General features: G+C 49.3%; 1 protein-coding gene across 1 annotated transcript; it reads right to left on the bottom strand.

Annotated features, from left to right (window-relative positions):
- Window positions 1-32,364: 32,364 nt before the first annotated feature.
- TTLL6 (tubulin tyrosine ligase like 6) lies at window positions 32,365-55,958 on the bottom strand. The gene is made up of 13 exons (XM_059378448.1): window positions 55,874-55,958; window positions 54,845-54,963; window positions 54,573-54,703; window positions 52,889-53,045; window positions 51,831-51,974; window positions 51,065-51,150; window positions 45,076-45,301; window positions 43,583-43,758; window positions 41,214-41,402; window positions 40,125-40,299; window positions 38,886-39,155; window positions 33,698-34,064; window positions 32,365-33,211 (listed from the first exon to the last, which is right to left on the bottom strand). Exons 2-13 carry the CDS (start codon window positions 54,863-54,865, stop codon window positions 32,925-32,927), a joined length of 2,229 nt encoding a protein of 742 aa, XP_059234431.1. The 5' UTR covers window positions 54,866-54,963; window positions 55,874-55,958; the 3' UTR covers window positions 32,365-32,924.
- Between the last annotated feature and the right edge of the window lie 14,691 nt (window positions 55,959-70,649).

A 70,649-nucleotide genomic window follows, 5' to 3' on the forward strand; every position in this document is an offset into this window, starting at 1 on the left:
AAAAGTTGAAGGAAGGAATGGGAGAGGATCTTACAAAATCCTGAAGTACCAGCCAGAAAAAAGGACCTCTTCTCCCCCCTTTTCTGGGTTTTAAAGAATTTCTGGGAAGCCAGGCCTAATTGACCATACATTAGTTGCAGAAGTTTTGGACCCCAAGAAAGAAGAAGATGTCCCGCCTCTCTGCCCTGCAGCTCTCCTCTTATACTGACCTGGCACCTGACCCTGGCACATTCCTACCCAAGCTGAGTGTTCAGAAAGCCCAGGACCCCTATCTGCTTCATCCAGGCTTTACATTTCCTTAAAAGGAAAAAGGGAGGGAGAGAGAGAGCCCCGCCTCTGCGAGAATTGCTGGAGGTCCCTCTGTAGGGCCCCTTTGTACAGTGAAATTCAGAAGACTCAAACCAATTTCTTTCACAAACCTTCAGAGGTTTTGTTTCCTTTGCTACCCCCCCCCCCCAAATCAAATCCTTCTGACTCTACGTTTCCTTTAGTTTTTCTGGAGAGGGCAGGAATTTTTCCACTCCACACCAAGGTCATGGCAATTATATAGAACAAACCATTCTGACTCTAGGTGGGCTCAGCCAGGCTCAACCTTACCAACCTGAACCTGAACCTGAGCCATCTTTGGGGAAAGGGCCCATGCAAACTGGAATTTCCCCAAGCTATGCGGCTGTACTGAGATTAAAACTCACCCTCAACAAACATCGGTAGTAATAGAAGACATCAAGCACAAAACCCTTGATAGATTTAATGGTATTTGAAAACAATATGAGAGAAAAAGGAGAAGATATATCTTTGATGCTTTCTAGTTTCTTGTCATAGCCTCTTGCTTGTGTAACAAGGAAAAGCAGATCAGAAAGTCTGGGTGGCTCAGTGGGTTAAGCCTCTGCCTTCAGCTTGGGTCATGATCTCGGGGTCCTGGGATCGAGCCCCACATCAGGCTCTGTGCTCAGGAGAGAGCCTGCTTCCCCCTCTCTCTCTCTGCCTGCCTCTATGCCTACTTGTGATCTCTCTGTCAAATAAACAAAATCTTTAAATAAAAGAAAAAAGAAAGAAAGAAAAGCAGAACTACCAGGATTTGTACCTACAGACTAAGACTTCTACACTTTATTGTTGGGGTTTTTTTAAGTATACCCTACACCCAATGTGGGTCTTTAACTTATAACCCCAAGATCAAGAGTTGCATGCTTCACCAAATGAGCCAGCCACGAGCCCCTTTTCACTGCTTTTAACTTGGTAGATGACAGGACAGGTATACAGATCCCTAAATTTAGAAATAAATAATTCTTTTTAAAAAGATTTTATTTATTTATTTGACAGAGATCACAAGTAGGCAGAGAGGCAGGCAGAGGTGGGGGAGGAGAAGGCTCCCTGCTGAGCAGAGAGCCCGATGTAGGGCTCCATCACAGGACCCGGGAATGAGCAGAAGGCAGAGTCTTTAACCCACTGAGCCACCCAGGCACCCAGAAATAAATAATTCTAATCCTAGCTTATGACCCAAAAATTCCATTCCTGGACATATACCCAACAGAAATGAATGCTTTTGTCCATCAAAAGGCACGTACTAGAATGTCCAAAGCTGCCCAGTTCACTGGAGCTCAAAAATAAAAACAAGCCAAAGGTCCATCAGTAGTAGAATAGGTTAAGTAAATCATGCTCTAATTAAAGAATGGAGTACTATGTAGCAATAAAAAACTACCATTATGCACAACATGAATGAGTCACACAGATATGTGAATGAAAGTAGTCAGACACAAGACAGCAACTTTTGTATGATTCTATTTCTGTTCAGTTCAAGAACAGGCAAAACTGGGGCACCTGGGTGGCTCAGTGAGTTAAATAAAGCCTTTGATCCCAGGGTCCTGGGATAGAACCCCACATCGGGCTCTTTGCTCAGCAGGGAGCCTGCTTCCCCGCCCCTGCCTACTTGCGCCAATCTCTGTCTGTCAAATAAATAAATAAGATCTTTTTTTTTTTTTAAGAACAGGCAAAATTATTTATGGTGATAGAGATCAGAAGAGATTACCCTGGGGAGGGAGGTTCCTGACTGGGAGGTGACATAAGGAAGCCTTCAGGGGTGCTGGAAATGTTCCGGAGCTCAGTCTACTTGCTAGATACCTGGGTGCGTTCCCTTGCGAAAATTCAAGTTGTACGCTTGATATTTCTGGACTTTACTGTCCTTCTGTTTTATCTCTATTTTTTAGAAGGAAAAATAATTAAACACAAGAATGTAAAGATTCCTAGCAACACTGCCTGTCACTGTGATTTGGGGATATGAAGTGTTTTAGTTCACATCCGTGGCCGTAGAAATAAGCAGCCAAATGCCCCGGGCTCTGCATTACTGTGGAATGCAGAGAGGATGAACTCACACCCAGACCTCCCTAAGCTCCCCAGCTGTGCTGTGGACCCCTATGTAAACAGATACATTTAAGTACAAATAAGTACCACGGGATTTTTGTTTCTGTTTTCATTATAGGCTACAATTTATTTAGTATCTACTAGATCCCAGGGAATAGTTCTGGATGTCATGTTTATTAGCATATGAACATGTGTTCTCGTAATCTGTACAGCATATGTATGTGCATCTGTCTGCGACCTATCATAGACCTTAACTGGAGTCAGCTAAGGTAGGACTAATTGTCCTTATCTGTAGAAATTATCTGTCTCCTCTTGGGGACAATGATTCACAGGAATGCTGTGAAAATTAAGTGAAATCTTGCACTTGAGAGCATTTTATAAACTGAATAAAACTGAGTTCTATCTGTGCTTCTCTATGTGTACCTGCGTCTAATCAACTACAGCCACCTGTTCTCAGTTGAAAAGGACAATTGCCCTAAAGAGTACCTGTCACTTCTCACTTGCCTCTCTCAGCCCTGAGTACTTCTGAGGTGCCCACAAAGAGAAAAGAGACTCAGAGCTTCCAAATCCTCCCTGGAGCTCCACCTGAACTCCGCTAAGGTCTCAGGACAACCCAGATCTCCTGATCTCCCAGCCTGAGGGGGGGGGGGGGGGGGGGGAAGGGGGGGGGGGGGGGGGGCGAGCGGGACCGTGGGGAGGGGGGTGAGCCAACCCTTCCCACAGCCCCACAGGCTCCTTTGTGTCCTGCTGGGAGCCTCCACGCCGCCGACCCTCCGGGACCCCGGAGCTGCTCCCCACCCCCAGCTCCCTTTACGGACCCAGCCAAACGCCCTGAAAGCCTCAGCTGCTCCTTTACATACCGCCCAGACACCTCCAGGAAGGTCAAGGCCAAGTTGAAAGTTAAGAGTCTGTTTACCTCCGGGAGCCCATTCAGCGCGGCCCCACAGACCGCCTATGACCTTTATGGCCGGGCCTTTGAGCGCAGCCGCCGCGCCCCCAGGGGTTCCGGCCACGGGGACTTGGAACCTAAGTGTCAACTCCCGCCCCAGCCCGGGCTCGGGCCGCTGGCCAAGGGGGAGGGGGCGAGAGGCGCCCCGTAGCCCCACTTGGGGCATTTGTGAAATTATGTATTTTTTTGCAAAGCGAGGTGAGCGCCTGGTGGCTTCGTTCTGCCACCTGGCACAGTGTATACGATCTCGGCAACCGCAGGCCTCAGGACGGTCGTGAAGAATAATGCGAATTTATCTGTGGCGGCGACAATTCCTTTTCTGGAAAGTTCGGGGCTCCGCTGCCGCTAAACTGCTTGGAGTCGCTTCCTTTACGAAAGGGCCTAATTGCGGGGAGGAGGGGGGTGCCCTTTTCTTTCGTCATTTCTAACATTCTTTCTTCCCCTCTGCATTTTCTTTCGTCCGGTCTTTAGTCTCTGATATCTTTCTTTTCTTTTTTCTTTTATCTTTCCTTTTTGCATTCATAGTTCCCTTTATGACTTTCTTTCCTTCAGTTTTAACGAGCTTTCTTTTTGCCCTTTCTTTCTTGCGTTCTTTCTGTTTGTAGTGCTTACCTCCTCCTCCACCCCATCCCCGTGTGACTTTATTTATCCTTTGGTCGCCTTCGCTCTGTCTGTCCCTTACACCATTCCCTTCACCCTATCTGTCCCTTACATTATTTTTTTCTTCGTTTGCTTTTTCTTCCTTTCGTTTTTCTTTCGTTTTGCCTTTTTTCCCCTTTCTCCTTTTCTGTCTTTCCCTCTCATTTATTTCTTTTTTGTGTTTTTTTAATTATTATTTATTTCTCCCTTATCTCTGATTTACTGCTCTGTCCCCTTCCCCCCCCCCCCCAACGCCCGCTCTCGTTTTTTTCTCCTTTCCGGTCCTCTCGATTTTCCATTGTTCTTCTCCAAGTCTAGAAGGGGTCGGCTCCGAGCCAGCCCCTGGCAAGCGCAATCGGCAAGGCGGCCTGGAGCTGGTTGTGGCGGCGGAGCCCTGCCAGCAGCTGGGAGTGAGAGGGGGCCCAGACCCTTCTCTCAGAAATGAAGTCAGGCGGGGCCTCCCCCGACCTTAGAGAAAAGTCTTTTGGGAAAAAATGATGGCTGGATACAGGAGCTGCAAGAACCAGAGACTGGAGACAGGGATCTGCAGGAGGCCACTACTACCGTCACTGTCACCGTCCCTCCCCACCAAGGGAACCCCGGGCAACAACCCTGGGATCAGGGCCCTCTCAGGACAAATCCAGATGCTTCAGAAGCAGGGACTGAGGAGAGAGCTACAAAAGGAGCCGATCAGGGCCTCCAGTATGGAACACTGGATCTGAGGAGCAGTGAAAAGATGGTCTCCTAAGGGAAGCCGCTAGCCCCAACCGCAGGGCCTCTGCTGCCCGCCCTGCTGGCGCCTGGAAATCCGAGGAAGCGCCAAGCCAAGCCCCAGAACCGTGAGTGGGGTCTGGAGGGGAGGGAAGAAGGGAGGGAGGAGAGGGGTCAAAACTCAGGGTCGCTGAACAGACACCAAGAACCTCCAGTCCTTTGGTCCAGCCGCTGTGGGCCAAACAGCCTGTTCCCTGCCTGCCATGGGTGTCCTGTCCCAGTTTGGAAGGCCTGCTGGCGCTAATGTCCCCAGCCCCCTCTTCCCACCGGGGCTTTGCTGGGCAGAGACTTCAGTCATCCCCACCCCCGCACCCCGCACCGGGGCTCTCAAGCTGGGAAAGCCCAGCGCAGATCTGGCCCAAACCTCTAGGAATTTTGGGCCTAGAGGGCAACAGTGCAGAGCCCAAGTCTTAAGCAGATTTTTTTTGGACAGTCATTTCCACTCTGCGAGCCTGTTTTCTCATCTGCCTGTGTAAGGAGAGAAGGGCTGGACCAGCTCTCTAAGTCCGCTTCAATGTTCCCTTTGGCCACAAGAGCAGGCAGTAGGCAGGAGCCGAGAAAGGAGGGCTCGGCTGGAGGTTGAGGGCCTTAGTGGGGGAGCAAAACCGCAGAGAGAGCCACAAATAGGCCACTGGGCTGGCCACTGATGATTCTGCAAGGATCTATGGTGGAACCCACGTATTAGGTCCTTGAGGCGAGCGCTGCCCTGAGACCTGGCTCCGTGGGTCACCCTGGCTGACTAAGTGGGGATGGTCAGTTCTAGGGTGTAAACTCCACCGTGGCCCATTAAATGGGACCAGATTGGTGGGAGAGATCACCTCCTCTACCCTCTTCTTGGAAGGCCCTGAGAAGCCCTCCAGCCTCCCTGCTTATACACGGGCTGGAAGTGGAGTAACAGAGGGGGGATTCTCAAATGGAGACTCCCAACCAACGTCTTTGGAGTTTGCAGCAGTTTCTTGGGTTCTGAGAGACTCTGCCTTCGTTATTCTAGCCCCTGCGATCTTGGATGGGACTCAGGAATGGGGAATGTATCAAAAAACCTACCTACAAATTCCAGGAAGTGATAGGACTCCCTTACAACCTCCCCACCCCCATCTCCATGTGTTTTGTTTTGTTTTGTTTTGTTTTTCCAAGGCGGGGGTGGGGGGTGGGGGGTAATGGCTGTAGATGATAATTATCAGGTTAAATGCTGGCTACTGTTAGAGCTCCCGGTGTATAGACCCCACTAGAAATGAAGACTGAGTTTTCACTCTGCAATCAAGTGGAAAGTCAGCACCAAGGCACTGGCCCCACGGAGTCCAAACCTACCCACTTGTCCTAGAGTGAAACTGTAGGTTGGAGACTTAGGAGAGAATATAGTTTGAGAGATTGAATTTCTTGCTCTGGTTCCCCCATTTCCCTTGCGGAGAGGCCTGAGACCATTCCAGTGGTCCAGAACATGAGCATCTTGTGGCTCACGTCCTTTTCCTCTGTCTCTCCCCCACCACTGTAGCAAAACATTTCTCCTTTCCTTTTCACCAAGCTATCTGTTCCAGGAAACAAAGTTGGGAGAGGAGAAAGGTATGCATCACATACACACACACACACACACACACACACACACACACACATACCCCACACACACCATATGTATTTCTGAACCTCAGCCCCAGCCTGAAATGAACATCAAATAGTTCCTAGTTACTGTCTAAGTACTCTGACCTGGAGAAAAGTCCATCTTCGGCAGGCCACCAAGGTTCTGGGCCAGCCCTTTATCCCAGACCCCAACATGTTTAGAGTCTGGAAAATCTGGAAGGCAACAGCCTGTCTACTCTGGACTGTAAATGTCCAGAGCCGATATTGGGCCGTACATAGGGAACCCCTACATTAAGGTGAGATTTGGGATTGGAACAGAGCTGTGAACTCTGGATCACATGGGCTTAAATTAGTATTTCTTCCCTTCTCACCTCCTTCAGGGATTTTCTAAGAGCTCTGAGAGGATAGATGAAATGTCCTCCACTTTTTTAAAGATTTTATTTATTTATCTGAGAGAGAGATCACAAGCAGGCAGAGAGGCAGGCAGAGAGAGGAGGAAGCAGGCTCCCCGCTGAGCAGAGAGCCTGATGCAGGGCTCAGTCCCAGGACCCTTAACCCACTGAGCCACCCAGGCACCCCAAATGTCCTCAGCTTCAAATTGGAAAACCACCTGCCAAATTTTTTTTTAAATATTTTAACTCCACAGAGTCTATAGCTTTGTCCACAGTCAGAGGAAGCTGTAGCTGCTATTGGCTCTGGATTGGCCCTGGATGCCAAAAATCTTCCCCCTGAGAGTTCCCCCCAAGAACATTGCTCTCCCTCAGGTTGTTTCTATGGCTGGGGCAGAACTTGAGAGAAGATTCTGATCATGGAGGCTACTCTGCAGAAACTCACACCAGGCACTAAGGATCTAGGAGCTGAAGAGGATAGAAAAGCTTTCTTTTATGAAGTCATTAATTAGAGTTATCTCTGATTGGGGAATATGTAGGCCCCCCCCCTTTCTCTCTTCTCCCCTTGAAGAATAGGAAGTCCCAAATTCTGCAGCGACTCTAACTAGTCTATTGGTGTTTGAGGTTGGGAGGTCCTTAGAGATCACTCCATTTTAGTCCGTGGTGTGTTCAAGTGATTAGGTGGCAGATGCCTAGGGAAAGAAGCTGTCTTGCCCAAGTCAGAATGAATCGACCTCCGAACGAATGGCCCGTTCCATGGTTCCAGGGAGCTCTGAGCTGCCGTAGTAGGAGCAGGAGGACAGATGAAGAACACAGAAGGTAGACCGCTCTGGTGGCTAGATGCGAAGCTGGAACTTGCAGGGAGGCCCTGACTGTCCCTCTCCATGCCTGCCCGGGGGAATTCCAAAAGCCAGGCTGGCTGGGACATGAGCATGTAGAAGGTCTACAAGCTTCATTTCATGTTTCCCAGGTTCTACGGGGGCCAAAACTTGGCTGGGACTGCTGGTCCAGCTGTTCCAGCCCCATTGAGCAAGACCAGGGTTCTCAGTTTCTTATTCCTAAGGTTAGCCTAGAAATTTCCCCTAAGAATGGGGCTCAGCCGCAGAGGCCCAGATGGAGGCCTGGACAAGAGCCATGGTAAGCAGGCCCCCATCTCTCCATCCCCCCTCAATTCCTTAATAGCCCCTCGGGTCTGAGAAAGCACTGCCCAGGTCTCCAGCTACATGCTTGTGTGTTTGGGGGATGATGTCCACAGGGATTGGGGGCGCTTGCCCTCCAGCCTTGGCTCAGAATCTCCCACACCAGCCTACCTTCAGGTTCTGCCTCATTTGTCCCTTGCTTGCCCCTTCTGTGTGGTGTTTCTAGCGTCAGGAATCACCTGTCCCAGGGGTGCTGGCCAAGGCTTGGACCAGGGCAGCCACAGTTGGACAGCAGACCAGCTCTTCATCCGTGGGTACTTTGTGGTCTGAGATCTGTACTAGGCGGCTAGGTGGCAACCTCCAGAGAGGAGATTTCATAGGAACCAAAGGGCCCTATGAACAACTCTCCGGCTAGAGAGGAGGGGCAACCGAAAGACTTTTTCCCTTTTAGTCCAAGAGCCTTGGACTTTACTTCCCTTACTTCCGGGCATGTAAACACCTGGTGGGGCAGATTTTTCTGGAATGCGCCTGAACACTCTGCACCCTGCCAGGCTTACCCGCCAGCTCTCAGATGGCCCTGCAGACGAGTGGCTCAGATGGAGCCGCTGGAGAGTGTGGGAGCCTCCTCCTAGACCATCCTTCCACACACAGAGACCTCGGTGCCAGGAGGGAGCCCTCACCCTGAGGCAGAGGCCTGCCTCTTGGCGGAAGATCCCGCGGGACCAAAAACTGCTTTGTTCGTTCAGAGAGCCGTGTGTGTGGTAGGCTGCTGTACCCGGCTTAGTATATGTGCTGCCGAAGCGAGCACTGCTGTACCCGGCTTAGGACGGCATTCCCCGCAGGCCACTTTGGCCAGCACCAGGCCTGCAGACCCCCGCATCCCTGCCCCCTCCCCCTCGGGCTCCTTGGGGGCTGCCGCTTCAGAATTCCTGGTATCCTAATCGAATGTCCTTCGCTGCTGGACTGTAAGTGCCCTATATGTAAATTTCATTTAATCCTCACAACGCGAGATCTGGGTTGGGCAATTGTTACTACCGGTTTTGTAGATAAGAATACTAAGGTTGAGGAGGTTAATTTGTCCAACTTCTAGAAGCTAATGATAAATGCTGGACTCCAATACGTGTCTTTACGAAAACCAAATCCTGGCTCTGACCACTTCACTTTCTCTTCCCTGTTCAAACGCCAAGCTTTTCCAGTTTTTGAAATGGAAATAAGGGGCGCCTGGGTGGCTCAGTCCCTAAGCGCCTGCCTTCGCTCCGGTCGTGATCCTGGGGTCCTGGGATCGAGCCCCTGCCTCTGGCTCCCTAGTCAGTGGGAAGCCTGCTTCTCTCCCACTCCCTCTGCTTGTGTTCCCTTTCTTGCTGTCTCTCTCTCTGTCAAATAAATGAATAAAATCTAAAAAAAAAAAAAAAAAAGAAAGAAAGAAAGAAACAGAAATAAATCTCATTAAAAAATACAAACTGAGGGGCCCCTGGATGGCTCAGCGGATTAAAGCCTTTGCCTTCAGCCCAGGTCATGATCCCAAGGTCCTGGGATCGAGCCCCACATTGGGCTCTCTGCTCAGTGCAGAGCCTGCTTCTCTCTCTCTCTCTCTCCCTGCCTGCCTCTCTGCCTACTTGTGTTCTCTGTCAAATAAATAAATAAAATCTTTAAAAAAAAATACAAACTGATACTAGATAGACCTGAGATATTTGAGAGGTCCTCAAAGGGAAAAGGGAAAAATAAAGGGGTTCGAGAAAAATAAACTATTGACTCCAAAATAAAGGAAATCTAAGCACAATAATTTTAGACCAGTGACACCACCCCTCCCAATTTTCAAAACCATAAAGGTGGGGACTAAATTCAAATCCCTCTCTCCACCCCACTCTCCCCACTCTTTCACTTTGGAGCTGAGTCTAGATGAGTAACAAGGAACGACACTGGGAAATTTTCACCTAAAGCTGAATGACTGAAGACCAGACTCCTTAGCTTCTCTGCCTGCCGGGTTGTCCACATCCACAGCACCTAAATCACTTTCCAGAGCTGTCCTGTCCTGTGTGTGTGCGGGGGGGGGGGGGGGGGTGAAGCTGTTTGGTGAGCCTGAAGATTCTGCACCTGTTTCCATGTGCTCAGTCCTTGAAATGGAGGGTGAACATTGGTGCATGTGTGCGGTTTTCTGGGAGATGGATTCACAACTTTACTGATTTGTTTTCTAGTGGCAGATTTCACATATACAGAAACGTAAACAGAAAAAAAAAAAAGAAAAGGTAAAATTCACATATGTTGAAGAGGATAATAACCCCTTCTTTATCCTTATTATTCAGCCTCAATTATCATTCATAGCCAGTCTTATTTCATGGGTTTTTTCTAGAGTATTTTAAAGCAAATCCTAGACATCATTTTACCCAAAATTACTTCAGTTGGAATGTTTAACAGATAAGGACTTCTACCTTTCTTTTTGTTTTCTGGTTTTTTTTTTTTTTAAAGATTTTATTTATTTATTTGACACAGAGAGACAGCAAGAGAAGGAACACAAGCAGGGGGAGTGGGAGAGGGAGTAGCAGGCTTCCCGCTGAGCAGGGAGCTGGATGCGGAGCTTCATTCCAGGACCCTGGGACCCCAACCCCAGCAGAAGGCAGCCGCCTAAGGACTGAGCCGCCCAGGTGCCCCTCTGTTCTCTTTTAACAAATCCTCCCTACGATTATTACACGTAACAAAATTAACAATAATCCCTTAATACTATCCATGTTTCAATTTCCTCAGCTGTCTCAAAGTTCTTTCCATGATTAGTTTTTCAGAGCATGACCTAAACAAAATCCACACCTTATATTTGATTGCTACATTTCTTAATTTGCCTATGACCGGTACCAGTTTCCTCTTTTCCTTTTCCTCTTGCCATTTATTCATTAATTGGGTCAACCCAATTCTCAAAGGACTGCCTTAGAAAAGTCCCCAAAGGACTTATCCTTACAGATTCCCACCCCATTGTTCAGTACAGCTTGTGGCCTGGAGAGCTAACCTGGCTCCCTCCGCTCCCTCCCAGAGAGAGTGGAGCAGGGCCGGGCAGAGCCCCCTCCCCACCACTTCCAGACTCGCTTTGGTTCCTTCGTTGCTCTTGGAATGGGAAACCTCTCTCCCTTTCCCTCTCCCAGACAGACAAGAATAGGATCCTCTGATGAGTCTTTGGGTTATCCAGCTCTCAGACTGTCAAAGAGAGAACATATAGTCAGACCTAGAGGCAAAATTGCTGCCATTGGGCCAGGACTAACCAGTTCCTTCCTTGGGGATGCCCCCAGAGACCTCCGTTCTCCCCAAAGGAACCAGAGCACCCTCGGTTTCTGAGGTGGAGTGGCCAGACTAGCTTTGCCATCTCTTATTCCTTTCTGCCCCTAGGGCATCATTGACAGGGGGGCCTTGAACTTCTGTCTCTGCTCTGTCGCTTGTTGCCAGCTGTGTGCCCTTAGGCTAGCCATCTCTACGCTCTGACCCTCAGTCTCCTCAACGGTAAAATGGAAGTGGATTTTCTCTGCCCCACCTTCCAGGCATGGCTGCTAGGATACAAATAAAGAGGAAGGAAGGGAAGACAGTCAAGTGTACTATACATATGTAAATATCGTGTTGTTTCTCTCACAGTTGGTGGTATCTGAGGTGAGGAACCAGCCTACAGCCTTTTTCTGGCCTCGTGCCTAGAACAGGACTTCCCAAACTGGAAAGAGACCTGAGCTTGGTGGTGTCCAGCCTGCGCAGAAGCTGTGACTTCTAGGCTCCGAGAAGAGTTTCAGGATGCCCGTTCCTCTTTCCCAGGGACTGCCAAGGAGCTTGGAGCCAGAATTTTGTCTCATCCCTGAACTCCCTCCCTACAGCCCACACCCCTTCCCTCTTTCCAAGACTCCCAGCTTTGCTGTATCACCCATCCCCAAACCCCAACTTGTTTCCAGGAAGAACTCCAGAAAACACTGGTGGGGCCCTGGATAGGGCGGGGGTAGTTGCAACCCAGCTGCTCTGCTCTAGGCTTCCAATCTCAAGTCCCACCCCCCGCTGGAAGATTTTGCTCTCTGGGACCTGGTGAGAGGGAGACTCCAGGAGCCAGAGCAGAATGCAGTGCAGACCTCGTTCATTGAAGAATACTCACATTTTTCATTTCCAAACCACACTTAGCTCATAAAAAGCCGGCAAATGTAATAAATTCTCCCCTGCAGGACATGGTTTTAATTAATTATTGGGTTATTCAAGGTGACTCATGTGTGAAATACAATTTGCCCTCATAAACGGAACCTCACATAATCCATTCTGAGTAACAGGCTGCTTGTGATCCTCCCTGAGACATATGCAAAGCTTATATGGATCCTTTGAAAGTCTTGGGGTGAAATAGAAGTGTGACTTTGGCTTAGAGCAAGTTTACTCATCGCAACAGCAGTGCCCTTGGAGGGGGGTGGGGACAACTGGGGGAGCTCAGGGAGAGCGAATGAGCTCAGCCAGCTAGGGGTATTAAGAGATTGAGTCTGATTTTCTCAACTGCTGGTTTGATAGCATTTCTTTCTTAGAAAATCTGGTGTTGGGGCGCCTGGGTGGCTCAGTGGGTTAAGTGTCTGCCTTCGGCTCAGGTCCTGATCTCAGGGTCCTGGGATCGAGCCCCCGCTTGGGGCTCTCTGCTCAGCAGGGAGCCTGCTTCCCCCCTCTCTGCCTGCCTCTCTGCCTACTTGTGCTCTCTCTCTGTCAAGTAAATAAATAAAAATTTAAAAAAAGAAAATTTGGTGTTATATACCCGCCCCACATATATATTTATATACCTTATTCACTTGTTTTGCAATATCTGCAGGGAAAATGTGAAGCCATCTCATTGCAGAAAAGAAATTTATGCTGACTTTTCCTTCCGCTGACCTGGCAGCCTCAGCTCCTCCTGCTACTGAAGACCCTGGGTCTTTATCATCCAAGGTTCATGTTTGCCTTATAGCATGAGGTCTCCACTGTGCAGCCCGGAGTCTCCATTTGGGAGTTAAACTCACTTCTACCTAACTTAAAAGCCCTTTCCTCCAGGCCCCACATCTACAGAGCGGGCTCCTTCCCTCCAGAGAGCTGGATCCCTACAGAGACATTAGCATTGCGGGGCTGGTTCCCCGCACCAGTGAATCTACATTTCCAAAACTTTTTTTTCCCCCTGGGATTAGAAAGCTGATGGCTCCGGAAGTACAATGGTGGGGGGGCGGTCTGGGGACTCTGGGCAGCGACACCTGAATGTCAGACTCCTCCCCCCTGGCCAAGGCAGTGCAGAGTGGGGTGGGGAAGAGAGGAGGAGGGCAGGATTCCAGGCTGACTTTGAGCTGGCCACCCAGACTTCAACCACAGAAGGGGTGGAAGACTCCGGCACTGTGGCTGGGTTCCTGCCCCAGGGAAGTGAATGGGGTTTTGAGGGGCAAAAAGAAGGGGAGATTTAAGGAAGAACTGCAGATGCCTTCTTTTCTCTTTGGTCCCTGAGTTGGGTGTGGAAGGGTCTGCCAGGGGCCCTGTACTGAGCCAGTTCTGAGCTAAGAAAGGGCTCCCCCAGCTTTTTTTTCCTTCCTGGTCTTCTCTTCCCTTTTGCATCCTTTAGTTTCCTTCCTTGATTTGGATGCCAGAACTTATTTATTTTTTAGTAAAAGGAAGGCTTGATTCTGGACACCCCCTTAACTCCCTCTGGACCCGCGAACTCTGTCCTGGCCGGTCCATACGGTTTCCAGGTCCTTCCAAATGGTGGGAGAAGTCATATCTCAACTGGAGTCTTGGCCTGGAATTTTTTTTTTTTTCCCATTCACGGCCAGACCAACAAGACTACAAACTGAAACGAGACAAAATCCTCTTCTGTCTCTGACCTCCTCGAATGTTCAGTTTCAGGAGAAAAGAAATTTTTATATCATTTCAAAGTATGTGAATTTAATAAACACAGGTGGTGGTGGGTCACCCTCCCCATGAAGGTAAACTTTACCCCCAAGCACCTGCCCGGAAAAGACGGACTGAGGGAACGACAGGCAGCAGCTGCGTCCTCCCATTCAGGTGCTCTGACCTAGCATTTGAACAAGCCAGTTAGGCGTCAACCAGTTAATTCCATCACCAGACCTGTGGGACTGGACCCAGAGGACCCTCCCTCGCCTCCCAGAGAAATGGATGCAGAGTGCAACAGAGAAACTGGAGCATACATAGATGGGGGCGGGGAGGAGGGCAGAGGATGAAAATCGAGGTTAAAGAACGTAGGGAATTTCAGTGCAAATTCCCTGAGCAAAGGGAAGTCTTGGCAAGCAGGACAGGAGGGCAGCCGCGGCTGGGATTGTGCAGAACCCAGGTCGACACAGATAAAGATCACGCAGCTCAGCACCCCCTAGGCTGGCTTTCTAAGATGTCAAAATAACCAGCCACTCAGCCAATTCTGGGAGAAATCAGCCAGTGCCACCATCGGGCTTTTCTTTGACCAAACACTATTGGATTGGCTGGAATCTTTACTTTACCTGAGTTGTTAACTCCTTTAGGGAGTCTGTCAGGGCTCCCTTTGCCAGACCCACCCGCATGGGGGAAACCTCTCACCTCCGCCGACTGAATATCAGAGAGAAAATGGCCTGGTTCATTGTTTATAAACAAAACAATCTAGAAGATCCTGAAGTTTTATTAACTCTAATCTTAGGTCGGAAGCAAGACCAGACACCCACCCACAATTTTAAAGTCTCCCAAAGCCAATGAGGTTTTGTTTTTATTTTTTTATTTTTAAAAGGTTTTGTTTATTCACTTGAGACAGATGAGAAAGAGAGAGAGAGAAGCAGACTCCCCTCTGAGCCGGAACCCGATGTGGGGTTCCATCCCATGACCTGGAGATCATGACCTAAGCTGAAGGCAGACACTTAACTATCTGAGCCCCCCAGGTGCCCCTAGTTTTTATTTTTAGTATTAGTCTTATTCTTGGTCATTTCCTTTCTGGTGTGACAGTGTCACAGCCACACGGACACAAAGAAAGCTGGAGCACTCCCATTCCAAGCCTCCCCCAGTTTTAGCCACACCAGTCAAATGGGGGGGAGGCGTAGGGGGGTAGGACAAAGGAGTAAGAGTCCAAGGACCCTACTGGCTGACTTTAGCCGTCCTTCATTTAGCAGTTTCTTTTGAGGGAACTGACATTGCTGACAGTCCCCAGTAAGGGACAGGAAGGAGAAAAGAGTGGACATTGCTGGTTTGGAGGGGGCGACGGGGGGGGGGGATTTAATCCAGTTTATCACTCCTGTAATGTTTGGGTCATTTTAGGATGTCAGAGGCTGCTTTTTGAGAAAACACCAGAAGCTGGGGAGGCTGACCGCTAGCTCTCAAGTTAGAGTCCTCCTCCCCAGGGCTCCTTGTGGGGCTCCTGGGGGCAGGCTGCTCCTGTCCTCCAGACCCCCTCTCCTAGCCCAGATGTTCCTCACCAACCCCCCACCCGCCCTGGGCCACCCTTACCTGTTCGTTTCCCTTTGCACGATGCATCCTCCAGGCTTGCCAAGGATCCTGTTAACCAAGAAACCATCCCCAAGATCTCCTAATCCAGCAAATGTCTTTAACCTCGCGTGCCTCGGTTTCCCTCTATTTTTAGCGAGGGAGACTCAGCAGACAGCCCAGGCCTCGGTCTAGGCAAGAAGGAGGATTTGGGCAAAGCTGTGGGGAGGGGGTTTGACCGGAGGCCCAGGTTTCTCCCGCACGGGTCGGAGTCGGTCGCTCGTCGCTCCAGGGACACGGAGAGCAAAGCGCCCAGAGTCGTCCCCACCGAAACGGGTGGGAGCCCCGGACCCACGGGCGCCCGGCCCTCGCCCCGCGGGGGAGGCGGGGAGCCAGCTCAGTGCAGGCAGCGTGAGAACCTCAGGCCCGCAGGCTCCCCTACCAAATCCTCGGGTGACCGGCACCAAGGGCCGACCTCCTTTTGGATGAGGCGGGGGAACCGGCCCGACCCAGTGAGATTGCCCCGAAACGGGGCCCCAGCGGCCGGGGTGGGTCGCGGAGCGGAGGGCTCCGGGTTTGGGCTCTCACCTCTCCCCTGAGGGTCGGGAGAGGACTCAGAGGGGCGTATAGGGGACGCATTTCCCTGGAGACGCATTTCTTTCGGTCAGGGGTACAGTGAACCCTCTCTCCGCAGGGTGTGGGTCCCCAGATGCCCTGCGACCCCAGCAGCCGCGGCCCAGTTGGCCCAGTAGCGGCGCCTCTGCGGCCCCAGGCGGGCTGGAGATCTATAGAGCCTCCCGCCCAGGGCGGGGGTAAGTCGGGTGGGGGGGCCCCAACAGGCACACAGGGCCTATGTTTCCATCGTTAGACTTTGGCTTCATTTTTAGTCTGAATGGTGCAAATTGTTCATTTGTTTGAAACGTTCAATTGTTTGAAAAAACAATTTCAATTGTTTTTTCATTCGGCCTTTCAGAGGTCTCAGCTGTACAGACCTGGTGTGGGAGCTAAAAGAGCGAGTTGCTATACACCCTCCACCCCACCGAGTACATCTTTGCACGCAGACTACCAGCTAAATACCTGCTTTGCGGGGCACCTGGGTGGCTCAGTGGGTTAAGCCGCTGCCTTCGGCTCAGGTCATGATCTCAGGGTCCTGGGATCGAGCCCCGTATCGGGCTCTCTGCTCAGCGGGGAACCTGCTTCCTCTTCTCTCTCTCTCTGCCTGCCTCTCCGTCTACTTGTGGTTTCTGTCAAATAAATAAATAAAATCTTTAAAAAAAAAAAAAAAAAAAAAAAAAAAAAAATAAATAAATACCTGCTTTGCCATCATTCTCTTTCAGTTAAACTCAATTAAACTTCGTTCAGAAAAAAAAAAAAAAACAACTTTTTTTCATGAATTAAGTCAACAATCTGATTTTTGTTAGTTCGAAGTACCTGAGAAAAGTCCACACTTTGGTTATCATCTGGATTGTGTAGAGACCTTATAAACAGAAATGTAATTAGTTTCTAATTTTTCTGCTTTCAATTTTTTATAAGAAACTTCTATTGCTTATATAACTAAAAAGGAACAACATTAAAATAATAATTGCTGGATTTTAATCTATCTTTTTAAAAATCAGATAATGTATGCTTAAGGAAAAATTCAAAATTTACCAAAGGACAGACGTTGAAAAGAAAAGTAATTCTTTTTCCCACTTCTTAACTCCTTCCCAGAAGCAGCCACTGCCCTGAGTTTCATATGCACCCTTACAAATATAGCCTTTACCACAAATGGCAGTATACTGTACACAAAGCTTTGTATTTTGTCTTTTTTTTTTTAAATCATGTTGATAATGGTTCTGTATCTTTACTAATGCCTCATTTTTAGTGACTCCATTTCATTGCGTGGATGTGCTGTAACTTAATCAGGCAACTACGGATAGCTGTTTAAACTGATTCCAATTTTTTTCTTCCTTTTTTTCTGTTACTGTATTCAATAGTCACGACTCTGTATATATGCAATGTATCTGTATGGTATATTCTTAGAAATGGGTTGTATCAAAAGCCTTGTGCATTTTTAACGTTCACAGAGTTTAAACTTATTTTCTTCGTGTTACTTTTAACAATTTGCATGTCCATTTTTAGAAAACTGTCTTTTTGTGTCCTCCCGTTTTCTATGTTTTTTGTTGATCTAGATTCTTACTGATTTGTTTTTGTGAAACTTGATTAAAATGTAAGATTGTGGTTTTGTTCAGTCGATAGGGTTAAGCATGTGACAGAAGATGTAAAATTTATGCGTCCGTATATACTGGAGTTTTCCCAACAATTTTTTCTGGGAGATGGAGGACAGAATAGAGCAAATGGGGTATGGATTTTGGACTATCGCCCACTTGGATTTTCTCTTGCAGAATTCCATCTGTATTGGAAAACGGGGGGAGATTTTCTTTCTCTTAATCATCTCCTCATCTTCTCCACTCTCCTTAAGATTAGAGGACTCAGGGGCACCTGGCTGTCTCTTTCATCTTGGGTTGTAAATTTAAGATTAAAGATTACTTTAAAGAAAAAAAAAAAAAGATTAGAAGACACAGAAAAGTCCCTCATGGGACTATGACGGAAACTTCAGTGCTGCAGATAGAGCCCTCAGGCCCAGTTCCCCCAATCCTGGCTCCCTCTGATCCTCACCCCAGGGCAACCCCCTCCCCAGCTCACCAGACTCTTACCCAACAGCTTACAAAACACTAAAAATTGGGGTAGTGTCTAATATATGGCTCCTCCAGACGTCTGGTAGCTGGGCTTCTGGAAATTCTACATTTTCACGAGGGGTGATGGTCTGTCTTCTAGGCCTTCAGTTTTCTGGGGAACAGAGAGAAAACAGCTAGTGCCCCTGGCGGCTACCTCCCACCACCTAGCGACATGTGCTTATTATGTTCCCAGAAGACAAGTGGGGAAACTGCAGACTGGCGGGGGGCGGGAGGGGGGGATTGGAGGGTCGGTGGGGCTGGAGTTGAGGGGCAAGAGGGGCAAGGGAGGGGTCAGAGCGATCCCGGGGACCTCAGAGACCACTCTCAGCCTCGGGATCCCCGCCGTGAGCCGATCACCCCTCACCCCCGCAGCGCCGAACTCCAGGCCCGGGCTCCGCTGTCCCAGGCTAGGTCGCAAAGGCAGCCCCTTGAGGCTGCACGGGTTTTCGTCTGACACACTTTGCAGCCGTAGCCAGCACCTTGCTGGGGTCTTGCTGCTCAGTCCCGCGCTCCGGCGAGCTCTTTGGAAGACAGAATGGTTTGTGTCCCTTTAGGCACTTGAGATACCAGTGGAGAAACTGGGCAAAACCCCTAAGCGGATCTTTAGAGGGAAGTCAAGAGAGAATTATGCGAGCCAAGCCCTCCGCAGTGGGGGTGAGGATGTTGCCAGCATTCCCTGAGCACTTACTTGGAGCTGGGAACTTGCTAACAACTTCGGATGTGCCGGGTTCTCCCTTCTGCTCAAATGCTTCAGGGCAGTGTTGAAGGTTTGAAAATGAAATATATTCCCCCCTGGGTTTTGTTATCGAGTTTGATCTCTTCAGAATTGTTGAAAAGTGTCATATAGGTTGGGAAAAATCAAATTTTAAAGGTTTTTTTTTTTTTTAAGTATTCAGGTAATGACTTAATAATCTATATCTTTTTTGTCAAAAAAACCTCTCTCTCAGGAGAAGTCTTCAGGGCTATATTACCTAATTTCTGACCAAACGACATTGAACTTTTTGGTCCTTTCACTGCATTGTTTTAAGTTAGAAAATGTTCCGATGTATCCAAATAACTGTTCGAAGTGGTAGAAACTGCACACTTGGACTTAAGACCTGAGCTCCTGTCTAGAAAGGGGGTGACCGCTCCAGGAAGGATGAGCTCCCACCTCCACCCCATCTGCCCTCTCCTGTGGATGCCACGTCCCCACATGCCCACCCTGCTTCCTTGGCCAGAGCCTGTCTTCCAGGGGTCTTCTCCAGGAACCTTCTCTTTCTTTGGAGAAGGAGTGGGGAGAAGAGAGCTAAGAAAGGATTTGAGGGCAGAATCCATGCTGCTGGTGGGAGTGGGGGTGCCTGGAGCAAGCAGCTGTAACAGTGATCAGCTTGCTTGCTTTCCTACCTTTTTTCTTTCTTCTTAAAGCTTTTATTTATTTATTTTAGAGAAAGAGAGAGCAAGTGGGGACAGGCAGAGGGACAGCAAGTCTCAGGCAGACTCTTGAGATTGGATACTCAGTGCCCAGCCCAACATGGGGCTCGATCCAGCGACCCTGAGATCATGACCTGAGCTGAAACCAAGAGTTAGCGGGAGACTTAAACAACTATGCTACCCAGGGATAGCCACCATCCCCATACCTCCCAGCAACTGGTTGTTTTGGGGTAGACATTTTCTCCTATCCTTTTTTGTGTGTGATTTCTCCTTTTTGTGTGTGAGCGAAGTTTTAACAAGGCAAAGGGAAAGGAAAAAACGAAAGAGCACTATTCGGATGTGCGGTCCTAGGGGACAGTCCACCCCTACTCCCTCTTCCCCTCATGTTCAGGGTTGAGCTGAGAGGGATTTTAAGTTTCAGTTTCTGAAAATATTGTTGACCTTCTCTGACATCAACTTCCCCTTTCTGTCCTTTAGTTTTTACTGGTTCCTGGAAGTTTTCTCGGACAGGGTCCACACCGCCAGGGGAGATGAGCTGTGGCATAGTGGAGGGTGAGGGAACACTATTTTATTTTTTTAATAAAGATTTTATTTATTTGACAGAGATTACAAGTAGGCAGAGAGTGAGAGGGAGAGAAGCAGGCTCCCTCTTGAGCAGAGAGCCCGATGCGGGGACTCAATCCTAGGACCCTGGGATCATGACCTGAGCCGAAGGCAGAGGCTTTAACCCACGGAGCCAGCCAGGCGCCCCGAGGGAACACTATTTTAGACCACCCGAATGTGGCAGAAAGTTCGCTCCCGGTCCAGAAGCAGGAAGATGGGAAAGGGAGTGTGTGGCGAAGTTCAAATGTATGGTGTGTAACAGTCCAGTTCCTGGGGGAGCTAGGGGCACACACCCAGGCGAGCCCTCAGCCCCAGGTTGGAGAAAAGACAGGGTGGAGTCTAGAAAGACAAAGAAGTTAACAATGTTTGGCCGTCTGGGGGCTTATCAGTGCGTGGGGTCAGGCGGGGGCTGAGGCGATATGCTCAGGCAGAGGCAGCTGGGGTGGGAGCTGCGCAGGTATGGAGGGGCTGCGTAGGGCCCAGGCCTCCCCACTGACCCAACCTGGGACACCGTGGTAGCTGGGCCCCTGGGGACCTGCCCTTTCCCAGTCTCCAGATGGAAGGGGTAGCTGGTGAAATATTAACCCCTTCTGGGTTCGAAGTGGGGATGCTGCAGGTCCTTGGAGGGTATGGAGAAAGAGAGATGGGAAGCTACACCCCCTTCTCCTTTCCTGCATCCTGGGACTCAAATCCAAGCCTTTCAACCCCCAACTCCCAGGTGGGGTGGGGGGAAGGGGCAAGTTCTTGGGTTTCTTCTGCCTCCAGGCTCCTCCTCTGCCAGAGGGAAGAGCTGTCAGCCTGGTTAAGGGGTGGGAGGTGGCTGGGCGGAGAACCCAGGAGGGGATGCCTCAGGCAGGGTCAAGAAAATCTTCTAGTGAATTGAGGGGGAGCAGATTATGGGCACCCCCTCCCCACAGCCCTCCATCTCGATCGGGACCCGAGGATGGGGAGGTGTCCAGGGCCCCTTTGGAGTTCTCTCACAGTAGTGCCCACATCTGGGCCTAGCTGACAGAGCAGGGAGGAGGGTCGGTGGCGGTGGCGGGAGGGATGCCCTCCAGTCTGGGGAGTTGCAGAGGCATTTATTGGCCGGGTGGGGTGGCGTTTCCAATCTCAGTCTCCTGGCTCAAGCGGGGGCACCGGGTGGGGGCCGAGCTAGGGTGCCTCCCTGCAGTGAATCAGGCTTCTGACCTCAGCCCCAAGTCAGCCTCACTCCCGAGGGTAAACATCCTCTGTGCTCTAGAAACTGGTGGGACCAGAAAGGCGAAGGGGTGGTGAGGTTGAGGGGGGGTAGCGGGTAGGAGAGAGGCCTAGAAGAGGGGGATTCTGAAATCCTGTCTGTCTCCTGCCAGGTGACAGTAGTGACCTTCCTTGGGGGCAGCTGTGCTGCCTGCTTTCTCCTGCTAAATAAAGAATCCATTCCTCAAACCTAGGAAAAGCGCTTTGGAAAAGGTTCCAGGCTTGGGGGGCCTGGGAGGAGAAGGAAAGGGCTCAGAAGTGCTGGCCCTATTCCCATTCTTCCAGGATCACCTGAAGGACATCTGTCTGAAGCGAGACTGGGCATGTGTGAGGGGTTAAGGAAACCCTCACCCCTTAAGGAAGGATTTGGTCATTAGACTTTAAGAATATGGTTACTATGGCATTGTTTTTTTTTTTTTTTTTTTAATGTTGAAGATGATGTGGGAAGAGCCTGTTTTGACTCACAACTTAAAGCCATTCTTAGAAGGGTAGAAAGAAGCTGTCAAGTCAAACAGACCCAGCATAGACCTGGATCCCACGAGCTTCAGGTCCCAGAAAGTGTCTTCGTCGCCCTGAGCACAGTCTCTTTGCATGTAAGAGAAGGTTGATACTAACATCCACAGAGTTGATGCTGGAATGAAATCAACCAACGCGCGCGACACACCCAGCACAGCGGAGGAGCCGCAGGGTTGCTCTGCCGGCCTCAGCTTCCTCTCAGACCTTGCCAAGCCCCAACTGCTTGTGTCCCAGAGACACCCTCAGCCACGTGCCCTCTGCTTAGTAGTCCCAGCCAAATGACTAGAGGCACTGAGAAGTGGATCAAAGAAAAAGCCATTCTCGGCTCGGCTCCTCAGCCCCCGAAGGAAGGGAAGGAGGCAGGGAGCTCAGTTCGCTTGGCTCTGGCGAAGAGGGGTAGATGTGAGTAGATCTTCGCTACTGTGGCCCAGAGACACTCCACAAGCCTGTGTTTTCAGCACCTCACTTAAAAAAAAAAAAAAAATTATTTATTTGTCAGAGAGAGAGAGAGAGCACAAGCAGGGGGAGCAGCAGGCAGAGGGAGAAGCAGGCTCCTCGCTGAGTAGGGAGACTAATGTGGGACTCACCCTGGGATCATGACCTGAGCCAAAGGCTGGTGCTTAACAGACGGAGCCACCCAGGCATCCCCCTAGCACCCTGTTTACTTTAAAAATGAAAATAATTCAGGGACGCCTGGGTGGCTCAGTTGGTTAAGCAGTTGCCTTCGGCTCAGGTCATGATCCCAGCGTCCTGGGATCGAGTCCCACATCGGGCTCCTTGATCCGCAGGGAGTCTGCTTCTCCCTCTGACTCTGCCTTCCACTCTGCCTGTGCTCGCTCTCGCTCGCTCTCTCTCTGACAAATAAATAAATAAAATCTTTAAAAAAAAATGAAAATAATTCAGAAGTCCTGGCTGAAAACCCTTCCTGGGTTTAGGACATCAGAAGACCTTTTTTTGGAGCTCACTTCTGGACTATTTGCCCTGGTTGCACCTGTTCCTGTTTCAGTCTGTAAAACTGGGGTAACACCATTCCTACCTTGTCTGGGGTGGGGAGTCCTTATAAGAACAGTGACAGAATGGAGGTGACTACCCTGGAATGCTCTGTTCCCTGCATGGTATTACACAGATCTCCAGACTAGAAACTAATCTCGAGTGCACAGTTCAAGTTCAAGCAACTTGAACTTGGCCTGGAAGGGTCTCACCAAGGTTTTGCCTGGTCTTGGAGCCATGCCCCAGTTCATCCTTGCCGTCCACACATATTGCCTCGAAAATTATTCCGCCTCTCAGGGCCCAGTTTTCTCGTCTGTAAATGGGGATTGAACCCCATCACCACCACCCCCAAACAGGTAGTTTGGGGAGGAATAAAGTTTCTAAAGCGCTTGGCTCCGCTCCTGACACATAATACGCGCTAAATAAACAGCAGGGACGCGTATTCCTAAAAAGATACCCGAGGCCGCTGATTGCAATGCCCCCTGAGGGGGACTTTACTTCCGAGGCTTTGGGGTATTTGAGCGGGAGCCGCTGGGGCGCAGCCTGGAGAGCAGCGGGAGGGAAGCGCTTGGTAACTTGCTGTCTGTCCGGCCCCGAGCACTGTTACTGGGAGCTCTGGCGCCATCTCCTCCAACCTCCGTCGTACTTCTTCCAGCCCGGAGCGGATCCTCCTGGAACCCCGCTGGGGCGAAAGCCCGCTTCTCTCCGTGAGCCGCGTAGACCCGCGCTGCCCGTGGCCGCCGAGCCGCGTCCCTACTGAGACGCCGGAGCCAGGTTGCGCTGGGCTGGGCTGGGCTGCGCTTGGAGCGAGACGTCCGGGAGGCGGGCAGGGAGCAACGGTCCACCTGGGATTATCCCTCGCCAAGGAGCGCGGAGCTCAGCACCCTGAGTCAGCCGAACTCCTCCGGTCGCATGGAGCAGCATCGCGGGCCTGGATTGTGGGCAGCGAGGTGTTCTCCAATTCTGTGCGAAGTCGCCCGGCTGCGCCTTTTCGGCGCACACTTTCTCCAACTGCTCCGCACAGGCCTCTCCCTCTCTCTCTCTCTCTCTCTCTGGCGGATCCCCAGCTCCACCCTGCTCTCTAGGTCCTCTCTCCAGATAGGGGAAATGGAGACCGCGCTTCAGTCATGCCCTCCGCCTCCACTGTCCCAGACCCCAGCAGGGTCCCCAGAGGCAGAGCAAATGAAAATGCCAGGGAAAGAGGGCAGGTTGTAGGGTTTGAGTCCAATAAGGGACGCCATTTTCCTTCTTTGGTCGGTCTTTCCCGCCCCTCAAACAGGAAGGTTGGAAAAGAACCTGGAATTTTCAAAGGATCAGGAAATTTGCTGAGGAATGGAGACCCAGAAGAGAACAGGCAATCCAACAGCTTTCTTCTCTCCCTAGGAATCCAGCCCATAGGAACGCAGTCCCTCCATTAGATATGAATACAGCTACTGGGCATCTTTCCATGAAATATAAATTTCCCAACCAGGCTGCAAGGAATATGAATTTTCATAGGTACATTGAGCCCTCTAACCACCACGAGGCCAGAAGAGTATCTATTTAGGCTATGTCTAAATACAACCAAATTAGAACATGAAAACCAGAGAACTTGATTCAGATCTTTTATGTTTAAATAAAGAGGGGGAAAGCACTTTTGAAAAATGCAAATAATGGGAAACATTCATAAATATATTAATCTCATTGGGATTCTGGTAGTTTGGTGGGTGTGGCAGACAAAATCTAGGACATCAACTAGCTGTTTTCTGGTCTAAAAACAAACCTAATCCAGGACACACATCTCCTTTGAGCCTCTGCTTCTTGGTTACAAAATAGAAAGAAGCCAAGTCCCATTTATTTTTTTAATGATTTTATTTATTTGACACAGAGAGGTCACAAGTAGGCAGGCAGAGAGAGGGGGAAACAGGCTCCCTGCTGAGCAGAGAGCCCCAATGCAGGCTCCATCCCAGGACCCTGAGATCATGACCTGAGCCGAAGACCGAAGACCAAGGCTTAACCCACTGAGCCACCCAGGTGCCCCCCCCCCCCAAGTCCCATTTAGATGGTGGGAATTGACTTTGGAGAGTTCAAGTGGGAAGGCAGAGGGAATGGGAAGTGCAGCGGGCACTGAGTCAGAGACTCTGAGTCGGATCCTGGCTCTGTGTCTTTGGTGGCTCTTAGCCTCTGTGTTCTCTCATCTGTGAGAGGGGAATAATACGGATCTCACAGGACTGCTGTGAGGAATAAGCAAAGTAATACATGCGGAAGTCCTTTATCAGTACCAGACTTTCCCTGGCCTATCCCAAATTGAAAGGGGACCGCGGCAAGGAAAGCAAGGGTCCAGCTTGGGCCCTTGCCCAGGAATGGACATACGCATCCCCACAGCTACCTGATGCCCTGACATGCGGCTCTGCTGGCTCAGTCTCCCAAGAGATATCCAAGGGGAAGCAAGAGTCCGCTGTAGCGGACCTGCCTCAGCCTCTGTTTGCTTTGGCCAAACCTCTGCTGGGTTTGCCAACAGGATTTTGGTGTTTGCTCTCCTGCCTGGCATGATTGCTGCGGCAGCTGGCACTCTGTTCCCAATTACGACGCCGACCGATGTTGTATCAAGAGGGATCTCTTTCAGCACACCTGTTCTACGTCCTGCTGCTTCCACCCCTTTCTCAGATGGATGGGGACCCTTTTCATTTTTAAAGCAGGATGGAGAGTGATGGCACAGTCTTTCCCTTTAAAATGAGGCACCTGGGTGGCTCAGTTGGTTAAGCATCTGCCTTTGGCTCAGGTCATGATCCCAGGGTCCCAGGATCGAGCACCACATCAGACTCCCTGCTCCTCAGGGAGCCTGCTTCTCCCTCTCCCCTGCCCAACACTCCCCCTGCTTGTGCTCTGTCTGTGTCAAATAAATTTTAAAAATCTTTAAAAAAAAAAAAAAAAGGCTGTGCAAGAAGCCCATTCAAAGATTGAGAAGAATCAAGAGAGACCAGGCACTGATTCTAGATTTTTTTTTTTTTAAGGTCTTGTTTTGCTTTCCCACATTCCTTTCCTCGTGTTTTCTGGGGATAGTACATAGTTCAGGAGTAAAGGGGAAGGGGGACGCTTACTGAAGCTCACCCAGACCAGTTGGAATCTATGGTTCAGGAGAGTCATGGCTAATGTAAAATTAGCAAGTGCATGATGGGAAGAACGCATGCGCGGAGCGATCACAATCCCTTCCCTCCTGCCACCTCCCCCAGCACACAGTGGGCATTCGGGAGTCATGAAATAACCTCCGCGTGGCACATGGCCTGCTGGGCTTTCCCAGGCTGCTGGTTAATAACTTAAGAGTCATAGCTGAAGAATGCAAAATAATTGAAAGCAATGCTTAGTAAAATTGCAGTTCCACGGTCTTCATTGCCTTCCTAACAATTTGCAGAGCCCATTTCATTGCTTTTTTAGATTCCTTGAATTGAAATGGCACTGTGTGCTGTAATTAAGCTAAGTGACATGCCAGCTGTAAAGACAAGGGTTGTGAATGATTACATTCGGCTCATGTAATCATCCAGCACCGGTGGAGGACGACACTGGAGCAAACCAGCTGCCAATCTGCCTGACTTCCATTCCAGGCCAGAGTGGAAGGAAAACTGGAATCTGCAGTGGCCACCCTCCCCCGTTTTTTTTTTTTTTTAAAGATTTTATTTATTTGACACACACACACAGAGATCATAAGTCGGCAGAGAGGGAAGGGGAAGCAGGCTCCCTGCTGAGCAGAGAGCCCGATGTGGGACTCCATCCCAGGATCCTGAGATCATGACCTGAGCCGAAGGCAGAAATTTAAGCCACTGAGCCACCCAGGTGCCCCTGCAGTGGCCCTTTTAAGTCTAGGGAGAGTTCCCCCCAGCTAGTGTGAGGAGGGCTAGGGGTTTTAGAGTGTGGGATGAGACAGGTAAGTGGTTCCCAAATGTGGCTATGCATCAGAACCCTCTGGGGGTCCTCCAGACTGGGGGTCCTCCCCCAGACTGACTATTCTGGCTTTCAGGAGGTGGGAGCACACGTGTCTTTTCAGCTGCCCAGGTAGTTCTGAGCCTGGAGAACCTCCCCAGTCCAAGATGGCTGTTTTTAACCATCTGGTCGTCAAGGAAAATAATTTTTGCACTTGGAGGGTTTTCCTTCAGAGTTGCTCTTTCTTTCTTATTTATTTATTTAAAATATTTTACTTATTATTTCATAGAGAGAATGACAGCAAGAGCAGGAACACAAGCAGGGCAAGTGGGAGAGGGAAAGCAGGCTTCCCGCTGAGCAGGGAGCTGGACGCAGGGCTCGATTCCAGGATGCTGGGATCATGACCTGGGCAGAAAGCAGATGCTTAACCATCTGAGCCACCCTGAGTGCTGCTCTTTTAAATACATCTGGGAACAGGAACTCATCCATCTGCCTTATGAAACGGATACTCTGACTTCCATCCCCGCAAAGCTCCTTCTCCCAATGTTTCTATTTTCTTTGAGGGGACTCAGTTTTCTTTTTTTTTTCTTTTCTTTCTTTAAGTAGTCTCCATGCCCAACGTGGAGTCCAATGTGGGACTTGAACTTACGACCCTGAGATCAAGACCTGAGCTGAGATCAAGTGTTGGATGCTTTATCAACTGCGTTACCCAGGCACAGGACTCTCTTTTGAAGCTGTCATTGTTTTTCCCTTTTTCTACTCCCTTCCATTCACTCAGCTATGATGTCCCAGATCTACAGTGCTTTTCTCGCCTGCCTCCTTCTCTTTCCCACAGCTCACCATCCTAAGAGAGGCTGAAAGGCTTGAAACCTGGGCCACCAGAAGAGCCTCCTAACCACTTGCCCAATGGTCTCTCCCTTTGCCAGTCATCCATTCTACCATCTTCTACCACATTCGACTTTCTAACCCTAAAAGCCCTAAAAAAAAGGGAGAGATGCAGAGGTTCTAGAAAGCCCTATTTCATTAAGTCTTACAGCTTTTGTGTGGTCCAGACTATAATCTGTGGCAACCTGATAATGACAATGGAAAAATTGGCCTTGAATCATTTCATTTGGAGTCTCCTAAATGGCATTGGGAAGGGCTGGCAAAGGGAGGGTTAATTTTTAAAATTTTTTAACAGCTTTTTATTTTTATTTTTTATTTTTTTTAAAGATTTTATTTATTTATTTGACAGAGAGAGATCACAGTAGGAGAGAGGAAGGGAAGAGATCACAGAGAGAGAGGAAGGGAAGCAGGCCCCCTGCTGAGCAGAGAGCCCAATGCGGGACTGGATCCTAGGACCCTGAGATCATGACCTGAGCCGAAGGCAGTGGCTTAACCCACTGAGCCACCCAGGCGCCCCTTTTAACAGCTTTTTTAAAAAAAGATTTTATTTATTCATTTGACAGACAGAGATCACAAGTAGGTAGAGAAGCAGGCAGAGAGAGAAAAGGAAGCAGGCTCCCCACTGAGCAGAGAGCCTGATGCGGAGCTTGATCAAAGGACCCTGGGATCATGACCTGAGCTGAAGGCAGAGGCTTAACCCACTGAGCCACCCAGGTGTCCCGGGTTAATTTTTTAAAAGTCATCTCTATGCCCAACATGGGGCTCAAACTCACAATCCCGAGATCAAGAGTCACATGCTCCACCAACTGAGCCAGCCAGGTGGCCCAGTTAATTTTTTAGTAGTCTCCCTAGTTGTAATCAGGGCTCCCTTTTTTTTGCCATCCAGGTGAGACTTGACTTACTTACAAGAAGAAGTCTACACCAGGAGTCCTTGAAAACCAGGCCTTAAGGTGTTGTGTGTATGTGTGCTTCACAGCTGGACACAAATGGCTTCTCCATTCACTACTCCATCCACTACTTTGGATAACTGATGAGTACTGAGGGCTTCAAGTATCCCAGAATCCCCTGACATCCTTGACAGAAAGTCATCCCATCAGGACTTCATAAAGCAAATCTGGGTCAACATTGTGAAGCAGATTCTTGACTTTAGACATCAACTTTCTTCCACCCCTGCCCCATACTTTTCCTCCAAAGCTCATTTCCGGGATCTAATTCCGAAAGAGCAAGTGAGGCAAAGTCTTAGATCACATTCTTGGAGAGGGTAGAGGATGAACAAAATGAAATGGTATGAACAAAATGGCAAAACGAAATGTTATGCCTGGAGTCTAGCCAGGGTTGATGTTGGGCAGACACATGGCAACCACAGAGCTCCCAAAAGGGTCCCCTAGACACCAGGCTCCCAACAGGGAGGGCCAGGCTTATCATTCATCCAAAGAAATTCTTCAAGTTCTCCCAACATGTTTTTGGCGAATTTGGAGCTTTCTTAATGAGGAGAGCTCAGGAGAACTCTCTCTCCTGCTTCCCCCTTCCCATTCTTACTCTGGATCAGGCTCACCATCCCACCAGCATCAAGCATGACAATTTATTTTATTAGTGTACACTTCAGGGGAAGATGCATCATTCTTGCAAGTTGATATAAAAAGACCTGCAGGCTGGGTAACTCTCCCCTCACTTCTTCATCAGAAAGATTGATGTGGATGTGGACTGTAAGGGAGGTAGCAGGAAGGTGTTAGGCATTGAGGTGGCTCAGGTGGGAGGAGGTCTGGTCTGTACCTGGTAAAGTTACATCTGCACCAATTCCCTTACTCAGGGCTCAGAATCCTCCAACATGCCTCGCCCTTTCTCTGTCTTTTCTCTTTGGGGTCGAAAACCAAGTGACGCAGACCTGTTGGTAGACTGAGGGCTTCGGATTCCTGGAAACTTTGAGTCCTTCTCTGAAACACTCTTCCTTTCACACTGCTCTATCTGGGGTTGGGGTCGGGGAGTGTTCTGGATGATGGGGCCATCTGAGGGACCCATAGGAATGCTACTGGTGGGGCAACTGGGCTGTGTCCTGGGGCAGAACCAATACGTTTCAGAGGTCATGGTCCTACAGCACTGGAAGCTAACTGGGAGGGCACAGAAGACAAGGCTGTTGGCCCCATGGTGCTAATGGGAAGTTGTTATAAGACCAGGATATCTAGACGAGGAAATAAAACTTTTAGTTGACTCTATGGACATTGTAGACACGTTAAGAAACGATAAATTATTTCCTGGGCGTAAGAGATGGAAAGAGGGGAAAATGACAGAGATCCAGTCTGATTCTGAAAAGAAAAGAAAAAAAGAATTTTTCCTTAGCATTTCCTTTAAAATGGCCTTTAGAATATTCAAGCCAATTAACTTTTATCACCATCCTGTCTAGTAGGTCAGGAGACACTCCTAGATCCACATCCACAGTCACCAGAAACTCATTTTACCTATGCACCATTCACCTTCCTGCATCCTTCTAGCACCAGATGCTATGGTATGGACCATTCAAGAGCGGCCAAGATGGCTGGACAGAGACAAGAAGCGGTAGCGGTTAAGTGCGTGAGTGTAGGATCTCTCAATGCCCTTGTGCAAGTTACTTAACCTCTCTCACCCTTGGCTTTCTCTTTTGAAAAAAGAGAATGACAACAGCACTCACCACACAGGGCTGCTTTGAGGACTGAGAGAAAGTAGGCAAAGCCTTTAGTCCACTGAAAGCAAGTGCGTCTTGCTTCAGTCCCTGCTGGGCTCATCACCATCAACGTGGCATCACCACCATCATCATGCTGGTGGGTCGTCCTCACCAGTGCCACCAACTCACTCGGGTGCCAGGCATCCTGCTTTGGCAAGCTTTTAATCATCTTAAAATCTACAAAATGCGCTATTTATCCCCTAAAACTCAGTTGTTGACAGATCTGGAATCTGAGGCTCGTTGACCGACCTACTGTGAAAGTGGATCCAGAGGAAGGAAGATGAGATTATAGTGATTTAAGGAAAAACATGGAGGAATGTGTCAGGCCTCCTGTCCTCACATGGAGCAAGGTGGAAGAAACATCATGTTCTTTTGTCCAGAACCCATCACTTCTTTGAGGTTGGGGGAGTCATTTACTGTCCCCCAAACCCTGATTCTCTTCTTCTGCAAATTGAGGATAAATCATAATGTCTTCTTGTCAACCTCACAATATTGACCTGAGGATTGCATGACACATGGCACCTCTCCTTGATGTGTGGAAGGTATTACAGCAACCGGGAGAGCCCCTGATCCACAATTTGGACCTTACCTCTTTCTTTCGTTCAACCATTAGTCATTATGCCGAAGCCCTATTCTTATGCCACATCATCTTTCATTTGTACATCAATGCATCGATAGCCAGGCATTGCCCTGTATATAACCAGATTTTATGAGTTTGCCTTGTATGTGTCAGTCCTTTGTGGACTGATTAATTGAGATTTTTAGACGCCATCATTTGACATAAGAGCAGAGGGCCAGCTCTGAGATCTGGTGACCCCATACCAGAGGGCCTGCCTGGTCTTCCTGGCTACCTGCAGAAATAGAAGAGCTATTTACTACGCCCTTAGCTCAAACTGAAGACTATTACAAACACCATTGGAAAGAAAGATGGTATGGTTTGGGCATCAGAACCATGTGACTCAAATCCTTGCTCTGTCACCAACAAGCTATGGGACCTCCCAAAAGTTAGGCGTTAATGTTTTTTGAGCCTCATTTTTTTTTCTTTTCTAAAAGGCACAATGTGATTGGAATGAAATTAGATAAAAAATATATGTAGAAGTGTTCTGGCACCTCTATGGTAGGCTCCCAAAAAAGGGGGTAACTGTTACCATCATTAATATTCATTAAAAAGTTACTGCCTTCAGCCACTGTCCACTACGGTAGTAAAAGTCTATAACAGAAGCCTCCGTGTGACAAACTGCTCTTAGAAATTAGAGCCAAAGAAACAAGTCTTTCCTACAGAACTAGCTACCTATTTATCTTTCCTTTTGAACTTACTTTTACTCACTTAGGAGAAAATATCAAAAACTTCTCTGCCAACAAAATCCCAGAGCTTCTCAGGGAGCCTGAAACCAAGCTGGGCTTTGCTGAAGAATGACACAGACACGATATAATGAGCACTGGGTATTGTATGCAACAGATGAGTAACTGACCTCCACATCTGACACGGACGATACACTCTATGTCAACTAACTGAATTTAAATAAAGTAAGTTAAAAAGAAAAAAAAAAATAGAGGGGTGCCTGGGTGGCTCAGGGGGTTAAGTCCTCTGCCTTTGGCCCGGGTCATGGTCCCAGGGTCCTGGGATCGAGCTCCGCATCAGGCTCTCTGCTCGGTGGGGAGCCTGTTTCCCCTTCTCTCTCTGCCTGTCTCTCTGCCTACTTGTGATCTCTGTCTGTCAAATAAATAAATAAAATCTTAAAAAAAAAAAAAAAGAAAGAAAGAAAGAAAAAATTCCATCTGAAAAAGAAGGACACCTGATGTCAGGGGTTCAAGTAAGTGAGAAGCTCATTTCTAACTCACTATGACCCAAACCTGGTGTTGGGTCACCAATCCCTTAAGTGCCAGTATGGGGACAACTAGGTGGCACAGTCTGGTAAGCCTTCGACTCTGGTTTTTAACTCTCTTTCTCACTAAAATAAATAAATCTTCAAAAAAAAAATTTTTTTTAATTTAGTACTGGAAGATTACAAATCGAAGATGGTAGGGGTGGGTTTGAGCTCCTTAAGGGCAGGCCAATAGGTCAGGCCTGGCTGTCACAGGTTCCTCTGCCCAGGCCTGGGTCTAGATGCAGGACAGTCCTCTGTACCACACCTGAGATGCTTATTCGAGAGACAGATTCCCAGGGCTTCATCTCAAGCCTCTTGCATCAGAACTTTCAGGGAGTGTGACCCAGAAAACTGTAGGCTTAACAAGCACCTCCCCCGCCACTGTGATTCATATTGTCAGGGAAGTTTGGGAAACACCAGGCCCAGTTTTTCTCTGACAGTGGTGAGAAGGGCATCAGAATCGTGGAGAAGCCCTCCTCAAATGCAGATTCCTGGACTCCCCCAGGACCTACTGAATCAGAATTTCCGGAAGCAGGCTGTAGACGTATGCATTTTTACAAGCACCCAAAGTGATGTCTACGGGGCTGATGTTTACCTGTTTGCCCTCCTGCTGCGTGAGCTACCAGTCACAAGGGGGCCGGGTCAAACTGGAGGTCACAGTCTGCTTTAGTAGGAGGGAGGGAGGTCGGTCATAGCAGAATCACATATTGCAAGGGGCTGGGGGGGGGCACGTTTTGATTGAGGTCCATCTGAACTGTTTACTTACCTGGATGTCTTTTATCAATCCAGGCACCCTCCTACTTCCCTGACGTTCCAGAAATACACACCTGCAGTGCTTGCCAGGGAAACAAGCCCATGAAGGGAATACAGGTGGACCCACCTAGTCCCTCTCACATCCTTTTTGGCCAGAGACCAGGTTGCGGCTGTAGGCTTCCTGACACGGGTCTCTTGCGGTGCTGCTGTAGCTCCTGCCAGGCCTCGGATCCAGTCGGGCTGGGGTGGCGACCACCAGCAGGTCGCTGAGGGTCATTTCGTGGCTGGGAGGACTGTGCAGGAGCAGGAGCGAGGACAGACGCAGCTGCCTCTTCTCGCCAGAGCTTCGCAGCTGCCTCTTCTCGCCAGAGCTTCGGCTGCTGAAGCAGCACTCCCAGGGCAGGCAGCGGTTTTCTGGAAAGGCAAAATCATTGGCATCACCCATTTGTAAGGCTGGGCGAGGCGCACATGGCCCGCGGAGGCCGCCTCGCCTCCCGCCGGGGTTCCCTGGCTTCAAGCTAGCTCAAGTTCCTGAATCAGAATCAGCCTCTGCTCCTCTCCTGCCAGAAGCTTCTCTTCCCTGTTTCCCTACTTCGTGCCCTTCCGCTGATTCTGACTCAGCCACATGCCCCTCACCTCAATGACAACCAGCAATCAGGAATCGTCAGACAGGGAGCTTGCCAAAAGCAGTTTATTTTTACCTTTTTTTGTAATTTCATTAAGACCAGAGACTCCCTAAGAATGTGAATGATATCTCCCCCACCAGGCAGGGAAGGGGGTGTCTTCCTAAGGCTGCATTCCCCGACCACCACCCCAGACTGGGCGCTCCTCAAAGACAAGGACTGGTCCTGTTGGGAACCCCTAAGCTCTTGGCACCGGCCTGGCTGGGCTGGCACTCACGTGACTTGTGACTCCGCCCCAGCTTTGGGCTGCCGCAAGCTGGGAACAGGGAGAGCTTCTCCCGAAGTGGGACCTTGGTGAAGAGCTCCGACAGCAGGGGCTGCTTCTGAGTCTCATTCTCCAGTGCCGGCCAGCTTGGCTTCAGACTTCGTGAGAAGCTCTGGGATTTTGCTGGAAGGCAAATTTTGGATATTTTCCCCTGGATGAGGTCTTGCGGGAAGTGATGCTCCTTGTATTTAAAGACCACCTTGTCCATCTCGGGGCTACCGCAGCCAGAGCTGGTTGTCCCGGTCCCACCAGGCAGAGGCTCTGGGGAGTCTGAGACCTGAGTGGTAGGAGCTGGGCACGTTTCTATGGAGGCTAAGGGCTGGAAGAGAAAACAGTCCAACGTGAGATTGTGGAAGCCTGACACGCCTTCCCATTCCTTCTTGATTTAAATAAACAGACTAAGGAGGCCAAGTTCATCAGCAGCAAGAACGATTAGGTTAGAATACTTTCGTAACCAGGAATTGGCTGAACACTAGGGCAGAGGATGGCGAATGTCCATAGAGCTTCCTCTGGTTTTTTGTTTTGGGGGTATTTTTTTTTTAACAAAAGAGAAATTTTATTTATCAAATTTACTTAGTTTTTATTTAAAGATTTTATTTATTTATTTCAGAGAGAGAAGGAACACAAGCATCTGCCTGAGATCCTCCCACTCCCTCTGCCCCACCCTCCGTGTGCATGTGTGCTCTCTTTCTAAAATAAATAAATACATCTTTTAAAAAAAAAAAAGATTTGATGGAGTGCCTGGGTGGCTCAGTGGGTTAAGCCTCTGCCTTTGGCTCAGATCATGATCTCAGGGTTCTGGGATTGAGCCCCGCATCGGGCTCTCTGCTCAGCGGGGAGCCTGCGGCTCCCCCACCTTCTCTGCTTGCTTCTCTGCCTACTTGTGATCTCTGTCTGTCAAATAAATAAATAAAATATTTTTAAAAAAAGATTTGAGCATTTCAATGCATGTAAATTTAATCTTAAAAAAAAAAAGAAAAACAGGCTCAACACGAAAAAGGTCACAGAATGAGATAAATGACCCAATCACATTTAAATAAAGTTTAAATGCATATATTTTTTTTAAAAATACCTACTTTGCTAGGGAAACATATTAACAAAAGATGGTGGATAGGAGAATGGGAGGTGAGCATAGAGATAAGAGGGAAATATAAATAAATGAAAGATGTAAAGTCTTTGAATGAAGCAGGGCTTTTTATTAAATTAACACTACGCATATGAAATACAAAGAAAAACAATAAAAAATTGCTGCTTATTTAAAAAAATCTCTTTGGGGGGCGCCTGGGTGGCTCAGTGGGTTAAAGCCTATGCCTTCGGCCCAGGTCATGATCCCGGGGTCCTGGGATCGAGCCCCACATCGGGCTCTCTGCTCGGCAGGGAGCCTGCTTCCCCTCTCTCTCTGCCTGCCTCTCTGCCTACTTGTGATCTCTGTCTGTCAAATAAATAAATAAAATCTTTTAAAAAATAAAATAAAATAAAAATAAAAAAATAAAAAAATCTCTTTGGAGTTAAGTGATACTACTTTACACTTAGATTAATGAGAGAAGAACAAAGACAGTCTTAAGAAGTTGCAGTAATATTAAAATAACAGCTAATGCTTCCTGAACCCTTTGTGGCAGGTGCCACTCTCTACATTTTCATGTATTCTTCCATTTAATCCTCAAAGCAATCCACTGGCAGGTACTATTATTAAAATTCCGCTTTTTTAGGGGCACCTGGGTAGCTCAGTGGGTTAAAGCCTCTGCCTTCGGCTCAGGTCATGATCTCAGGGTCCTGGGATCGAGCCCCACATCAGGCTCTTTGCTCAGCGGGGAGCCTGCTTCCTCTTCTCTCTCTGCCTACTTGTGATCTCTGTCAAATAAATAAAAATCTTTTTAAAAATTTCCATTTTTATTTATTTGAGAGAATGAGAGAGAGACAGAGAGAGTGCAAGAGCGGGAGGAGGGGCAGAGGGAGAGGGGGAAGCAGACTCCCTGCTGAGTGCAGAGCCTGCCAACAAGGGGCTGGATCCCAGGATCCCAGGATCCTGAAATCCTGACGTACGTTGAAGTCAGACGCTTAACCCACTGAGCCACCCAGGTGCTAAAATTCCAGTTTTTTCCGTTGAGGAAACTGAGGCTTGGGGAGATAAGAGTGACTAGACACAAGTCATAAAGGAGACTCCAGGATCCAAATAGAGGCAACCAGATCGATGCATACTCTTTACTTTTTTCCTTTTTTTCCTTTATTACAGGAAAAAATGCACATGCGCACGCATGACATAGAATTTGCTACCTTAACCATTTTTTAAAAGATTTTATTTATTTGACAGAGAGAGACACAGAGAGAAAGGGAACACAAGCAGGGAGAGTGGGAGAGGGAGAAGCAGGCTTCCCGCTGAGCAGGACCCTGGGATCATGACCTGAGCTGAAGGCAGGCGCTTAACAACTGAGCCACCGAGGTGCCCCATCTACCTTAACCACATTTTTAAAAAAAAGATTTTATTTATTTATTTGACAGACAGAGATCGTGAGTAGGCAGAGAGGCAGGCAGAGAGAGAGGGGGAAGCAGGCTCTCCACACAGAGCCCGATGCAGGGCTCAAACCCAGGACCCTGAGATCATGACCTGAGCCAAAGGCAGAGGTTTAACCCACTGAGCCACCCAGGCGCCCCTACCTTAACCATTTTTAAGTATACAGTAAGTAGCATCAGTAATATCCCCATCACTGTGCAACAGACCTGCAGGGAGACTCCCTGTTGAGTAGGGAGCCTGACCTGGGGCTCGATCCCATACCCATGAGCAAGGACCTGAGCTAAAACCAAGAGTCAGATGTTTAACCAACTGAGCCACCTTGGTGCCACTCAGGTTTTTAAAGATTTGTTTGTTTATTTATTTATTTATTTGAGAAAAAGCAGGAGGATGGGCAGAGGGAGATGGGGAAAGAATCTCAAACAGACTCCACACTGAGGGCAGAGCCCAATGGGGGACTTGACCCCACGACCCCAAGATCACAACCTGAGTGGAAACCAAGAGTCAGGCACTCAACCAAATGGGCCACCCATAAATCCTTCAGCCATTTAAAAAATCAGGTTATCTTTGGTATGAGTTGTAAGAATCCTTTATATATTCTGGATACGAACCCCTTATCAGAGACATAGTTTGAAAGTATTTTCTCCCATTTCATAGGTTGCCTTTTCACTCTGTTGACTGTTCAAGTTTATATAGTCCCACTTACCTACTTTTGCTTTTTTTTAAAGTTTTGTTTCCTTCTTTATTATTTATTATTTAAGTATAATAAATACTTAAATACTTAATAATACTAAATTACTTAAATAAATTTAGGTAATCTCTATATGTAACATGGGACTTGAACTCATGACCCTGAGATCAAGAGCCACACGGTCTTCTGCCTGAACCAGGCAGGCAGCCCAGCTTTTGGTGTGAAATCCAGTGTCATGAAGCTTCAAAGCCTAACCTCTCTCTTTTTTTTTTTTTTTTTAAGATTTTATTTATTTATCCGACAGACAGAGATCACAAGTAGGCAGAGAGGCAGGCAGAGAGAGAGGAGGAAGCAGGCTCCCTGCTGAGCAGAGAGCCCGATGTGGGGCTCGATCCCAGGACCCTGGGATCATGACCCGAGCCAAAGGCAGCAGCCCAACCCACTGAGCCACCCAGGTGCCCCCGAAGCCTAATCTCTTAAAGGTGTTTATGGAACGGTGGTTGTAAACCTATTAATAAGTCATGAAATTAATGTAGTGGGTTGTAACATGTATTTTTATTTATTTATTTTAAAGATTTTATTTATTCATTTGAGAGAGAGAGAGACAGAGAGAACACAAGCAGGGAGAGACGGAGAAGCAGACTTCCCATTGAGCTGGGAGCCTAACGTGGGGTTGGATCCCAGGACCCTGGGATCATGATCTGAGCTGAAGGCAGAGGCTTAGTCAACTGAGCCACCCAGCTGCCCCAGGAACTGGTATTTTTGAAAGAACAGAACAGAACAGAATAAAAAATATCAAAGGAGTCACCATCCGTAGTATGGCTCATCGTTGTTTTAGAAGCTTTTTTCCAGTGTGTGTGTATGGACGGATGAAATGAAACAGATTTCCACTGCAGGCTATGGTTAGGAACTTGAAAAGCATTGCACTCCACCGTATTGTACTTAGGCCTGGCAATGCCCAGCAAGGCCGAACATTTTCCAGGACTTACATACAGTCATCATATAGCCTGACTACAGTAAACACAAAAGGACCCGTTCTAGAGCTGTCAGGACCACATTTATGTGGCACCCTAGTGTCCACAAAGATAGAAAATCAACTGTCACATTCAATTAATGTTCTTGATGTGAACTTTATGGGTGATGTTTGTTTTGATTTCCTCATTGTAAAAGAGTTATAAAGATTGTATACATCTGGTTTTCTGCTTATAAATATCTATAAGTTATTTAGGGCTCCAGGGGAGATCTGAAAGAGTGTTCTCTCCTTCAACAGGTGTCCATACACAAATGGAGTTTGAGAAACACTGTGTAAGGGCATGAGCTGGGTTCGACACTGCCACAAAGCTCAGACTGTGACCTTATTCGGAAACAGGGTCTTTGCAGATATCACGAGGCAGGTGAAAGTGAGGTCATATTGGATCCGGGGGAGCCCTCAGTCCAATGACTGGTGGTGTGCTTACAGGAAGGCCACGTGAAGACCTACAGAAGAGACACTCAACGAGTCCCACTGGAGTCCCAGTGCCACAAGCCAAGGAGCGCCAAGGATTGTTGGCAGCCACCAGAATCTAACAAGAATCAAGGAAGGAAAAGAAGGATCCTCCCTCTAGAGCCTTCAGATGAGGCACGGCCCCACCAACACCTTGTTTTCAGACTTCTAGCCTCCAGAACTGTGAACAAATAAATGCGTGTTTTAAGCTCCCAAGTCCATGGTGATTTGCTCCAGCAGCCAGAGATGAGAACATGCCTAAAGATGGGGTGCAGAAGACGGCCACTGGAAAAGCCCCAAAATTATGGATCCATTCTCCTAGCATGTACGCTCTCGCACAACTTGGACTTCCCAAGTGGGGACACTGAGGCTTAAGTGGCTTGCTCAGAAAGCAAGACTCCTACCACTGCCCCCTGAGTGAGCAGAGCCCTCTGGGGAGGTAGACCGCTCTACTCACCCCTGTGCTGGGAAATATGTTCACTGCAGAGGCAGATTTGACCTCCTCGATTCTGGAGATGGGTTGACTGAGCTCCAGCCCCGGGCAGCTGAGAAGGTTCGAGTGGCTGAGGTCAGGTACAGATGTGTAACGCCTTGCAGCTATAGGCTCGCAAGGAGGAGGGCTGGCCCCTTCTGGGTCAAGGCTGCTGTCTGTCTCATTTGTCTTTGCATCTCTGACACTCAGGAAGAAGTCCGGTGTGCAGGATACCAATGCCATTGGCTGGAGATGCTGGGAAGGAGGAAACCAAACACAGCCCGTGGGAACCCAGCTCTGTCCACTCACAGATTTATCTGCACCAAGGGTAGGTGCCGAGGAGAGGAGGAGGAGATGGAAAGCAATAGGTATCAAAGTCTCTCTAATCTGAGGTTCTTATCCTGGGGTGCAGGGACCCCCTAGAGGGCTCATGGACAGTTTCACAGGATCTTTGAGCTGCTTAAACCTATACATTTAGAACTTTGTATACTTTGTATCTTTGTATACTTTATGGTAAGAGAGTATCATATATTTTATCAGTTTCTTAAAAGACCTATGACCCTAGCAAAGTTACAAAAAAAAAAAAAAAAAACCTAAAAATATCCTGCTGTCATCCTGTCCCTTCTGGTGAGCGTTCGAGAAAAAGGAGATGGACCAAAAAGCCAGTTGAGTCCTTCTCCTGAGCCAGAAGAAATAATGAGGCACAGAAGGTCAATCCAAAGATTCAGACTGTAGAACAACGGGACAGCTGCCCCCCGCCCTGCCACGTCCAGGGCTGGCCCACACTTCGAGCAGAGAGCAGGCTGGAAGGACCTAACTGTGGTCCCTTACCCCACATAAAGGTGAGGGTCCTGCCTCCGTGAAGCCCTTCTCTGCGGCCCCCTCTCTCAGCTGCACCCCTGGCCTGCTAGAGGGGAGCACTCCAGCCCAAACTGGGCTTGGGACCCATGAGTAGAATGGTCCCAGAGCCCGCTCCCTACACGGGGAATCGTGCTCAGCCTCCCAGCTGCTTTTCTTCCTGACGGAGGAGACCAGGACAGAGCAGCGAGAGTCCTCTGAAGGATGCCCGGCACGTCGTGACTTCCTGTGGCCTGGCCCTCGGTCAGCCCCCTTCCTTCAGTGCGTCAGGGCTCTGAGCAGCGGTCTCCTGAGCAGCCCCCCACGGAGCGGCCCCAGCCGGGGAAGGGTGCCGGGCACACACGCTCCCCTCCCAGCGGGGTTTACTTGTTTGAAGGTGAAGGTGGCGGCCTGGGGTTTCTGCTGGGGTCTCTGTCGGCAGCTTTTCGTCCTCTTGCCCCTCGCTTGCTCGCCCGCCGACTCCCCCTGCATCTCCACCTTCTTCTCCTTCACTGGGAAGGACTTTTTCTCCTGCTTCAGCCTCAGGTCCTGGATCAGCTGCCTGTCCAGGTAGAACAGGGAGGGTCGCCGAGGTTAGGGATGGGCTGCAAAAGTGGGCGCTCCCCCACCCCTCCCCAAGGGGTCGCTGATGCTTGGTAAAGAGTGCAGTGTCGTCCCCCCGGGTGTCCAGTCTGCTCAAATGACTACAGGGCCCGACGCAGGAGGTGGGGAGGGGACAGCCGTGCCTCCCACCATACCATTCCCAGTCTGGGGAATAGCATCCAAGGAGTGGACACAGTCAGGGCCTCTGCCCACCTCTTCCACCTTCTCTCTCTCTCTCTCTCTCTCCACTTCCCAGGAGGCCAAATCCCACATGTGGCAGGGGCTGGGAAGAGGGTCTGGGTAGGGGGCCAACCCGAGGAGCCCCTACGTTGGGCCACTTTATATCCTGGGCCTTTCTGGCCAATGATGTAGTGAGAAGAACAGTCACGTGGATCAGGAGATGGGGATCCCAACCCTTCTTTGGTCATCACCATTCTGTGACCCCTTCTGTGCTCCGACCTCCCCATCCATAAAATGAGGTGATGGGTAGGGACTGGACAGGACAGGATGAGTGCCTTCCAGCTCTTAGATTTTACACCTATGTGAATCTAGGAGATAGCTCCCTGGGAATTCTGGAGGAGGGTGCAGGTTCCTGTCTCAGAAACGAGTTTCTTGGCGCATGGGTGGTTCAGTGGTAGAATTCTCGCCTGCCAGAAACGAGTTTCTAGAAGCAGCTACATACTGAACACCCCACACCAACGATGCCTATGATGCCTGGTCCCTGTGAGACTAAAGCAAATGTTTCCCTGACAATTTCTAGGTTGGGGATTGAAGCTCAGAGACCCTCCTCACCATCCTAGGCCCGTCACCCAGAAGGTCAAGCATGACCCAACCCATCCCAACACCCATCCACCTGGCCCGGAGCCCTCCTACCGGGCATACTCCTCCCGAGCCCTGGAGGTAATAGTATTCTGGAAGAGGGAGCTGTTGTCCTGGAAAAACTTCTCATACTTCTCCGAATTCAGAGTAGGATAAATCAGGCGGAACCCCCCACGATTCTCCTGCTCGTACTTCTCAGTTTTCTCCAACTGGACAGCCTGGAAACCCTTGACTTCCTCCATCCTGTGGGGGAACAGAACGCAGGGCTGCCGTAGATTTTCTCGGGATGAAGCCTGGAAGGGACACGCCAAGCCGGACGTCCTGTGGGGCCAGGCCGAGGCCTTGCACACAACAGTGGTCAACCCGTATTTGCTAAATAAACATGTGAACGTTTCCCTGAAAGGAGATCCTAGCCCTCTCAGGACGGCCAATGTCCTAATGCACAGGAAGCTGATCAGAATGGTCAGTCTTTCTGTATGAGACTCTCTCCTCACACAAAAACCCATCTCCCCTTGGCTCAGCTCTGAGGAGGCAGACCGTCATCACCTCCCCATTCACAACCCCTGCAACCCTCCTCTGGAGAACGGCAGCTTGTGTTTGGCTAAATGTGAGGGCCTTTTGGATGCGCTTTTATGAGAACTGTGATGATCTCATTCTCCTTCACAGCCCCTCAGGGAGGTGGAGGTCAGGGAGGGAGGAATGAGAAACCCCTTTCACAGGAGGGAAACCAAGAGCCCTGAGCTACCAGGGCCAATTCATGACCAAGAGAATGACTCAGGGGAGGGCCCCAGCTTCTCCCTGGTGGATGGATGCTGCCTCCTCCTTGAGCAGTGGGGAGAGAGCTGGCCCAGCAGAAGGCATTCTGGAATCCTAAAGAGCATACTCGCTGTGCTCCGGCCCCAGGCCTGCCCCTTCCCAGCAAGGGGACCTTGCACACAAGTTGGTTCCTCTTCCAGAAGCCTGGTCTCCTTAGCTCCAGCGACAGGACCACACAAAAGCCCCTGCTACCGATCTGCCTCAGAGGGAAGATGGAGAGCACAGGCAAAAGTGCTCGGAGAATCTCAGTGTCCTCCCAACACAGAGGCTACTGTCCCAGTTCCCAAAACTCTGGCCCCAAGAATCAGTGGGTTCTGCTCATGTGGGCACAGCAGTTGTTGTGGGATCTGAAAAGAAACAAAGGCATGTCCTCGGCCGGGTTTAGTCTTCAGACACTAGAATCACCCCACAGAATGAAGGCCCCTATTTACAGGCAAATGCTGCCAGGCAGGGAGCTGGGCACACTCGCCCCCGCCAACCCAGGGACTTGTTCCCGTCAACCCAGGGATGCGGGGAGGACGGGGGGTAGGGAATGAGGGGGTAGTGGGGGTGGGTAGTAGGGCTCATGTGTCTTTCCATAAAAATAAAGCAACAGTTTTAATTTTTGATTGGTAATCCCTGAATCTTCCTGTTGTATTAGTAAACTCATACCCATAATGTCTAGTTCTGTCTACAACTTAATCTCTTATTTTTAGGTAAAAAAAAAAAAAAAAAGGCTCAGAGTGAAACTGTGGAAGTTGCCACATTCTGCAAATATAAACTGATTTTCCAAATAGGATTATCATTTGTTAGAACTGACTCCACTCCCCACCAACTCCAAGCAAGATTATTTTTTTAAAACGTAATGACTTTTTAAAATTGAAGTATAATTGATATAGAACAGTCTGTTAGTTTCTCAGGTGTGCAAACACGATTCACTACTTGTATGTATTGGGAAATGAACACCACAATAAGTCTACTTAACATCTGTCAACATACACAGTTAACAAAGTTTTTTTCCAGGGTGCCTGGGTGGCTCAGTAGGTTAAGCATCTGCCTTCGGCTCAGGTCATGATCCCAGGGCTCTGGGATCGAGCCCCGAGTCAGGTTCCCTGCTCACCGTGAAGCCTGCTTCTCCATCAGCCCCTCCCTCTGCTCATGCTCTCTCGTTCTCTCTCAAATAAACAAAATCTTTTTTTAAATTTTTTTTTCTTGTGATGAAAACTTTTAAGATCTTAGCAACTTTCAAATATGCAACACAGCCTTACTAACTATAGTCACCATGCCCTACATTACCTCCCCGTGACTTATTTTATAACTGAAAGTTTGTACCTCTTAAGCCCCTTCACTCATTTTGCCCACTGCCCCCTGCCAGGCAAGACTTTTCACCACCTCTAATACACACTATTGTGCCAGACACTATGATGAACCTTTTATTACACATTATCTCATTTAATTCCACCTTATAGATCACTGGCTCCATTTCACAGAAAGAACACTGAGGCTCAGAGAAGAGACGTACAGGCCATATAACTAGTAGGTTGCTGAGGACCAGGACAACTCAGACTTACTGGGAGCAAGAAAGTCCTAGAGAATGGGGTCCCCAGGGTGAAGGGACACCTCTGTACCTGGTCTCCCGAGAACGACATTGCTGCCGGAATCGCCCCCGTTGTCTCTCCTCCTCCAAGACTTTCTTTTTGTCACAGTTTCCCAGGTTGATCAGGACCAAGGTGTCATAGAGCAGACTGTCTTTCACCTCTTTATCGAGCCAGGAGTCGGTGGAGAAGCTCGGAGAGTGGTTAACCTGTGAGGGCAGCAGGGGGCCGGGCTGTCCGTGTGGAAGCAGAGAGTAAGGCCCACCAGCCACCTCCAGGGAGCTCCCTAAGCCCAGCATGGGGCCTTGGCTACCACACAGGGGTGGGGGGGTAGGGGGAAGCGGGAGAGGGAGTCTGCCCTGGAGGCACTGTGAGGAGAGGAGGAAGCAGAACTTCCTCTAGTTTAACCAGCTTCGATTTCGGTCCTTTCCTCTTGTGAAGCATCAGGGCCACTGTGTCTGGTTTTCCTGCACCTGGTGGGTGCGCTTTCCCATGTACATGGCAAAGCCTTGAGCAGAGGGAAGGGTGCTGTCTAAAGGACCAGCCTTTAGACATAGAGCCTTTAGAGGTGGGGAAGAAACCAGATTGATGTCTTCAGGACCCTCCTCCTTCGGGAGGAGGGAGAGGGCTTGTTCCTGCTCATGGAAAAGACCAGATCATTCAGATGCACTCTGTAACATTTGAAGGTTTTTAGTGATTTCTGAAGGCCTGTGTCCCGTGGCCAATTCCACTCATTGGGTAAGCGCTCCAAACAGCCATATTCTCCTTCCTACCTATATCTGAGAACAAAGGCTGGGAATGGAGGAAAGCCAAGGCCCCAGGAAGGGCACACATGATTCGGGCTCTGCCCTCTAAAGACTCTGACTCTGTGCCAACCGGCCCTAACCGCTGGGACTTGGCACCTGGCTCGGCCAACCCCCATATCCTATAATGCAAACTGACGGGGTTGTTTGAGGGCTGCTGACCTCAGGTGTAATGGGGAAGAGAGATAGCCACCCAGATGCTTTTCTTCCTCCACCAACCACTCTGCCATGGGTCTGGGGGAGGCAGGAAACTCACTGAGTGGTTCCCCATTCATTCCCTTGGCCACAGATACCAGGACCTGAGTGGCCCAAGCCCCTGAGATCCAGGACTGGCTGCTCCTATATGATCTTGAACGCTGCCACCCAGCTTTGAGGAAGAACACCCCCTTTCTGGGAGATGATTCTGCGACAAAAAAATCAAGTTGTCCCTAGAGTCTTTCTTGTTTTCTCTAGAGTCTTTCTGTGCCTGAGTTCAAAGTTTCCAGGTCTGGGTGGACCTCAAGAGGGCACAGGAGCTCTCTAATTCCCGGCCATCTACCCCCCTCTGGTGGCCACTTCTTAGCTCAGAGAGAAGCCCCAGGCAGCCAGCACCACTGGATGAACGGGCATGGCCAGGAAGTTGATTAAAATGACTGGCTGAACCAGAGATGAAGGCATGAACCTGACCCCGGCTGATCCCCAGGAACAGCAGCCAATTTTCACCCCTAACCCCAACCCCTCTACCTCCAGCAGCCAGGGCTTGAGTTTGTGGTCCAACAAAATGTCGAAGCCCAGGATTTCAAAGCAGGCGCTGTTGAGGGTGTGGTTGGGGAAGCAGGTGTGGTAGTTATGCTTGATGATGGGGTGGGCGGAGATGATGGTCTTGATGATGACGTCCTCCATGTCTCTCCAGATCTGCTCCATGTTGTAGCCATGGGTCTCCATGTACATGTTGAAGGTGGAGAGCTTCCTGGAAGGAAACCACAGGCCGTGAGGCGAGGCAGCCCACCTTCTGGTCATCTGAGGCCATCTCCTGCTGGAAACCAGAAACTTCTGGAGAAGTTAAGACCCCAGAGGTAATGGGGACAGACGCCCAGGACCCAGGGTGACAACTAGGGCTATGACAGCTCAGGAGGGGGCTTCAGGAACCTCTATAGCCCAGAAGTGCATGCAGATAATGACACAGAAGACCTGGCATGGGCACTGTCCCTGTGACCCGGAAAACACATGGGAGGCTGGGGCAGGGACTGGGTATTCGAGGTGGAAAGCTTAATGGATGGGTGAATAAAAAATATTTAAAAAAAAAAAAAACACCCTACATCATGGTTTTGTTTTGATGGCAAATATTTTGCAAACTTTGGTGGTCATTAGAAACTCACAGGGAGCCTTTTAAGAACACCCACCAATCCCTGGGTCCCCCCCACCAGCCATCTGACGGGATTCTGGGAGGCACCAAAGACACGGAAACTTTGCTTGAGGACTATTCGCAGAGAAAAGGCAGCCCCGGGGCATTTCCACAGATAGGGTTACCAACTGTCCCAGCAAACCAGGATGGTCCCAATTGTTTAGATAAAGAAGATGGGGTGTGTATCTACAACGGAATATGATGCAGCCATCCAAAAAATGGAATCTTACCATTTGTAACCATGTGGATGGAACTAGAGGGTATTATGCTAAGCAAACTAAGCCAATCAGAGGAAGACAATTATCCCGTGATCTCACTCATGGGTGGAATTTGAGAAACAAAACAGAGAGAATTTAAGAAACAAAACAAAAAATAGGGAAAGGAAGGGAAAAATAAAATAAAACAAAATCAGAGAGGGAGGCAAACTGTAAGAGACTCTTAACTACAGGAAATAAACTGAGGGTTGCTGGAGGGGATGTGGGTAGGGGGATGGGGTAACTGGGTGACGGGTATTAAGGAGGGCACGGGATGGAATGAGCACTGGGTGTTAGACGCAACAATGAGTCGCTGACCTCTACCTCTGAAACTAATGATACAGTATACTTTAACTACTTGGATTTAAATAAACTAAAATTTAAAAAAAATAATAAATTAAAAAAAAAAGAACTGAAAGTCTCACATCATGGGAAACCCCTTACGCAGAGGCAAACTGAGGTGGCTTGTCACCCTATTACAGAGATCGGAGAATGTCTACGGTTCATGAGGAAACATGTGAAGGGCTGCTCTGGTCAGCTCTGAGCTGGGCGCTACAGAAAAGAGGCAAAGCGGAGGGTCTGAGAGACAAGGGTGGGGACACAGACACGCCCCCACACACAGGCAGGCGCGTGCGCACGGAGAGTTGAAATGGGAAGTGAGAAAGGGAGAGGAAGAGAGGCAGGGGCATAAAGAGTAAAGAAGAGAGACTAAGACAAGAGATGTGGCTCACAAGGTTGTTCAAAGAGCTCACTGGACCCCAGCCAGCGGAGTCAAAAAGAAGGAAACAGGAATGTACACTTGCTGAGGGCCTGCTGTCTATGAAAAGGTCGGGAAATGAGAGAACCCCAAGAAACCACCCCCAGGGTCATGGGAAGCCTAAGGACCATTTCGAGGGTCAACTCACATAGGAAACAACCAAGGTTGCATTTATTTAAAGATACATTAGCAAAGGCCACTCGATACAGAGGCCCACTGCCTCTACTTGCCAATGCCAGGGAAGTGTGCCACATAAATGAATTTTCCAGATCGCTTGAAGCCAAGCCATTCAAGTGCAAAATAAAAATGTATTTAATTTGCCTAATTGGGAAATAAATTTTCCCAAAATAGATTATACACTTCCCTGCCTTCGTATAACAGACACTGCAAATCATAACATAACCTCTTCTTGATGACTCAGGCACATCACAATGAGCGTACATTACTGTATAATTTCCTAATGCCCCATGGTTGCCAATTCAATTGAACACATCAGCCATGTGCCAGGAGCCGCGGAAGATGCAGAGGACGTGGTCTCTGACCCCCAAGCCCTGCCAGATTTCCAGTTGTTCTGTCTTCCCCTTCACTGTTCCTGCTGAGTGCATGACTGGTTGGGGGGGGCTACTGGGGGACGCAGTTGGCCTCCTGCTGGGGACGGGGGAACTGGGGACAGGTGAGACAGTCAACAAGAGAAGCAGATCGCCTCAGAAGATGGGGAAGAAGAAGAGAGAAAAGGTGAGGGGCGCCAGGGTGGCTTAGTGGGTTAAGCTTTGGCTCAGGTCATGATCTCAGGGTCCTGGGATTGAACCCCGTGTCAAGCTCTCTGCTCATCAGGGAGCCTGTTTCCCCCCCCCTCTCTCTCTCTCTCTGCCTGCTTCTCGGCCTAATTGTGGTCTCTCTGTCAAATAAATTAATAAAATCTTAAAAAAAAAAAAAGAAAGAAAGAAAGAAAAAGAAGAAGAGGAGGAGGAGGAAAGGTGAAAAGAAAAGGGAGGCACAGAAGAAAAGGAGGACTCTGCCTGTCCCATGGGAAGTGCTCAGAAGGCCAGGAAGCCACTCTCACCTTCAGAGAGCTTAAACATAATGGAGAACACATGAAAACGTGTGCACCAAGCCAAAGCAGTCATGGGCTATGGTTGATGTTGACCAGAGCGTGGTAGGAGTCCAGAGATGGGAAGGTTCCTGCGGAACCTTCAGATCCACGGGCTCGTCCTCAGAGATGGACCCCCGGTTCTCTCATCTGATTATCAAGTGAGCAGAGACTCACGGAGAAGACGGGCGGCACAGCAGCTCTGTGGCTGGACCAGGACCTACAGCCAGATCAGAGAAGGCAACATGGAAGCCTAGCAAGCCAGAAGGGCCTTCAAGGATGTTCTCTCATGTATTCTGTTGGAGCTGAACAAAGATGGAGAAGCGGGAATGGGCAAGACCTATATACAGAATGTGAGCCAGAGTGTCCTGGCGGATAACCACAGAGGGGACGGACAGACAGCGCGCCCTAGTGGTGAAGGGTAGACACTCCGGCGTTTTCATGGCGGTTCTATCACCTCCTGGCTGTGGGACCTTGGGCAAGTTATTTAACCCTTTATGCTGCAGAATTCTAATATGCAAAATCGTGCTGATGATAATTCTTAGAGTGTCGTTATGAGGATTAGAGGGGATGAGGTGTGTGTATTTCTTAGAATAGTGCCCGGCCCCTAGCAAGCCCTCAACAAATAGAAAGCTCACTACCCGTGTAGCAGGACAACAATGGAAAGTGGTGTCTGGTCACATTACAGTAGATTGAGCAGAAGAGTTTGAACTTGATGCTCTAGGCACCTGGGAGCCACAGTGATGTGGAAGTAAGCAGCAGAGAAGTCCCCCCCTTACTCAGAGAAGGTATGTTCTAAGACCCCCCAGAGGATGCCAGAACCCATCCATGGGTAGTACCCAAGTCTACAGGTACTGGTTTTTCCTATACATACACAACTATAATAAAGGTTAATTTGTAAATGAGACAGAGTAAGCGATTCATAATAAAAACTAAAAATAGAAAAATTACAACATTACACCGTAATGAAAGTAATGTGAATATTGTCTCTCTCTCTCTCAGGCTCTCAAAATAGCTTCCTGGGCTGTACTCCCCTTTCTTATGAGGATGATGTGAGATGACGAGACGCCTACCTGGTCAGATGAATGAGGACAACACAGGCACGTGACCTAGCATTAGGCTACCATTGACCTTCTGACGATGCATCAGAAGGAAGACCATCCATTACCGGACCTCAGTTAACCGTAGCCAGTGATACAGAACACAGAATAAGGACTACAGAATATTCACAGCATCTCCCCGCGTGGGGGTTTTTGCTTCTGAGCTCATTCATACATGTCCTCTCAATAGGTCCTTAACAGCATGTCTGAGGCTGGCCAGCCAGGATTGTACGTTTCTGTCATTCTAGAGATGAGAAAATGGAGGCACAGAGAGATCGAAGCCTGGATTTAGGGAGGAGGGCAGGGAGGCCAAGCAGCCGTCAGGTCTGAGGCTGAAGGGAGGCCTGGGTCTGGTGGAAAGGAAGGGACACGGGGACATCTGCAGGAGGAACGTTCAGGATTCAACTATGGAGATGACATCAAACTCTCTAACCTTGCTGGTCAGGAGGCAGAGAAGAGGAGCTGGGCAGGGGAGCCAGTTTGGAAGGCTGGGCTGGGAGCAAGGAGCAAGAAAACGCTGAGTTGGGGGCAACAGATGTCGGGGTGCACCGAGGAGGGATGAGCCTGGAGCTCAGGGAGAAGGGGCAGCGTGGAGGCTAGGGGAGTGGAGCAGAGGGGCAAGGCCTTGCCTGGTGGGGAGGGGGCAGAGGAGAGGGAAAAGAGGAGGAAGGGGGGGTGGGCGTCACAGAACAATACTGCACACTCTCCCCTGAGCCTTGGCCCCCTAACACCCCATCCATCGTGGCCTGAGAGTCCAAAGCCTGTCGCTGGGAGGTCTTCTTGTAAGAGGAGGGGAAAAGGGGGACCTTAGGTTACATGCCTTCCGAGGAAAAATCACAGTAAACACCAGCAGTGTCCCTGCAGCCATCACGGGTCCTCTGAGCCTCACAATGATCCTGGGGGGGGCGGTGAAGAAGCGGCGGTTCAGAGAGAGGAAGAGACGGACCCACGCGTGTCCTGCTGGTGAGAGTCAGAGCCAGGCCTAAGAGCCAGGCCTCGCTGAGTATTGACTCTTGGCTGACCTGGTGCCCAGGGTCCAGGTGGGGAGCCAAGGAGGCGGGACAGCTTCGGGCACCCTCTGAAACAGCGGAGACTGCCCCTCCAAGCAGGTTTCAGCTGGCGATTTTCCATTTGCTTTTTGGAACTCTGCCACCAGGGGAGTTGTGAAATTTCACGTGCCTCTCTGATGCTTTGAAGCCAAACAGACTGTGTGTTTACCAGGCCTTTGAAGCCCGGGGCAGGGAACGGAGCCGCACCTTGCAATCCGACAGACCTGCCTTCTCCCCCGGCTCTAGAATTTACGACCGTGTGACCTTGGGCAGCTTAACCTCTCAGAGACTCAGTTTCCTTGTCTGTGAAATGGAGATGGTACCTAACTCATGGTTCTGCACCTAAAAAGAGCCGATTACGATGCCTCGGTCATAGAAGAGAGAAGATGCAAAGGTGGAAAACATGTGCAGAGCCCCCGGCATGGGCCGCCAACACAGTAGGCCTTAGTCCATACTGCCTTGCCTTCCCCTTGGGCCTGGCCCATGTTCACTTCCTCCAGTCCCCCCTTTTGCCTAAAAGTCGAATGAGACAGGATCAGACAACAACGTGAAAGTGATAACTGGGAAGACACGCATTCCTCGCCTTCCCCCCACTTCTGGGGAATCTCAAAGCCAGCCAGCCACGGCCAGGCCACAGCAGGCATCATGACCTATCACTCGAGAATCTCTGTTGGAGCATCACCCTGGGAAACCACAGGCCAAAGGAACAATGGCTTGACATTGACATGTCCCTCTCCCTTGGCCAACTAGCAATGGATAAATATCAATTGGTTTGGAAATGTCAGAAGGGCCCGGTGTCATAAATGCATGCTTTGGTGTGTATGTGGTGAGTGTGTGTGTGTGGGTGTGTGTGTATCCAGCTGGGGATGTTTATCTCTCCTCCTCCCAACCTCCTAGGTTTACGATGTAGCCTTCTTTTAATGATTAACAGCCAGAGGGCAGAGAATAAGGAGGCAAAGGAATATTTGCTGAGCCCAGGTGACCCAAGATGGAAACACTAATGTGGACGGACGGACAGGCAGGATCTGAACTCTGAGTGTAGCAGGGCAAGAAGACAAAAGTGAGGCAGCCTCCTTACCTCTTGCTTCCGGTGTGAGCATCTTGAATGAAATTGGAACTGTGCTTATTAATGGAATAATTAGTCAGGTGCATGCAGATATCGTCCTGGGGAAAGAGACACAAGTCTGTGTCATCAGGAGGTAGGGCAGGCCTCCTACTTCTTCTCTGTGCCCTCCCCTGTGGCCTCTGGGGCTTAAAGAGAAGGAAAAGAGAGGGACCGCCTTGGGGCCTAAACTGGTAAAACAGGAAGTAATATGGTAGCCTTCAGCCTGGGGTAGAAGAGAGTCTAGCTACTCGCAAGATTGAGGGTTCACTGCCCAAGGGACATTTCAGGAATCCTGGGGGGTCAAAGAGTGAAGGATGGGAGTGGGGGAGAGACGGGGGTTCGCCCATGACCTTCTCTCCTCACGCATCAGAGATCTGAGGCACCGGCTTTGCAGAAGGGAGACCTGGCCACGAGTCGCAGCCTCATCTCTTCCCAGTTCTTGACTTTGGACAAGTTCCTCAAACTCTTTTTTGAGTTTTCATGAGGAAATGAAAAAGAGTTTTCATGAGGAAATGAAGATGAGCTTTCATTTCCTCATCTGTAAAATGGAGATCATAATCTCTGCTTCTGAGGGCTCCTGAGAGGGCTAAAGGAAAGGACATCTGGACGTCCGCAACCTGGCACATAGTAAGTGTTCAACAAATGACGGCCACATCCACAGTGCCTGGAGAATGTGGACTGAAGTGGGATTTTTCATCCCGCTAAGGAAGAGGGGGCAGGGCCTATCCCTGGAGCTCACCACGTTGTCTGGGCTGGGGTGGCAGTAGGAGCTGGTGGCGAAGCGTGCCAGGCCTTCGTTGTACACAAAAATCCTGAGAGGGTCACAGGAGGTCATCAGCACATAAATCCGTAGGTCAAACTTGAACCCATCAATGATAAAGGGCTGCAAGGAGGGAAGAGAAGGCATAGAAGCCTCAGACTTGAAGATTAGTACCTTGGCTTGGTTTTGCCTGGTACTACAGAATACAGTTTGGGCTGAGGGGAAGAAGACAAGGGGACTTGACCTGTGGGAGTCACTAAACCCCGCTGTGCCTCGGTTTCCTACAGCACAAGTAACCACCTCCCAGAGATCTCTGGGCAACCAAGCAAAGTAACATTAAAAAGTTCTGTGATGGGGCGCCTGGGTGGCTCAGTGGGTGAAGTCTGCCTTTGGCTCAGGTCATGATGCCAGGGTCATGGGATCGAGCCCTGCACTGGGCTTTCTACTCAGTGAGGACCATGCTTCTCCCTCTCCCTCTGCTGCTCCCCCACTCTCTCTCTCTTTCTCAAATAAATAAGTAATTTTTTTTTTAGAAAAATTAAAAGTCCCGTGATGAAGGACATGTTATCACCATCTAGGGCTGTGTTACATGGCAGTTCGGCAAGAGAGTGTTCCTGCAGAGCTAACCAGCCCTTCCCAGTCCATGCACACTTCCAGAGGGCTCCCTCCCTGCGGTGGGCTCTGCCACTATGACCTCTGACCACCAGCCACAGAGCAAACCCGGTTACCATGATCCCTCCAGGACTACTGCCTTCTCCCAAATGAAGTTGGGCATCCACAGGCCAACAGTGTCCTCCAGGGGTCATCTGCTAGAGGCGACAGGCCCAGCCAAGTAAGGCCAGACCAGCTACAAGGGTACAAGGGTGACTGATGCTCTGGGCCAGACACATGTCACATCCCTGTTAGAAGGCCTGGTCTGACAACTTTCAAGGCTAAAGACAGGATATGGCTTTGCCCCCGTCACCTCATTTCCCATGGTGTGGCAGAGCTAGAAGGTTGCTGTGGGCGAGAAAGAAATGATCACCATGAAGAAGTACCTTTGAAATATAGAGTTGACAGATCATATCTTCGCCTGGCTTGATATCTTTCACCGTCCGGGTGATGAATATACCTCTCCCTTGGCAGCCCGAATCCGGCTTACAAATGAATGTCTTATTTTTTCTTGACCTGCTGTAGTTCTGCAAATCTCCCCAGCTACCAGAGCAGCAGGGAGGGAATGAGAGACACCTTTAGCGGGGGGAGCAGTGAAAAGGAACACTAGGTCTTTATTAAAACAAAACCAGTAACAACAACAAGAAACCACTAAAGCTATCTAATGCGGCAAAACTCTAGAGTCAACAGACACATGTTGGGAGATCTGGCAATAGAAGAGACAGCCATGCACGCACACATGTGGCGGAGAGAGGGTGGGCTTTGGAGGAAACTCAGGCCTGGATTTAAACCCAGGTGACGCCACTCACCAGCCGTGTCACCCTGTGCAAGGACTTGACCTCTTTAAGCCTCACTTCCATCATCTACACACTGAGGATGAGGACACCTGTCTTGTCTGGAGGTTAATCACGTCACAGAATGCAGGCAAGTTTTCTGATACATGCGACATGCACCATGAAGGTAGCTGTGACCCAAGGATTTTGGCTTTCTGGGTTTGCAGATAAGAGATGTGGAGTTCAGCCCGGACAGGTTGTATGACCTTGGATCAACCAGTCTCCTCCCCTGCTCTAGGCTTCAGGTCTTCCCAGGGAACACCTCCACTCCAGCCAGAGTATCATGGCACAACTACTCTCCTTGAACACACCCTGAAGACACTATCTTCAGAAGAAAGAAACCAACTTAATGCATTCTGAATCTCAGTCTTGCTACACTTCTTGTCTTGCATTGCAACTCATCAGCATGGTGACCACTGGCGAACTCACTTCAAGGCAGTGTTCCTCAGTGGCCACTAAAATCTGGAGGTGCCCGTTGGTCTGAAAGCAAACATATTTCCTTCTAAGTTGCTACTAAGTCTTGAAAGTTGTTCCGGACAAGCTAGGGAAGTCTGGGGATCCTGGAGCTCTTGGTTTGGAAAAGTACTGGGCATAGAGGACAGAGTGGGATTCTCACCATGTGAAAAGAATTCCAGTGGCAATGCCTCTCTGTCCCCTTGTCCTTATCCCGAAGACCAGACCCGGGTCACGTCTGTGTCATCTCACCTTTGCTCTGTTTCTTGGTGGTGGGGCCCAGAGCATTTTCTGTACTAATGCCTGGATGCCCGATTTTAAGATGGATAAAGTGAGAAAGGAGACAGGGAAAGGTTGGCTGCCATTCCTGATCCTGCCAGAGACCAGAGGTCAGGCGTCCCTCCCTGCTCCTAATCTGGGCACTAACCACTACCCAACTCCATCCAGAAGTGCTCACAGTCCTTAAAAATTCAGAAACTGCACAGTTAAAAGGTTGGAACAAGTTCAAAATCAACAGTTTTCAGGGTCAGAACAAATTCTCATCCCAACTGCAGGTGCAGGATCCAAGGCACCCAGCCCTGAAATGTCATCTCATTTTTTATAGCAGAGCCTGGTGTTCTGTTCTCTCAACCTTGGACACACCCTTTATGCCTTCTCTTCCTGAAAAGGAGAGAGAGACGGGGAGATCCTTTGGGAAGAGAAAGCAGCACTGGGGAATCTGGAACAAGAGGGAAACGTAAATTGGGGGTGGGTAGTGTGGAAGGGAATACAGGTGGGCGCTCACTCGGCAGGAAGACACCAGGTCCTAGGGAAAAAGTGGAAATCCTTAGGGAACAGCTTCAACATACGGCTCATATTCCTGGCCAGCAAGTCCTTGCGGCAGATTTCACTCATCCCTGGGAAGTGATTGATTTTCTGCAAAGGAAGCCAGAATTCATGAACAATGGCGTCCACCGGAGTACCCATGAGATGCCCTCAGGGGACAGTCCTAAAATTGGGGGCCCACTGGGTAGATACCAGACTTATACTGAGGACCGGCTCTGCCCCGGATAATACCTGGTAACTTTTCATTTCCATCACCCTCTCCAGCGACACCGAGTAGTCCGTCCAGTAGAGAGTCCAGTCATTGGTCTCTCCTCCTTCTCGAAGGCCATATCGCTGAGCTGCCCTGCGCACTGCCACGGAGTTGGAAAAAGGAAGGCCTGTTAGCCCAGGGAGTGGGGGAGGAGCATGGGGTAGGGAGGTTATGTTTCTCGTTTCTCTGAGACGGTGTGCTGGAGAGAGATGCCTCAGCTCGTTGAGCCTGGAAGCCATCTTGCCTGGTCTGAACGCACCATTGCCAAGAAAGGAACAACAAGAGCCATTGAGGCATTCGGCCAATACCCAGTGAGCCCCACAGAAGGCTCTCTGGGAAGAATGTTTTACCCGCCCTGGCTTCCCCTTGCCAGGAAGTAGGCTTCTGGCTCTCCTCCAAACACCAAGCACAGAATGTTCAGGGAATATAAACTAATCCTTAACATCAGTCAGAGCCAAGCTTAATTAGGAAGGTAAACTGACAGGAAAAAAAAAGTATACGATGCATTTCAAAATCACATATATGCTATCGCATCCTTCTTCCCCTGTCCCTGTTAGCATTGGTAACACAATTCAAATGCCTTCAAGGGCCTGAGAGAGAAGAAGTGCCAGTGACCCAGGGGAGTCAGCACCAGCCTAAAACATTCAAACTTGAAATAGGTCGAATGAATACTCTGTTCCACAACTCAGTGTAGGTCTGTAGGTCGTCTTCTGTCTGTGGACTGCCAGTCTCTAACTCGTGCTCTAACAAGAAGCAACAGCTGTCTTCTCTACAATCAGATTCCCAAATCACCCTGGAGAGGAGCTATACACACACACCACTGGGGCCAAACCCCCTATTTCCTTGGAATGAGATCCCCAACTTCCTCAAATAGTTAATTGAGGACAGAGACAATGGGATGTAGAAACACCCCCATTTCATTCTCAAGAATACACAAGAATGACCCTTCCCAACCCTTTGGGGTAATCCACTGGGTCCCCATCGTGGATCCCTTGAACGCAGGTGCTCACCGCTCTCATACCGGCAGGTGGAGAGATTGATCACCAATCATCTGGAAAAGAGAAAAAAAAGAAAGCAAGACAGAGACAGACACGCTTGCCAGAACAGATGACCACACCCAGGGGCTGCACGAGATCCATCCTGCCATAGGAAGCCTGGTCTGACTACCCCGGCGACTGAAGACACAGATCCCAGGGGTGGCAGAGGGGCGGAAGACATGGACTGTACCAGGATCCTGCCCACAGAGGCAGAAATTCTGTATTGTGGTTGTAACGAATTCTGCTTCCGCTTTATATGAACATTATCACCTCCTCAAATCCTTTTACTCCAGCGGCCCGTCAGAACAGGAAGCGAAAATCTTTTGGGCCAAATTACTTCATGGTCTCCCTCCTCTTGCCCCCCACTAAGAGAAGTAGTGAGTTAGAAAGTGGACAAGGGACGCCTGGGTGGCTCAGTCGGTAAGTGTCTGCCTTCAGCTTGGGCCATGATCCCAGGATTCTGGGATCAAGTCCCCCATCCGGCTCCCGGCTTAGCAGGAAGCCTGCTTTTCCCTCTCCCTCAGCTGCTCCCCTGCTTGTGTTCCCTCTATCACTGTGTCTCTCTCTGTCAAATAAATAAATAAAATCTTGAAGGAAGGAAAGAAAGAAAGGAATGAAGGAAGGAAGGAAGAAAGGGGGAGGACAAGCTTTCTAGTATCAGTGAATCTGAGGAGTGACTTGTTGTCCCCAAATGGAGACATGTCCCTGAATGTAATGGAATAGTAAATAGGAACCAGAATGCAGAAGCCACAGGCAGATCCTAAGAAGTCAGTTTCACTATTTTCAAAATGTACTAAGTTGGGCACCCGAGTGGCTCAGTTGGTTGAGTGGTTGCCTTTGGCTCGGGTCGAGATCCCGGAGTCCTGGGCTCCCTGCTTGGTGGGGAGTCTGCTTCTACCTCTGACCTTCCCCCCTCCCACGCTCTCTTTCTCTCTCATTCTCTCTCTCAAATAAATAAATAAATAAAATCTTAAATAAAATAAAATGTACTAAGTTCCCAGGGCAATAAGCACTTCCTTAAAACAAGAAAATTGTCTTTCCCCACACAATTTTTTTAAAAAGCAAGCATTCTAAACACAAATAGAATGAAGATTAGAACAAGGTATGGTTTGAGATTACACACATCGTATTTGATTCTATAAAACAGATCACTGGGGTGCCTGAGGGGCTCAGGCAGTTAAGTGTCTGCCTCCGGCTCAGGTCATGATCCCAAGGTCCTGGGATGGATCCTGCACTGGGGAGTGGGGGAGGGGTGGGGGGTGTTCCGTGCTCAGCAGAAAATCTGCTTCTCCCTCTGCCTGCCACTACCCCTGTTTGTGCTCTCTCTCTCTGACAAATAAATAAATAAAATCTTTGAACAATCAATCAGTTAATCAAACTGATCACCAGGTAGATTCTTCTCACAAGAACTGAAGGGGGTGTGATTTTGAAGACCCCAGGACACAACATCTCTTTAACCTCTCATCAGTGGCCAAAGTCCCCTCCCCTCCAGGTCCCTTCTGCTCCCAACAACACAGATCCCCATTCTCATCTTTCAATCCTAACCTCTTTTTCTTCCTCTTCTTGCCTTGCTGCTGAGTGTTCTGAAGCCCCTCTTGCCCCCCAGCATTCTCGCTCACGAAAGCCAGGGTGACGCTTTCTTTCGGATCTTCTTGGGAACTGTCCTCCCGCTCTTCAGAGTCTGCCCCTTCTTCGCCTTCTAAAGGCAGGCACTGGAGCATCTCCCCAGGCTGGGAAGTGGCTCTGGGGAAATCCCCGAGTACCCTGGGGAGACAGCAGAGGGAGCAGCAGTTACTCTGATCCACCTGCAGGGGGACCCCCTCCCTTGCTCATGTGGGTGGTAGACCCAGTCCAAGACCAGGCACCATCGCCCTTTAGAAAATGCCACCCCACCTCCAGGGTTGGTACAAGCTCAGGGAGAGAGAGCTGATTCCACCTTTTGTCCTTGGGGACGCTGACCTTGGAGACTCACTCAGCCAACCCTGGCTTTAGCTTTTGCTCTCCTGGGATTTTCAGGAGCAGGCTGAGATGCTATGCATGGCACCAGCTGGTAAACAATCTTATTAAAGTGAGTGAGTGTCTGGAGACGGCCTCAGAACCAAGCCCTAAGCCTTCCCAACCGAGGGGTTGAGTCCCATAGGGTACAGATGGGGTGCTCTGAGGAGGTCTGTTAACTGTTTAGACGCTACGCAGAACCTCCCACGCCCAGCCTGTTGTTGATGGTGAAGACAACGGTCACTCACGGAGTTCAAGGTCAATGCGTAGCTGACTGAACACAGTTCAAGCCCAGGGCCAGACGGAGACCTTCAGAGATCTCACACACAGCAAAGGTACAGGTGTCTCCCGCACCATGTGATTCAACACAAAAACAAAACCAGATGGCAAAAGACCAATAAGGAGGTCCAGCAAAGTTCTTGTCGCTCCCCCATTCCAAGGATGACTTCTTTATCGTTTGCTTGAAATTTCAAATATCAAATTCTTTTCATGGTTTTTAAAGCTCCTGCTTCAGTAGTCCTTAGGAATATGCTTCGTGTGCCTTTGGCTAGCCCAGAACAGCCCAGATCCAATGAACTACTCCATCTCCTTCACATCTGAGGCTCCTATGACCATAAAGCCAACTTTCTGGGGCTCCTCCTCCTCTTTACCTCCCAAACCTGGCCAGCCTCCTCACCATGGCAACCCCTGCCCTTTGATGCCTTTGCCACTTACTACCTGCTCTTCCCTCATCAAGTCTTTGCTTTTAAAAAAAGATAGTAATATCTTTATGATAATTTATTACAATGAAATCATAAAACAACAAAAGGGAGTTTAGAAAAGGATAGGGTGGGAAGTCACCTGTGGCTTTTCTACCCTGGAAGAGCAACTTTGCTCCTTTTGCATATTCTCTTTGATTCTTAATTTCTAAGCATGATTATTCCTCCATAATCATAACAATAATATAGAAACCATTTTCTATCTGCTTTCCTACACACACACACACACACTTAATATCATATCAGAAACATCCTTTCGGTGGTGACAAAGTTTACATGTTTCCAGTGTTTCACGGCTGTGTAATAACACCGCACTGAAGGAATGTGTCTGAATTTGACCAACCATTGCCCTATTGTTGGCCATGTAAGTTGCTTCCAATTTTGCTATTACAGTAATAGCTCTGAAATGTACACTTTCATGTATAGAGGGCCTTTTACCTCTTGAGGATTATTTTACCTAAAATAATATCCAGAATGAGGAATTACTAGGTTAATGTAAAAATTATATAGCTTCTGGCTTTATCGATCGATCTATCTTATTTATATCTATCTGTCTATCTATCTATCTATCTATCTATCTATCTTATTTATACTGCCATGTTGTTTCTCAGAGGGACTCCAACAATCAGGATTACCACCATACATGATAACAGCAGGCCCAGCAGGGCCACACAATCTCATGGGATTTCCTCCACGCCCGCACTTGCTAATTCTCACCAACATTTTGTACCTTATGAGTCATGTTTTTAACATTACTGCACCCTTCTATGCGTCTCTGCCCCTTTCCCAAACCAAAATTGGGGACTGGAGGGCTCTAACGTGGAAGCTACCTAGAAATAACGTAATCATAAGCCTTTATGTGAGTGTACTTCTTTATATTTTTCAGAGAATTACCCTGTACACCGTCAGTCACACTGAATGTTCACAGCCATCGCCAAGAGGAAGGGCAACCAAGAGTCATCATGGGTTTCTCTCTTGCTCAGGAGGGCTGCCACTTACAGCCAACCCCCTTTATGGTGACACCCAGGCAGGGGGCAAAAGAGTTGTATGCAGCACAACAAACCAATGACACCTGGCCCTTTTGAGTCCGTTTTCCCAGTGACCAGGCACATTCTCGTTCAAGAGCACCAAGGTGCCTGAAATCTTGACCTTGAGCTACTCCCTCGATTCCAGGTAAACGGCCACTTCCACTCCCCTAGCCCTCTACAAGTGGTTTCTGTTTACCAAGCCCTGGAGGAGTGGCTCCATTTACCCAAAGGTTAATGTTAACGAAGGAGAGAAAACTGACCCTGAATTTGGCCTCTGGAGCTGCGAATTGTCTCTGCTCTTTCTTGAGTCGCTGCCCAAGTTGTAAGAACAAGTCATGGCTGCTGCTGTTTGTCTGCTTCAGAGAGAAAAACAACAGGAAAAGGATCAGACTCTGCCGACTCTTGCATGACGAGAGAGCCCCAGGCACAGAGACCAAAGAGTTGAGCCCATGTACTTCTCAAGGAACTGGTCCCCGCAGCATACTTACATACCTTCCCCCGGATTCTATGCTGTCCATGACATGAGATCCACATGAATGGTACCCAAGCTGGGCACAAGACGGTAGAGAGCAGTCAATGCCATGTGCATCTCTTTTGGCTTTGCCTTTGGCCCCCTAGCTTTCTCTTTCCCCAGTCCTCTCATTCTTGTTCCATCCCCAATGCTAAATCCCCACTGACTTCTCTCAAAGGCTCCTAACAGGGAATCTCTTGCTCCAGGTTTGCTGGGGTGGGAGTTGGGGGGCTGGGGGATTGCGGGAGTTAGTCCGCAGAAACGTTCACTTGGCCCACCACTGTGTGTCCTTGTTGTAGTTTTAAATAGAAGTAGTTGCCAACAACCAGACAATGTAGATTTCTCATAAAAATCCAGACTTCCACTTCTTTTGGGAAAGTAGGGCCCCATTGCTTCATGCCAGCAATCCACAGAGCCAAGTCATGGCTCCTTCTTTGGGTACTTTCCAGTCTGCCCCAATTCCATCCCAATGGTCTCCCTGATCCTGGAGCCAAGCCACAGCTGTCCTGGTGCTACCCCTTTCCTTACAGTAGCATTAAGAGAGAGGCCGGATCACTTCTCTCCTTCAGGACAGAGGCCCAGCCTCATGGACCCCTGGTTTGAGCTGTCCTCCTTTAACACATCTCTGGCCCCCAAGTGGCAATGAGTTAAAGCAAAAGCTGCTTGCCCCAGAACCTCTCAGGTCTCCTCCGACTCCACCAGCCTTCTCTTTGCTAGTCTCAGCAGCCACTCACTCCCTGCTAACCCGGGGGTCCCCAACTACTCTCCTGCCCAACAATTTCATTGTCAAAAGCAGCCTTGAGGAATCAGAGGAGGAGAGGCACTAAATTTTAAGGACAAAGCCTAAGGAGAAGACAAAAGGGTGAAATGGGTCATGTTTTTAACATTACTGCACCCTTCTATGCGTCTCTGCCCCTTTCCCAAACCAAAATTGGGGACTGGAGGGCTCTAACGTGGAGGCTACCTAGAAATAACGTAATCATAAGGGCTGCCAGCATCCCAAGCCATACACATACCCTGTCTAAGGGCCTCTGCAGTCAGAGAAGTGACATTTATTTATTATTTATTTATTTAAAAAATAGATTCCATGCCCAGCGTGGGGCACAACGTGGGACCTGAACTCACAACCCTAAAATCAAGACCTGAGCTGAGATCAAGAGTCAGATGCTCAACCAACTGAGCCATGCCAGCGAAGCATCTGATTCTTAGATCCAGCTCATGGCTTGACCTCAGGATCATGAGTTCAAGCCCAGTGTTTGCCCCACACTGGGTGTAGAGCCTACTTAGGAAAAAAAAAAAAAAGAATCGGATGCTTAAGCAAATGGGCCACCCAGACACCCCCAAAGATGTGATGTTAAATCCTTGCTAAGAGGCAGCTGAAGTTTCCTTCCATTTTAGTGTGGGCTTTGATCTTGGATCTTCCAAGCCAGACAAAGCCAACCAAACCCTGGTCAGACAGCATGAAAATGTACTTCGTTGGCCACCAGGGGGAGGAAATGAGCCTCGGGATGGCTTCAAGCAAACACATCGCAGGTTATTTGGAAAACCTCAAAGGAGGAACCCTATTTCATTTCCAGCTCTGAAGGACTCTACAGGTCAACTACACTTCTTACCTCCTAGAGGTGCTGCAGAGCGTGAAAAATATTTAGGGTTTTCTTTTGCAAGGCTGAATTCAAATACAGGTGCCAAGAAACTGGAGGAAAGAATCATTTGGAGGTTGATTAAAAACAGAGAATAGAGCATGTTAAAAGTTTTTGTTTAAAGTTTTAGCTGAGTTTTCTCCCCTGAACTTCAGAGCCTGGATCTTGTTTTTGTTTCTGTTTTTGTTTTTAAGATTTTATTTATTTACTTGACAGAGAGACAGTGAGAGAGGAAGCACAAGCAGGGGGAGTGGGAGAGGGAGAAGCAGGCTTCCCGCTGAGCAGAGAGCCTGATGTGGGACTTGATTCCAGGACCTTGGGATCATGACCAGAGCCGAATGCCCACGTTTAATGACTGAGCCACCCAGGCACCCCAGAGCCTGGACCTTTCTTTCAGTCTGTAGCCCTATACATGGCACGGAAGAGCTATCCTACTGTGTCTGCTGAGGGCTTCCTTCTCTTCTCACGAATAATATATTTTCCTGCACCTCCTCGCCTTTTCATCTTTTGGTCCTCATTCCCCTACCAGAAGCATCCCTCAGAAGGAAGGCTTCCAGTGGCCAACTCTTGGAAAAGGTCAAAGTAGATGGGGGGAGAAGGTGTAGAGGTAAGAACTCCGGATCTTGCTTCCGGCTTTGCTTCTTTGACTTTGTATGCCATAAGAAGCCAAGTATACCTCCTCCCTTATCTCCTATTTTTTTTTTCTTTTCTTTCTTTTTTTTTTTTTTTTAGAATAGCTGATGTACAAGGTTACATTAGTTTCAGGCGTACCCTGATTCCGTGTCTTTTCTGTGATTACAGGACCACTAGGAAGATAAAAACTTGACATCTAGGGGCGCCTGGGTGGCTCAGTGGGTTAAGCCGCTGCCTTTGACTCGGGTCATGATCTCAGGGTCCTGGGATCAAGTCCCACATCCCGCTCTCTGCTCAGCAGGGAGCCTGCTTCCTCCTCTCTCTGCCTGCCTCTCTGCCTACTTGTAATCTCTCTCTGTCAAATAAATAAATAAAATCTTAAAACAAACAAACAAACAAACAAACAAACTTGACATCTAGAAAAGTGCTTTGAGCTTGAATGTAGGCCAGATAAGTTAAGATGCTTTTTATGACCTTTTGGCTTTCCATTCTAGCCACCTTTGAACTTTCAGTACAGGGACTGAATAGGTTCTTAGCAAGACATGGACTAACAAGGGAGGGATGGGGGAACTCAGTTGCTCAAGGAATGAGCCAGTAAGAAGTGCTGAGAATGACTCGCCCCATTCCCTGGAAACACTAAGAATCTTGTGGACTCAGATGACATTTTTTATTCTGCTAAAAATGGAGAGCAATGGGGCATCTAGGTGGCTCAGTGGGTTAAAGCCTCTGCCTTCAGCTCAGGTCATAATCTCAGGGTCCCGGGATCAAGCCCCACACCAGACTCTCTGCTCCTTGGGGAGCCTGCTTCCCCCCACACCTCTCTGCCTGCCTCTCTGCCTACTTGTGATCTCTGTCTGTCAAATAAATAAATAAATAATAAAATCTTAAAAATACATATATATATAAAATAGAACAGTAGGGTTGGTGCACCTATTAAATAACTTCTTGAGGTGCCTGGCACAGGCTGGGTCTTAGTAAACGTTAGCTTTCTTCCACGTGGTCCCCAGATGTAAGTTACATTTTCCCTACTATTCCAATCCCAAAGGAGAACATTCCTCAAACCTAGAAGAATTCTCCTTCAGAAGATGAGAAATAGTTGTGCCTGGGTGGGTCGGTGGTTAAGAGTCTGCCTCCGGATGGGTCATGATCCCAGAGTCTTGGGATCGAGTCCCACATCGTGCTCCCTGCTCTGCTGAAGCCTGCTTCTCTCTCTTCCTCTCCCACTCTCCCTGCCTGTACTCCCTTCTCTTCCTGTGTCTCTATCAAATGAATAAATAATTTTTTTAAAGGAGGTGATAAAGAATACTGGAAGGGGGGGGGGGGCTGGAAAGGAGAGGTAGGAATATTTGCAGAGGGCTGCGCTGGCTATTCAAAACAGAAATGTCTCTCTGAAAGATTTCTCCAGACAAAGGAAGAAAGGTGATGGGGAGAAGGACCCAGGGATAGGGAAGCAGGAGGCAGAGAGAGTTTTGTGATTCCCAGGGATCTCTGGTATCCACGGAACAGCTCCCCGGGCACCGGGTTTGGGAAATCGGGGGGGGGGGGGGCAGGAAGGGAGGGACAGGAGGGACAGGAGGGAATATGGAACTAGGGAAAGAAGAGTTGGAGTGTGAACAAGATCTTGGCATCATCGGAGTCTTGAGGAGGAGAAAGGGAACGAGGGTCTTTCAGAGGTGAACGCGAGGATGGGGCTGGGAAGAGACGAGCTACCCCGCCAAGGGAGGACAGGGACCGGGAGGGTGAGTGGCTTTGGAGGTAGAGCGCCACTGGGGAGGGCGGAAGGGGTAACCCTGGGGAACTGGGCTTTGAGGGGGGTTGGGGGTACGACGGACCCGGTTTTCGGCGGGGAGACACTAGAAGGCCACGATCTAGGGCCAGCACCGAGCTTGGGGGGCTCTTACCCGCGATTCCTACTCCCGGGTCTTGCCCGGGCTCTGCTGCCCGTACCGCTGGCAACTACACCTGCGGGGCCCCTCCTCAAAAGATTAAGGAGACACGCTCCCATTGGCTGCTCGACAACCCGCGCACCCAACCCTCGCTCCTCCTAACTTGGGGTGCGCCCAGCCCTCTTGTATTTGCATATAGGGCTTTCTAGGTCGTCGATTGGCCCCAGCGGTAGGCTGCCGTGCCCCCACCTCCCGAATCCAATTAACCGCCCGGCTCTCCGAGAGGGCAGCGCCCGAGGTTGTCCCGGGAGACGCGGAGGACGCTTGGCCCGCGCTCCCAGCGCTCGCTGGCCCCACTACCCGCAGCCCCGCGGGGGTCCCCGCCCTCCCCCGCCCGCGCCGTCTGGGCGTCGTGCGCAGGCGCAGCCGGAGCCCCAGGGCCCAGCGGGCTCGAACCGCGGTCTTCAGAAGTTGCAGCTGCTACGGAGGGGTCGGCGGTTGGGTTTCGCTGAGCCAGGCCGCTCTGTATCCAGGCCCTCGCGGAAGGGTAAATAACCGAAACCAGGACCGGGGGAAAGCCCTGCAAAGAGCACGGGATTGAGACCCCAGTCAAGACCTCAGGCACATGTGTCATCGAACCTCTCTCTGGGCTCAGCGTCTCTAACAGTAAAGTAGCTAATCGTAAACCTGCCAATGAACCTCTTTGGCTTCTTAAATCATGACATCTCAAAGAGTGGGAAGCCTGGCCCAAGAGAGAGAGGGCCGCCCAGAGCTCTGGGGTCTTGGCTTCTCCCAGCGACATTTTGGCTGTCGTCTGGCAGGTAGGGAATCTGGATTCAAATAATGTGGTTTCCTTCCGTTTCCACCTGTCTAAGCCCAGACCGATGCGTGCCAGGCTGCCTGCAAAGGACTGACAGCTGGTAGACCTGGTTTTGCCTGGGTTAGTTCGGGATTGGTGAAAAAGGATCGGTTTAAAATTCCTGAACCACAGTGTTTTTAGGAAACTCTCTTAGGGATCGAGTCAAAGATTCTTGTTGCCCATATATCCATCCCTCTCGTTCTGGAGATTTCCAGATGCTTGAATTGATGCTGCGGGAATGTATAATTACAACAGTCAGCTGGCCCTCTGGCTCATACATACCCTAAACCCTGTGGGAAATCTCCAGGCAGGCAGGCTCTGTCCTTGGACATATGGACAGGCCAAAAATTGTGTAAACAAATCTCACTAGGGGCCCATTTTTTTTTTTTTTTTTTAAAGATTTTATTTATTTATTTGACAGAGAGAGATCACAAGTAGGCAGAGAGGCAGGCAGAGAGAGAGAGAGGAGGAAGCAGGCTCCCTGCTGAGCAGAGAGCCCAATGCGGGACTCGATCCCAGGACCCTGAGATCATGACCTGAGCCGAAGGCAGCGGCTTAACCCACTGAGCCACCCAGGCGCCCCAAGGGGCCCATTTTGAAGCCCTAACTCCCACCCCTTAGAAAAGGGATATATGTTAAACCTTTATGCCTAGCTATTTGGACAGGTTCTCACTACTGAGTGCTCTCCTATGCAGAGAAATAAACTGTTGCCTTTTGGACCCAAGTTGGAGGATGTTTTCCTGCCAGCACAGGACACTGCCCTTTTACCTGCTATGTGCCTGGACAGGCAAAGTCATGGCTTAGCCCCCAGCAGAATGAAAGTCTGGTTCAAGATGCTTAAATAGACCCTGGAGGGCCAGAGGTGGATCTTGCAGTCCTTCTGCTGCTCTTCCAGAAACCTCTCTGCCATCTTATCCTCTTCCTCTTCCCTCTTCCCCCTTCCCTCCAGGTGGCCCTGGGCTATCTTGCCCTGCCCCCTCTCCAGGGCCTAGCAGGCCCAGGTGACTGTCATCATCCCGCCCAGAGCAGATGCTTCCCTAGAACCAACTGTCCCAGCTCTTTTCCCCTCCCCCACCCCTCCCCTTTCTTTCCCCAGTGTCCTACCAATCTGCCCTGCCAAGCTCCTGCTTCGGTCTCGGGTCCCTCTGGAGCGATATTGTGATGGAAATGAGGGAAAGGATGCAGGACGGAGCCGCAAAGATTTACAGCTTCCAGAGGGTTTCCATTAAAATCCCTGACAACTGGTTATTTATGAGAGGGTTGGCGGCAGCGGGAGTTAATAGGCCAGAGGCTGGCACCCCTGTCCTTTCAGGGGTGATGACGGGAACAAACACGGGATGAACCATAGACCTGTCCTCAATGGAGAGCAAAGCCGGCTTCGACCCTGTCAGGCATCCCCTCCAGGGCCAGAGTGACAGCCAGGAAATCAGAAAGCATCAGTGATTTGTGCCAGGCAAACCCAAAACAGAAAATTCCCTGAGGTCCGGAGCACCTGGGGGGTTAGGTCGGTTAGGGTCTGACTCTTGATTTCCACTCAGGTCATGATCGGTGGGCGGGGGTGGGGTCCTGAGGTTGAACCCAGTGTGGGGCTCAGTACTCAGCAGGAAGTCTGCCTGAGAGTCTCTATCCCTCTGCCCCTCCCCTTCATTCCACAAATAAATAAATAAATCTTAAAAGGGGTGGGGGGAGGAAGACAAATCCCCTAGGCAAACACCTAGGGTTTTTCTGGGCCTGGGTGTGAAAGTTTGAAGGAGTATGTGGGAGTCTCCCTTTCAGGAGTCAGAAAATTGGGACTGTGTCCCCTCCCCTGAGCTCAAGAGGCCAGAGTGTACAAGGGAGACAGCAGGACATAGAGGTATGAAACTTGTTTTCGCTGTTTGTTCCTAAGACACCTACCTGACTAACTAACAAGACAGTAACAAAATCCTCGGAATGTTGTTTGCTCTACAGTTGACACACACACTCTTTTTTCTCAGCTTAGGACTCTTCCTCTAAAGTGTTTTTTTTTTTTTTTTAAATATTCTATTATTTATTTGACAGAGATCACAAGTAGGCAGAGAGGCAGGCAGAGAGAGAGGAGGAAGCAGGCTCCCCTCGGAGCAGAGAGCCCGACGTGGGGCTCGATTCCAGGACTCTGGGATCATGACCTGAGCCAAAGGCAGAGGCTTTAACCCACTGAGTCACCCAGGCAATTTCCTTCTAAGTTGTTAACGGGGAAATCAAAGAGCGTCCCGCTCCTGTCTGTGCCAAAGAAAGTCTTGGTATATGTACCCGGAATGGAATAGGGAGTGGAAATGAGACAAATATTCTTAGAAAATCTTCCCCCCCACCATGCCCCAGTTTTGGGGTTTTGTTGTTGTTGTCTTGTTTTTTTGTTTTTGTTTCTTTGCTTTAGGTCTGCAAGGTATGAGGGCATGTTCTGGAAGTGTGTACAGTCACAGAATCAGAATTCCTGTTAAATTAGAAACGCTCTTAAAAAAAAAAAAATTAGAAACGCTCTTAAAAACCAAGTATTTCCCTTGAATTCTATTTAGAAAAGGAAATCGAGGGGCGCCTGGGTGGCTCAGTGGGTTGGGCCGCTGCCTTCGGCTCGGGTCATGATCTCGGGGTCCTGGGATCGAGTTCCGCGTCGGGCTCTCTGCTCAGCGGGGAGCCTGCTTCCTTCTCTCTCTCTCTCTCTCTCTCTCTGCCTGCCTCTCAGTGTACTTGTGATTTCTCTCTGTCAAATAAATAAATAAAATCTAAAAAAAAAAAAAAGAAAAGGAAATCGAGGCCCAGAAAAATATACTGGCTCGACCAAGGCCTTGCAGTGAGTTCATAGAACCCACTACTCCCTCCTTCACACAATCTTACTACCCGTTACTGGTGAAACAGAGACTGCTGCCCAGCACTCCCACTTTACTGTGTAGCTGATGGGGCCGACTGAGCCCCAGGGAATGGGGCTGCTTGCCCTGGAGCAATGGAACTTCTGGGCTTCTGCCTTTATCTTGTCCTTTGTCATCTTCCCCTTTTCCTTCTGGGGGAAACCACTCTCCCTGAAATGTGCTGTTAATCATTGTTTTCAGCCCATCCTCTTCCTGGTGTGGATGGATCTTAGAAGCAAGTTCTATAGAAAGTGTCCTTTTGCATGTGAAGTCGAAAGTGCGAAAGTGCGTTACTTGAATACTTCCTGTGTGCAAAGCATTTTGCCGGGCACCTTGGAAACCACACAGACACACGCACTGATGTGTGTACCACATGTAGCTGAAGGACCCCCTGCGGTCACACTTGTCTTTTTATTTTTCTTCAGAGAGCTTGGAGCATCCATTTCCTGTGAACATTTATTTTTGGTGGGTCCAACAATACGTGTGTGCATGAAATGAGTATATAGTATGAAGCCCTCTTTCTTGCACAGTGGTATCGTTTTATACGTAAAAAAAATAGTATCTAGTCTAATCCAGACTTTCAAGCAGTTAAATTCACATAGAATCTTTGCTCTTCAAAAAATTATTTAATGAAGAACTTAAATATTCAATGGTTAGAGAATGGTGAAGTAAATTATGGTAAAATCGTTCATTGTTGGGGCACCTGGGTGGCTCAGTCATTAAGCGTCTGCCCTGGGCTCAGGTCATGATCCCAGGGTGGAGCCCCACATGGCTTCTTCCTCTCCCTCTGCCCCTACCCCCACTCTTGCTATCTCTCTCTCTCAAATAAATAAAATCTTTAATTTTAAAAATGTGCACGTGTTAAAGATTTCATGTAATTCAGTCAGTGAGGGAACCAACGGTTCCGCTGGTTCAAAAAAAGCAGCACAATTTGCCTGGCAAAAGGAATATTGAAAGAAATTGTAAATGGATGCAAAAACTGCCCCCCCCCCAGCCCCCCAAGGGAAAGAGGGAAAACAGTCAAACCTCTGTCAAACCAGACAGGAATTCCTTGCCTATCAGTTACCTACAATTTACAGAGTTGTAAAATAATTCTTATAGAATCAATTCAAATCAGCTAACCAAGGGAGGGGGTCCAACAGAGAGGTTTTTCTCCACAGACAGCAGTTTTGAAAGTATGGGTGGAATTAAGAAATCTCTCTCTCTCTCCCTTTTAGTTTATTTAACATTGTGTTTTAAAACAGATAGCCCTCCCAAGTTCTTACAGGGACCCCTGCAAAACACCTTTTTTTTTTTTTTAAAGATCATATTTATTTATTTGTCACAGAGAGAGATCACAAGTAGGCAGAGAGGCAGGCAGAGAGAAAGGGGAAGCTGGCTTCCTGCTGAGCAGAGGATGGGGGGAGTGTGGGCTCAGGGTTTGATCCCAGGACCCTGAGATCATGACCTAAGCTCAAGGCAGAGACTTAACCCACTGAGCCACTCAGGTGCCCTGCAAAGCACCTTTAAATATTAACATTCCCTGAAGTGTGTAACAGGTGACTTGGTTTGCCCACACATTCTAGACACAGGATTAAGGTGAGGCATACCGGCTCCTGTTTCTCCAGGTTATAAAACACCATACTTGACCTGCACATGGAGAAAACCCAACAGCATCCTAACCTAGTTAGTAGTCTCCTTCTTTCCAATGATTGTTCAGTCCTTCTCTTTCTCAAATCCAGGCATAGAAACTCTCTGTACTCTGTAAGGCATCCACTTAGAGAATTCTAGGTGGGTTACAGAGACAGCAAGCTTCCGTGATAACATTCCTCCCTCACCCTCTTTTTTCATGGAGTTGAGAGTCCAAAGGCCAGAGTCATTGCCACTGGGTAGAGCCGGGCAGGGCTGGAGCTGAGGGCAGAGGTGAAAGTAAGCAGCTACTACTGCTGCGTGGACACCTTGTAGGCTGCCTGCCTCTTCTCCCCATAGTCCACTCCCCTGTCACTCAGATGCTCCAGATACGCACCAGCAAGGACAGTGAGCATGTATGTCTGTTTAAACTGCAGTTTCAGGAGCACCTGGGTGGCTCAGTCGGTTAAGCATCGGACTCTTGAATGGGGCTCAGGTTATCATCTCAGCGTCATGAGATTGAGCTCTGAGTAGGGCTCGAGAACAGGCAGAACTCTGCTTGGGATTCTCTCCCCCCTCCCTCTTCTGTCCCTCTCCCTGCTCGTGCACTCTCTCTCTCTCAAATAAATAAATAAAATCTTTTTAAAAAATAAATTTCTGGGGCACCTAGGTGGCTCAATCGTTAAGTGTCTGCCTTCAGCTCAGGTCATGATCCCAGGAACTTGGGATTGAGCCCTGCCTCGGGCTCCCTGCTCTGGTAGAAGCCTGCTTCTCCCTCTCCCACTCTCTCTGCTTGTGTTCCCTCTCTCGCTATGTCTCTCTTTCTGTCAGTGGGTTAAGCCACTGCCTTCGGCTCAGGTCATGATCTCAGGGTCCTGGGATCGAGTCCTGCGTCGGGCTCTCTGCTCAGCGGGGAGCCTGCTTCCCTTCCTCTCTCTCTGCCTGCCTCTCTGTCTACTTGTGATCT

This window comes from Mustela nigripes, chromosome 16 (genome assembly GCF_022355385.1).
Source record: "Mustela nigripes isolate SB6536 chromosome 16, MUSNIG.SB6536, whole genome shotgun sequence".
Lineage (NCBI taxonomy): Eukaryota > Metazoa > Chordata > Mammalia > Carnivora > Mustelidae > Mustela > Mustela nigripes.

Bases quoted from the DNA above. Each gene is read 5' to 3' on its own strand.
- TTLL6 (XM_059378448.1), bottom strand. From the start codon at position 54,865: ATGGAAATGAAAAGTTACCAG. The intron at 40,300-41,213 runs GTAGGAGGGCTC...CTACCTGGACAG, and splicing joins GCTCGGGAGGAGTATGCCCG to GCAGCTGATCCAGGACCTGA. The intron at 39,156-40,124 runs GTAAACCCCGCT...CCTCCTTCCCAG, and splicing joins CCACCTTCACCTTCAAACAA to CATCTCCAGCCAATGGCATT.